Source organism: Camelus bactrianus, chromosome 3 (genome assembly GCF_048773025.1).
Source record: "Camelus bactrianus isolate YW-2024 breed Bactrian camel chromosome 3, ASM4877302v1, whole genome shotgun sequence".
NCBI lineage: Eukaryota > Metazoa > Chordata > Mammalia > Artiodactyla > Camelidae > Camelus > Camelus bactrianus.
The window spans coordinates 69467758-69539846 of NC_133541.1; positions in this window are offsets into that span (position 1 = coordinate 69467758).

A 72089-nucleotide genomic window follows, 5' to 3' on the forward strand; every position below is an offset into this window, starting at 1 on the left:
GAAAAAAAAAATGTGTCTCTAACTTAGGATCACAGAGCTTGGAAATTAAAGGAAAAAATAAAAATGGTATCATCCAACAGAGCAGAGTTAATCTGTAAGTTAGTTGTTTCTTGAGCTAATACGCTTTTCTCTTAACAACGAGGTTTCCTCTATGTTGGAGAGGGTATACTTTATCCTTATAATGAGAAGTCTCTAAAGAAATTGACTTCTGCCTTTTTAATTAGTGTTAGAGAGAGTCATCTTTCCACAGTATTACTTTTTCCTTATCTATGTACCAGCTCTTTCATTTTTGTGCCTTTTGACTGCCTTTTATTTGTCCTAAAGTAATATATCAGTTATTTTAAAAGTCAAATAATTATTTCCTAATTAGTGCTTGGGAAACCACATATTTGATAGTTAAGTTAATGTGTACTAGGAAACTTTACCATAAATTCAGTACTGTTAAAGTCTTAAAGTGTTCATCTTGTGACTATGGAGCCATCTAAGATGATCTCAGCGGTACATGTACCACCCATTGTGGTAAGCTCGGTAATGGGCACTTAAAAAAAAGTTTATTGATAATTACCATTTTTTCTTGTCAATGAAAATGAGCTGTGTCACAGAGAATGAGAACTCTGTCCTTTCAGCTTTCAGAAATTTCTTATTTTATTTTTTAAACATATTTGAAAAAAAAAACTTTGCTGACTTCTAAAGGTATGAAATTTAGTTGGCGCTTTTTTTTTCCTATTTTAGACATACGTGAAAAAGATGTGACAGAAAATAGTAAGTACTGAAATGTTTCAATTGAAGTGAATAGAAAAGATGAAATAAGTACCATTTCAAGGAAATGAAAAAAAATTTCAGTTACCGCAACTGGAGCATACCAAAGAGCTACACAGAGAACAAGAAGTATTTTATGCACAAAGAAAGTGCATCCAGAAAGCCTAAACTCTTTTGCAGCAGAAAGGATACTTCCCGAGGAAGAGACAGAGTTATAATACAGTGAAAAAGCAAATACAACCAATGCCAAAGAAAAGTTTCTTGAGATAGGCTAATAATTCTTTTATACTGCATTTTGTATTTTTTTAATTTAGCGTTCAGTAATACAGCTTTCACTTCAAAGCAGCATCTTTGAATATCTAGATTTTCATTCTGATGCTTGAGATTTGTATTGAATTTCTAATTCTAGAAGCAATGATTTTTATTTAGATGTTTGTAACAATTGAAACAGTATAATTAGTCCTCATTGAAATCTTACTTTATTTTTATTCAAGTATAGTTGATTTACAATATTATATTAGTTGCAGTTGTACAGCATAGTGATTCAGTATTTTTACAGATTATACTCCATTAAAAGTTCTTACAAGGTAACGGCTATAATTCTCATGCTATACAATATATCCCTGCTACTTACCTATCTTATACATAGTAGTTATGTATCTCTTAATGCCATACCCCTAACTTGCCCCTCTACCCTCTGGTATCCACTAGTTTGTCTTCTATATCTGAGAGTCTATTTCTGTTTTGCTACATATATTCATTTGAATTATCTTTTAGATTCCACATATAAGTGAAATCATACAGTATTTGTCTTTCTCTGACATATTTTACTAATGATAATATTGTTTAGGTCCATCCAGGCAGAATTTCATTCTTTCTTATGGCTAGGTAATACACACACACATATATCTATAAACATCTCACATCTTTATCCATTCATCTGTTGATAGACACTCAGTTGCTTCCATATCTTGGCTATTACAAACAATGCTGCTATGAACATTACAGAGAATTTCTATTTTCTATTATAATTGTTTTCATTTTCTATGGATATATACCCAGGAGTGGAATTTGCTGGATCATATGGTGGTACTACTTTTAGATTTTTGAGGACCCTGCATTCTGTTTTCCATAGTGGCCACACCAATTTACCACCAACGGTGGACCTATATCTCCACATTTCACCAACATTTGTTTTTATAAACTTTTTGGTAATAGCCATTCTGACAGATGTGAGATACCTCATTTTTGTCTTGACTTGCATCTCTCTGATTAGCAATGATAAATGTGTTTTCATGTGCCTGTTAACCATCTGTGTATCTTTTGTGGAAAAATGTCTATTCAGGCCTTCTGCACAATTTTTAATTGGGTTGTTTGTTTTTTTTGATATTGAGTTGCATGAGCTGTTTATATATTTTGGATATTAACTCGTTATTGGTCATACAATTTGCAAATATTTTCTCATTCAGTTGGTTGGTTTTTGTTTTGTTGATGAAATTGTTTGCTGTGCAAAAGCTTTTAAGTTTAATTAGGTCCCATTTGTTTATTTTTGCTTTTAGTTTATTTGCCTTAGGAGACAGATCCAAAAAATACTGCTATTGTTTATGTCAGAGTGTTCTCCCTATGTTTTCCTCTAGGAGTTTCAGATTATATAGTCTTATACTTAGACCAGATATTGTCATTTAATCCACTTGGAGCTTATTTTTGTATAGGGTGTTAGAGAATGTTCAAATTTCATTCTTTGACATGAAGCTGTCCTTTTTTCCCAGCACCACTTACTAAAGAGACTATCTTTTCTCTATTGTATATTCTGGCCTCTCTTGTTATCGATTAATTGACCATAAGTGTGTGGGTTTATTTCTAGACTCTCTATTCTGTCCCATTGGTCTATGTACCTGTTTTTGTGCTAGTACTATGCTTTTTAAAAATTACTGTTTTTTCGTGTAGTTTGAAGTCTGGGAGGGTGATACCTCCAGCTTTGTTCTTTTTCATCAGGATTGGTTTGGCACTTGAAGGTCTTTTGTGGTTTCATGTGAATTTTAGGGTTATTTTTTCTAGTTCTGTGAAAAATGTAATGGGTATTTTGATAGGGATTACATTAAATCCATAGATTGCTTTGGATAGTATGGCCATTTTGACAATATTAATTCTTCTAATCTAAGAGCATGGGATATCTTTCCATTTTTTGGTATCATCTTTGATTTCCTTTATCAATATCAATGTTTAACAGTTTTCAGAGTTTATGTCTTTCACCTCCTTGGTTATCTCCTTTATTCTTTTTGATGTAATTTTAAATGAGTTTTTTTTTTTTTTTTTTTACTTTCTCTTTCTGATAGTTTATTATTAGTATATAGAAAGCAATTATTTCTACATATTAATCTTATATCCTACAACTGTGCTAAATTCATGTATTAGTTGTAGTAGTTTCAGATTGGAGACTTGTGGGATTTTCTATATGTACTATCATGTCATCTGCAAATAGTGACAGTTTTACTTTTGATTTCCTCTTTGACTTCTTTATTGATCCATTGGTTTCTCAATAGCTTGTTGTTTAGTCTCCACATGTTTGTTTTTTCCCCATTTTTTCCCCTATAATTGATTTCTAATTTCACACCACCATGGTCAGAAAAAAAAAATGCTTGATATAATTTTTATCCTCTTAAATGTGCTGAGACGTGTTTTGTGGCCTACCATGTGATCTAACCTGGAGAACGTTGCACTTGAAAAGAACGTGTGTTCTGCTGTTTTGGCTGTAGTGCTCTGTAGATAATTGTTAAGTCCAGCTGGTCTATTGTGTCCTTTAAGACTAGTGTTACCTTATTGATTTTAAAACTCCTATAATTTTACCTACTAGGCATGTTTAAACTTTCTAGAAAAATAATATATTCAGGTTCACAAAAAATTGGAGTATTTTCATAATAAAGACAAACAATATGATTTTCTTTATCTATTATTTGTAATCAAAATTGTATTATCTATTTGTGAAATACATGCAGGAAAATATTAGTGAAACAGAGATGACTTTCCAGACCCTTTTGCTTTTCTCTGAAATTCTGCCTCACCATACTCTATTATATGCCTCATATGCCTAGGATATTGAAATTTCATTACTTCTCTGCTACATTGAATTTTTTGACTTGTACTTTGATAAATACTGGTTTTCTCTGCTCCCAAAAGCCTGTCTTCCATTTCTTCATATATCATACTCATAGTCATTCTTCCAGAATCAGTTCAGGCCTTTGGGAACCTTATCCTACCTACAAATGCAGAGGTTTTTGTTTGTTTTTAATATCTTTTGTTGTGAAATGTATTCATATCCAGCAATTGCAATTATTTTGTGCTGTAATTTTTCTGTTTACATTTTTGGGTCTCTCTCGTACAGACTGTGGTACAGATAACATCCTATTCATCTTATATCATCTGTGTCTGGCATAATTCCTATCTTGTAACGTGCATTCATCAAATGTACTGAAAGAATGATCACCTAAGTCACATTGATACTACAGAAAGCAGTCAAGGTTTTATTTGCTGAAAACATAAGTTGGATGGTACTGATTAAATTTTTCCTTTGTCTTTGAATATTTGAAAATAGAAAGACACTGCATTAGAGAGTAGGAGGAATTACTGGGTCCAGTAAAATGTTTTATTTTATTAGAGTGGTCTTGTGTTACTATGGAAATAAATCAGAAGCAATAGAAAGATTGGCATAAGAAATAAGTGAAGAAGTCATAACAATAAATTAGCAAAAGATGCTGAACAGCTGAACTTGGATAAAGACAAAGTTAAGAAAAATGAAAAATCTTTTAGAGGTAGAAAAACAGGGTTTGGTAATAATTTGCTGTATTCAAAATGGTGCTATAGAGACGGGTTGCAGATGACAAGGTTTATTATTCGGCATTCATAAAAATATGACATGAAAGATGACAAAAAGATTTTATTTATTTTGTTTATAGTTTGGGAGTTGGGAGTGAAGAATATGATTAAGTTTTAAATATACTGTCATTAGAGTACTAATGGGCAATTTAGATACAGTTATACAGACATTAAGAATAATGTCTAGGGAACAGGAAATGTTCTTTAACCAAAAATGTCTTGGAGATCATAATCCAGAAAGATAAATATTTAAAGCAACAATCTACCAGTTAGCTTATGTGGAGTGTTATGAGACATGAACAAGAACACTAAGAATAGAGAGGTAGGAATAAATGTATACCAAAAAACTGAAAAAAATCCAAAGGAGGAGAAGATGGCCATCAAAAAAGCAAAGGAAGACGGTGCTTTTAAGAAAGAGTAACGGTAAACAGCACCAAATCCATAAAGATTAGAGTAAAGTAAGACCAGTTTTAGAAATACTAGTCTGTTGCTTCCATATCTTGACTATTATAAATAATGCTACTGTGAACATTGATTGGGGTCCATATACCTTTTTGAATTGGTGTTTTTGTTTTCATCAGATAAATATTCTGGAGTAGAATTGCTGGATCATGTGATATATCTATTTTTAATTTTTTGAGGAACCTCCATACTGTTTTTCATAGTGACCGTACCAATTTACATTCCCACCAGCAGAGCACAAGTGTTCCCTTTTCTTCACATCCTTACCAACACTTGTCATTTCTTGTCTTTTTGATGATAGCCTTTCTGACGGGTGGGGAGAGGTGGTATTTAATTATGGTTTTGATTTGCATTTCTCTGATTACTAGTGGTGTTGAGCATCTTTTCATGTGCCTGTTGGCCACCTGTATTTCTTCTTTGGAAAAATGTCTATTCAGGTCCTCTGCCCATTTTCTAATCAAGTTATGTATTTTAGAAAATTGCAGATGATGATTAATAAAGACAAATTTGGTGAGCATGTTCTGTATAGTGAAAAACTAAATGTAAATAGCATAGGATTTCATACAAACATGAGCATGTAAAAAGAACATTTACTTGAAATGTGATTTAAAGTTTGTGTCACCTACTAACAAGAGAAATAGAAAACATTAATGAAAATAATATAAAATTCTAATGTCAAACTGAAAGAGTATTCTAAAAATTGTGATACGTTCTTGTGGGTCAGGGGAGTTAATATACTCAAGAGGAAGATATACTCCAAATTTAATTCAGAATTTTTGTTAAATATTTATTATGTGCAATTATGTGTGAACTATTATGCTACTTGAAATACAAAGTTTAAAAATTTAATGATCTAATAAGATTTTGATAATGTGAATATACCTGATATTGAAAAATAAGCAGACAGCAAAACACTGTAGAAAGAGTCACAATAGGAAATATCTTCCATTTAACTTAAAACATATAAAAATTGTTGAAATTGTACGGGAACTAGTTTTCAAAATAAATTAGTTAATTGATAAATAAATTCTGGAAAAATAATGAAGCCTATGTGATCATTTGGTCAGTGACCACTAAGATGTCATATATTAGCAATAAAATATTAAATATAATTATGAAGAAAAAAGTAAATTTATTTCTCACACCAAGCAGAACAATAAGACTTCAGATGAATTACAGTCTTTAGAATTATAAAGACCAAACAACAATTTGACATGTTAGAATGTGTAGTATCAATAGGACTGTTAACTATCTTTTTCTTGCAATCAATTTTATTCATTCACTCATTCATTCCACAACCCATATTGATGGCCTACTATGTAAAAGGAATTTGGTTAGGAAATGGGAGTACAATAATAAACAAAACTCATAATGTCCATAATTCTGTAGGAGTACACAGGAAGAATTCCAATTACATGCTGGAGAATGTGGGAAGATGAAGGATCATAGATTATATTCTGCAAAAGTGATTCATAAATTAAGACCTACAAGATGATTTTATAGAGGGATAGAATGGGTTGAAGGGAAAGAAAAGTTTCCACACATCAAAATAACATATGAAACGTTACACATGTGAAAGTCATGTTTGTGGAAATTACTTAGTTGAATATGGCTGAATGAGAAGATAACAAGAGTATATCAGAGGAATTATGTAATGGCCTTGGATAACTTGCTAAGGAGTTTGGACTTCATTTTAAGGCTAATGGGGATCACTGGATAATGAAAGTAGGAGAGGGATACAGTCATAAAAAGTGGTATCAGTGAAGATGAACAGATGAGGATGGGTTGAGGCTGTAATTTGATGTTGAATTGAATGAGTCAATAATTTACTAAATGTGAAGGATAAAGAAAAGGGGATTACTGTTGTAGTCATAATTAACACCTCTTTCACCTTATATGGTTTCTTTTTAGTGGTTGGAATAATTAAGTTCTAGTCCCTAAGCAAGTCTGATGATTATAATGCAGTACTGTTACCTGTAATCACTATACTGTACATTAGATCCTTAGGACTTACTTACTATTGGTTGTAAGTTTTTACCCTTAAACAACAACTATACTATGCCATACCCACTATTGCCCAGGTAACCCCATTTTACTCTCTGTTTTTATGAGTTTAGCTTTTTTAGATTCCCATAGAGATAATATCATATATTGTTTGCCTTCCTCTGTCTGACTTATCTCACTTAGCATAATGTGCTATCCATGTTGTCAAAAATGGCAGGATGTCCTTCTTTACCATAGCTGAGTAATATTCCATTATATATTTAGAGATAGATATATATACACATATGTGTGTGTGTGTGTGTGTGTGTGTGTGTATCACATCGTTACTTATTTCATATCTTGGCTTTTGTGAATTATTCAGTAAACTTGGAAGTGAATGTATCTCTTTGATACCCTGTTTTCATTTCCTATAAGCATGTTCCCAAAGGTGGAATTGCTATATCATATGGTAGACTTTACTTTTAATTTTTCAGGGAAATTCCATATCATTTTTATAATAACAGCCAATTTTCAATCCTACCAACAGTGTACAAGGCTTCCTTTTCCTCCACATCCTCCCAAAAATTGTTATCTCTTATTTTCTTGATGATAGCCAATCTAATAGGTATGAGATTTGGATTTGTATTTCTTTGGTGATTAGTGATGTTGAGCATCTTTTCATGTATATGTTGGCTCTTTGAATGTCTTTTTTCAAAAAGTCTATTTAGTTCCTCTGCCCATTTTCTAATTTGATTGTTTGTTGTTGTTGTTGTTGTTGTTGTTGTTGTTGGAGTGTATGATTTATTTATGTATTTTAGATATTTACCTCTTATCCAATATATGGTTTGCAAAAATTTTCTCTCATTCTGTGGGTCATTTTTTAAATTTTGTGAACTGTTTCATATTCTGTGCTGAGGCATTTAAATTTAATGTTGTTCCACTTGTCTAAATTTGCTTTCATTGCCTCTGTTTTTGGTGTCATATCCATTAAATCACGGGAAAGACCAATGTCAAGAAGATTTTCCCCTATGTTTTCTTTTAGAAATTTTACAGTTTCACATTATATGTTTAAATCTTTAATCTATTTTGAGTCAATTTTTGTGAATGGTTTGAAGTAGAGGTATGGTTTCATTCTTCTGCCTATGGATAATCAATTTTCCCATCACCATGTGTTAAAGGGACTACTATCCTGTCTTCATTGTGTATTATTGGTACCCAGGTATAAGAATTGTTGACCATATATGCTTCCCATTCTGTTCTGTTGCTCTCTGTGTCTGTTTTTATGAATATCATACTGTTTTGATTACTGTATCTTTGTGGTATATTCTGAAATCTGGGCATGTGATGTCTCCAACTTTGTTCTCTAGTCTCAGGATTGATTTAGCCACTCATGGTCATTTGTGGTTCCATATGTGGTTTTCCTATTTTTGTAAAAATGCCATTGGGATTTTCATAGTGATTGCTTTGAGCTGTGTGGACGTTTTAACAATAATAACCTTTCCAATTCATAAACACAGGATGTCTTTCCATTTGTTTGTGTCTGGTTTAATTTCTCTTATCAATGTTCTGTAGTTTTCAGTATAAAAGTCTTTTGTCTCCCTAGTTACATTTATTCATAGTATTACATCCTTTTTGATGCTCTGTAAATGGGACTGTCTTCATAACTTCCTTTTCAGAAGTTAGGTAAAAACACAACTGATTTTTTTATATGTATTTTTATTGAAGTATAGTCAGTTTACAGTGTGGTATCAATTCCTGGTGTACAGCACAATACTCCAGTCATATAGGACCATACATATATTTGTTTTCATATTTTTAACCATAAGTTACTACAAGATATTGAATATCATTCCCTGTGCTATACAATATAAACTTATTGTTTATGTATTTTATATATATTAGTTAGTATCTGCAAATCTCTAACTCCCATTTTATCCCTTTCCAGCCTCTTCACCCCTGGTAACCATACGTTTGTTTTCTATGTCTGTTTCTGGAAAAGATCATCTACAAAAGAGAAGAGATAAGAGAAGTAAAGAGGGTCATTTCTAACAATACTGGACTAAGTGATTTGAACCAGACCTCCTGTTGAGATCAATTTTAAGAGATGGACAGAATATTTGTAAAAATCTTCTTGAAATCAGGGAAAGCTAAGAAATCAGTGAAGAATTATGAGGGTGTGATCCAAAGTAAATGAAAATGTTAACTAAATAACAGTGCAGATACAATATATCTCAAATTATGAAACACAACTAAGGCAATACTTACAAAATTTATAGCACTAAAATGTCTATATTAGAAAAGAAGAAAGGTCTAAAATCAATTATGTAAACTTCCAAATTAAAAAACTAGAAAAAGAAATTAAATTAAAGAAAATAATAAAAAAAAATCAAGGAGGAAATCAGTAAAACAAGAAAATGAAAAACTGATATAATCAAATTAATCCAAAAGCTGACTCTTGGAGAATATCAATAAAATTAATCAACCTGCAGTATCTGATAAGGGTACTTCAAGATTCAATATATAAGGAATATTATATCTTTAGTTCCTAGTCTAAATTTGTATGCATTTACTATAGTTTCAAAATACATAAAGTAAATACTGGCATAACCACAAATAGATATAAACAAAATAGCAAAAATTGTTAAACATTTATTATATCTCTCACTTCAACTTTTATTTTTTTAACATTTTTTATTAATTTATAATCATTTTACAGTGTTGTGTCAAATTCCAGTGTTCAGCACAATTTTTCATTCATACATGGACATATACACACTCATTGTCACATTTTTTTCTCTGTGAGCTACCATAACATTTTGTGTATATTTCCCTGTGCTATATAGTATAATCTTGTTTATCTATTCTACAATTTTGAAATCCCAGTCTATCCCTTCCCACCCTCCGTCCCCCTGGCAACCACAAGTCTGTATTCTCTGTCTATGAGTCTATTTCTGTCCTGTATTTATGCTTTGTTTTTATTTGTTTGTTTTTGTTTTTGTTTTTGTTTTTTAGATTCCACATATGAGCAATTTCATATGGTATTTTTCTTTCTCTTTCTGGCTTACTTCACTTGGAATGACATTCTCCAGGAGCATCCATGTTGCTGCAAATGGCGTTAAGTTGTTGGTTTTTATGGCTGAGTAGTATTCCATTGTATAAATATACCACTTCTTCTTTATCCAGTCATCTGTTGATGGACATTTAGGCTGTTTCCATGTTTTGGCTATTGTAAATAGTGCTGCTATGAACATTGGGGTGCAGGTGTCATCCTGAAGTAGGGTTCCTTCTGGATACAAGCCCAGGAGTGGGATTCCTGGGTCATATGGTAAGTCTATTCCTAGTCTTTTGAGGAATCTTCACACTGTTTTCCATAGTGACTGCACCAAACTGCATTCCCACCAGCAGTGTAGGAGGGTTCCCCTTTCTCCACAGCCTCTCCAGCATTTGTCATTTGTGGATTTTTGAATGACGGCCATTCTGACTGGTGTGAGGTGATTGTAGTTTTGATTTGCATTTCTCTGATAATTAGTGATATTGAGCATTTTTTCATGTGCTTTTTGATCATTTGTATGTCTTCCTTGGAGAATTGCTTGTTTAGGTCTTCTGCCCATTTTTGGATTGGGTTGTTTATTTTTTTCTTATTGAGTCGTATGAGCTGCTTATATATTCTGGAGATCAAGCCTTTGTCAGTTTCACTTGCAAAAATTTTCTCCCATTCCGTAGGTTTTCTTCTTGTTTTGCTTCTGGTTTCCTTTGCTGTGCAGAAGCTTGTAAGTTTCATTAGGTCCCATTTGTTTATTCTTGCTTTTATTTCTTCTAGGAGAAAATTTTTGAGATGTATGTCAGATAATGTTTTGCCTATGTTTTCCTCTAGGAGGTTTATTGTATCTTGTCTTATGTTTAAGTCTTTAATCCATTTTGAGTTGATTTTTGTATATGGTGTAAGGGAGTGTTCTAGCTTCATTGTTTTACATGCTGCTGTCCAGTTTTCCCAACACCATTTGCTGAAGAGACTGTCTTTATTCCAACGTATATTCTTGCCTCCTTTGTCAAAGATGAGTTGACCAAAAGTTTGTGGGTTCATTTCTGGGCTCTCTATTTTGTTCCATTGGTCTATATGTCTGTTTTGGTACCAATACCATGCTGTCTTGATGACTGTAGCTCTATAGTATTGTCTGAAGTCTGGGAGAGTTATTCCTCTAGCCTCTTTCTTTCTCTTCAGTAATGCTTTGGCAATTCTAGGTCTTTGATGGTTCCATATAAATTTTATTATAATTTTTCTCTAGTTCTGTGAAATATGTCCTGGGTAATTTGATAGGGATTGCATTAAATCTGTACATTGCCTTGGGCAGTGTGACCATTTTAACAATATTGATTCTTCCAATCCAAGAGCATGGAATATCTTTCCATTTTTTAAAGTCTTCTTTAATTTCCTTCATCAATGGTTTATAGTTTTCTGTGTGAAATTCTTTCACCTCCTTGGTTAGATTTATTCCCAGATATTTTATTACTTTGGGTGCTATTTTAAAGGGGACTGTTTCTTTACTTTCTTTTTCTGTTGATTCATCATTAGCGTAAAGAAATGCAACTGATTTTTGAACGTTAATTTTATAACCTGCTACCTTGCTGAATTCTTCAATCAGCTCTAGTAGTTTTTGTGTGGACCTTTTAGTGTTTTCTATATATAGTAACATGTCGTCAGCATATAGTGACCTCTTTGACCTCTTCTTTTCCAATTTGGATCCCTTTTATTTCTCTCTCTTGTCTGATTGCTGTGGCTAGGACTTCCAGGACTATGTTGAATAGGAGTGGTGATAGTGAGCATCCTTGTCTTGTCCCAGATTTTAGTGGGAAGCTTTTGAGTTTTTTTACCATTGAGTACTATGCTGGCTGTAGGTTTGTCATATATAGCTTTTATTATGTTGAGATATGTTCCCTCTATACCCACTTTGGCAAGAGTTTTTATCATAAATGGGTGTTGAATTTTATCAAATGCTTTTTCTGCATCGATTGAGATGATTGTGTGGTTTTTGTCCTTTCTCTTGTTGATGTGATGTATTACATTGATTGATTTGCATATGTTGAACCACCCTTGTGTCCCTGGGATGAACCCCACTTGGTCATGATGTATAATCTTTTTTATGTGTTGTTGGATTCTATTTGCTAATATTCTGGTGAGGATTTTGGCGTCTATGTTCATCAGTGATATTGGCCTATAATTCTGGTTTTTTGTAGTGTCTTTGCCTGGTTTTGCTATCAGAGTGATGGTGGCTTCATAGAATGAGTTTGGGAGTATTCCCTCTTTTTCAATCGTCTGGAAGAGTTTGAGAAGGACTGGTATGAGTTCTTCTTTGTATGTTTGGTAGAATTCCCGGGTGAAGCCGTCCGGTCCTGGACTTTTATTTGTAGGGGGGTTTTTAATTGCTATTTCTATTTCCTTTCTAGTGATCGGATTGTTCAAGTGTTCAGTTTCTTCTTAATTCAGTCTTGGTGGACAGTATGTTTCCAGAAACTTGTCCATCTCCTCTAGGTTATCCAGTTTGGTTCCATATAGTTTTTCATAATATTCTCATATGATATTCTGTATTTCTATTTTATTTGTTATAATTTCTCCATTTTCCTTTCTTATTTTGCTAATTTGTGCTCTCTCTTTTTTCTTCTTTGTGAATTTTGCCAGAGGTTTGTCGATTTTATTTACTTTTTCAACCAAACCAAAAGCTGGTTTTTTGAAAAAGTAGATAAAATCAACTTCAACTTTTAAAATAGAGAAAAAAGTTACAAATACAACCTATGAATGCACTAAACCTAACTGACATATGTAGAACATAGCCTCTTGTAATTGCATAATACACATCCATTTTCAGTGATCACTTCACAGAATTGACAGTGCACTATGGCATAAAGGAAGTTTCAACAAAATTCAGAGGCTTGAAATTATTTAAAGCCTTTCTCTCCTTGCACAGGAATGAAACTAATATTCAATAAAACATAACTACAAAATCACCAAGTGTTCAGAACTTAAGGAATATACTTTAAAAAAAATAAAAGCATACATTAAAGAATATCACTGTACCTTCAAATATATAAATTAAGCTGACTACAAGAAAAATATTATATATTAGAACAGAAGGGATACAGCTGAAATTATGTATCTAGAATAATTTACAAATTGAAATGCATGCACTAGGAAAGAGTACAAGCTGAAGACCAATGTTTTACACTTACTTCTCACAAATTCAGTAAAAGAGCACAAATCAGATCCAAAGTAAAAGTGAAGGAAGTGTTAAAGATAAAAAGAAAATTTGCCTTTCATACTCTGTCTTGCCTTTCACACTCATAAATCTTTAAGGCTATGGCATATTTTTTAAGAATGAAGGGGGAGGAAAAGCACCAGAATTATTTAATATAGGAATGGCTTTCTCCATATCCTTGGTATTAATTGGTAAAAGCCTTGCAGAATAAAAGGGTATGAATCTTACCAGTGCAATTTAATGAAAATAGATTTAGATTGGAAGAAGTTAGCTAAGCGGATTGAGAAAGAAAGTGAAGCAGAGGAATAATTAACCAAAAATACTGTTCCCTGACTGTTAATATTAGCTCTTCTGAAAACAAGACCTTTAAAGGAGAAAATGAGAATATTGGTCGAGAATGAGTTAAGCTTAGATGTTCCAGTTGCTGAAAGGCTTCCCATGCTTCAGTGGTCCTATAGCCTCCGTATTTCCTGGAGAAGTAAACTACTGATAGCTATTGATTTCCTGCAGAGCATGGAATCCAGAGGGTGTTCTGTTAAAGACCATTTTGTAAAGCAATCACAGTGGAAGACTAAGTTTTTGCCAGAAGAATAAACAGTGGGATGGGGGGGTCACATCACTGCTACTAGATAATGCTGATTTAAAGGTGTTATTTGTCTTGTCACCTAATCCCAAGAGTTTCTGCGAGCAGACCACTGTGGGTAGTCTGAAAACTAATCTGTCTCAGTTGGTCAAGATAAAGGAGTTTCTCACACTTACCCTAAGAGGAGAAACTGCCCTGCTCTGTCTGTCAAGTTGAACCCATTTTATGAAGAAGTGGAAGTACCACAGATGCTGTCGACCCTACATTGGTGTATGATGGTAGGGAGGCACGTGTAAATCAGTGTCGTTGACACAGACCCTGAGAGACACTGTGATACAGCCGGCTCCCTGCTTCCCCGCCACTCCTGGGATTGGTTGGTTTACCTTGCTAGTAAGTGCCAAGGAAATGCTCAGGAGTCAGTGACTCATTTGCTAGTTGAGTTACTCTACATGAACAAAAAGCAGGCAGGAGGTGATGGGAGTGAATTCTACTTAGCTGGTGGTGATTTTAGATAGTTTTTCCCTTTGTATTTTAATTTTTAATAGCTGGTAGATAGCCAATAGAAAATACATTATCTTGACACAACATTGTAAAATGACTATAACTCAATAAAAAAAAGTTAAAAAAAATACGTTATCAAATTTGAGGGTATAAGAGAGAGATTTCTTCCAACTCTAGCTGTCTTAGTTCTGGAGGCTATAACAAATTACCGTGGTCTGAGCGGCTTAGACAATAAACCTCTATTTCTCACCATTCTAGAGGCTAGAAGGTCCAAAATCAGGATTCCCGGTAAGGCCTTTCTTACTGTTGGCAGATGGCTGTCATCTTGTTGTATCCTCACATGATGGAAAGAGAAGAAAGCTCTTGTGTCTTTCCTTATAAGGACACTAATCACATTTTGAGGGCACCACCTATATGACCTAATTACCTCCTAAAGTCCATATCTCCAAATAAATACCATAGCATTGAGGATTAGAGTTTCAACTTATAAATTTGGGGGGAACACACATTTTGTCCATAATATTCTACCCATGGCCCCCAAAATTACACACTCACACTTCTTAAATTTACCTATCAAATTTACACAACTAAACTTACATGAATTTAAATCCTATTTTAAGTATTTTAATGTAGAACAGAAACTACTTGAACATGGCATTAAATTTACTCTCAGATAAAGAAATAGAATGTAAAAATGATTGACAGAAGTGCTATAATCAGTTCACACAAGCCCTGACAGGAGGTCCAAGGCCTTACTCAGCAGCATAAGCAAGACAGTCTGGGGATGATGTGAGAAAAACGGGATAACTAGTGTGCAGCGATCCGGCAGCAGAGTGGGAGAGCACTCTTACAGGTCCAGATGTGAACTTCACAGGGCGCACAGAGGGTAGAGGGTGTACAGGTTATAACTAAATGACAGATTGGAAAATGTGACTGGAGCATATACTCCAAGGTTCCGTTAGCCTTACTTGAATATGAAATTGGAATTGAGATTACACGTGAAAGGGAAGCTGTGTAGTTTTAATGGGACATGCTGAATAGGAACTTTTGTATTTCCCAAGCACTTTTCTGTAGGAAAATTAAGCAATGTGGAATTCCAAAAGTATGAGACCACTGTTCTCATTAAGGAAATGATTGAAGTGGGAGCATTAAATTTGAATCACTCACGGAGTATGACAGTAGGCATTTGGGGATAAAACAAGGTGGCTCTCCTCGTTACCTAAGCCATAAGCAATATAGTAAAGACTGTACTAGAAGTGTAATGGCCAAAGGTGATTGCTATGCCAAAGCAGACTTGGCTCATGCCTTTTTTTTTTTAATACCTATTTGGAATTCAGTAGGACACTATTTGCATTTTTGTGAAATGATTTCAGTGTATGTTTATGGTTTTTTCCACAGGGATATTTAAATTCACCGGCACACATCATAATTTAGTAGAGTGACCCTGAACTTGATAACCATTAGGAGTAAGTTGGTTCCTTGCATTTGTGATATCGTGGTAATTGCCTCCTTGGAGGAAGGAATGTAGGAGAATGTAAGTCTTCCATATTGACAAGTAGTGGCTGGCTGATAAACACAGCTGAACTATACAGCTGGCTCACTGTGTTAAATTATGGGGAATTATATTACCTGGAGAAACGAGACTTATCCCTCAAAATGCAAAAAAAAAATAAAAAATAAATAAATGACTGTCTTTACTGATCCTGCCACTAAACAGATGGCCAAAAGACAGGAGGATCTTTTGGATTTTTGTGAAATCACATTTCCTGCTTAAGGAATCCATTAGTCCCAATTTACAGAGACCCCAGAAAGAAACTGAGTTTGAATGGAGCCCTGAGCAAAATCAAGCAGTAGGAGTCCCACCTGAACCTTCTAACCCGACTGCAGCTGGTTTGTTAGTATCTTCAAGTAGATGTGCTGACTGGGGCCTTTGGCAGAAACTTGGTCTTGTACTCCGCAAAGATCCCTGGGGATTTGAACTCAAAAACAGTAGAGCATTTCAAAAGATGTAGAGGCTCTTTTCAGACCTTTTGAGAGTTGATTGCTGGATTGTTACTGAGGGCATTGGTGGGAAGTTACCCTAAAATTAACAATAAAAGATAATCCTGGGACCAGAAAGGCCTTTCATGAATTGGGAGTATGCCAGAGAAGGATAGAGAAGGAGTATTTGAGCAGAAGTCACTGATAGATGGAAATATTGTATTCAGTAGGATGTGAGAACAAATTCAGGAGATGTAATCATGTATATGAGCACCTTACTTCACTGGTTTCGAGGCCAATGGCAGAGCTCTGTGGGGATCTCCCTACCTCTCCACCTCCCTATTACCCGCTGCTCTAAACACTGACACAAAGAATAGTTGGCTTGTTTCACTGATCAGAGTTCCTAATTCTAGAATTGAATCACAATACATCCCACAGATGGTAAAATTCTGGTGGAAAAGGAGAGAGTGAATCTGCAAAACAGGCAGAACTGAAAGCTGTTTATTTCGGACTAAAGAGGAGGAAGAATTAGAAGTGGATCCGAGTAAAGTATATGAATATTTACATATTCTTGTGCCAGAGCCAGTGGTGTTTCCATGTGGTTCTAAATAACTGATTAAGAACCACAGCCCAGTTCTCCATATAAAGTAAATAATTTCTATGAGACTTTTGATGCAGAATTAAGTTAGGTTGAATAGACAGATGCTCACCAAAAAGACAGGGGTAGGAATACTAGGGCAGATGCCTTGGAGTTATAAAACTAGCTCCTTGGGTGCATGAAATAAGTTGGTATAGGGGAGCAGGGCCATGCACAGTTAGAACAAGAATAATACACTTCCTTCTTATCTGGCTGAGCCAATAATGTAGGAAGGATCTCCACTCACTGCAAATCAGGAGAAAAACTTACTTGAAGATGGACTTATACAAAGTCACTGAGTTGGCACTGGACTCCCATAGGAGGGTTACAAATGGGTGTTGACTGTAAGTGATCCTGCATTATCCCAGGCTTTGCTTATTCTGAAAAAGAAATGATTGCAGATAATTCAAAGAAAGCTTAGAAACAAGAAGTAATATATCATTGTGATCCACATGAATATATTTCCTCTGAAAAAGGTTTACTCTTCATTGCCATTAATGTTCACAAATGGGGGAGGAAACATAATGTTACACAGACATATCACATAACATCTAACCCTTGGAGCAATGTTCTTACTGGAATTCAGAATCAGTAGTTAAAATACCTGACAGTAAAAATGTTGGATAGAAATTTTGAAGCTGCTAAGGCTAGGGAGCAGTATAATTTCTCAGATACCATTGTACATCCACTTTAAAAATCTACTTCTGATTTTTAACTGACTTTAAATATGGATATACTCTCTTAGTGGTTTTATTCCAGTAGAAGTGCACGTGTGTCTGTACAATCTGACATATTCAGGAAGGATTATCATAGCATTATTCATCATAGTTCAAAAATGGAAGCAATGGAGATCTCCACAACAGTAAAGTGGATAAATAAATTGTTAAATGTATACATAATTCAATATAACATTGAACAGTGACTTAACTACAACTCTGTAGGAGTTAGGTAAGTCTCATAAATATAATACTGAGCAGAGGAAGCCTGGAAAAAAAACATATTGTGTGCTCTCCATGTAAATAAAATTCAGAAAGAGACAAAGTAAAGTTATATTGTTATAATTCAGGGTAGGGTTTAATTCGAGATGGACCTAAGGAGTATAATTGGACAAGTGCATGAATGGGCACCTAGATGTTAATGTATTCCATTTTCGCCCGGTTTTTTTTATATTTGATGAATGGCAGACCAATGATTTGGACTTAAGTCAACTAATTATAGAATCGATGTTTTATCCACTACACAGTAATGTCTCCACATTAAAAATCTTGCTTCTGCCATTAAATTAGTTAATTTCATGTTTCAAGATTGCCATATATCCGTAACACAAGCGATGTGGTCTTAGATTTTACAACACTTTGGAGTGTCCATGTATTTCTACTGGTGGCTGGCCGTGCATTTCTCTATGCAGCTTCTCCACATAGCTAACTTGATCTTCCTCAAAGTATGGCAGTCCTAGAAATCAGTGCCAGCCTGGGCTTCTGTAGTTCTACATTCCCCTCCAATTTTTTTTTTTTTTTTTTTAAATCCTGTCTCAATTGAATTTGCCTTTTAGTTATTCTGCAATAAATGATAACCCAATATTTTCTACTATGCGTTTTCCCTATCAATGGTCAAAATATTTCTCTTTCCAAGTTCTGTTAGAAAAACAAAACTATATTTCAGCTATTTATTTCTCTTTAACAAATCATTCCAAAATGTAATGGTGTAAAGCAAAAGTATATTGTTTCTCGTGATTTTGTGGTTTGACTGGGTTCTGCTGAGCTGTGTGTTTGCTCGGGGTCTCATATGTTTTCAGACAGTGGTTGGATGGGGTGAAGTAATCTGATTAGATAATTGGATTCATAGGTTACATTGTACCACTTCTAACACTTCATATTCTTTATAAGAAAGTCACAGGACAAACCCAGATTTAAGGGTTAAGGATCAGAAAAGGCTGTAAATACTGGGAGATGTGCTTGTACTTGGGGAGGTGAGCAGATTTGTGGAGACAAGCAACCACAGAATTTTTTCACAGAAATTTACTTACATTTAAAATTCCATGTCACTTTCTTATGGATATATGTGAACATGGACCTACAACCTCCTAAATTCTTAGCTTTCTTTACATATGGCAGCTGACCATCTTTGGGTTCCTTTGTACGATTGATGCCCTATTCAATTTCTTCATATTTCTGGTGTGATAAGGATTCATCAAAGACTAAAATGATCCAAATGTCATTTATCCCAGTTCAATGCTATAGGTTCTCTACAATACCTAAGGAACAAATATATAGAGATAGATAGGTAGGTAGGTAGGTAGGTAGGTAGGTAGGTAGATATAGATATAAATCAGCCTTCAGGGGAAAAATAGCTTAGCTTCTTTGGTTTACAAAATCCTACAAGATACATACAATTGATTTGAAAGATTCTATTTCATACCAACTGTAACTGTAGCAATTTTTTGTTGCAAATATTGTAATGAAGTATAGTTTGAGTATAACATACTTAATCAACTAGCCTTGTGCATTGTAGTCTTGGTACAAAAAAACACACTATGTCATCATTTGCAAAAAATAATGTTACTTGTCTCATAGGCTGATTTTCTGTTATTTGAACATTTTCTCTTTTTCAAGCATTGTCATATCTGACCTTTAGCTTAGAGGTAACTTTTGGCCCTTTGCTGCTACTGTTTCACTAAATACCTTTAGAAATAAAATAGAAACATATTTCAGAAGCTAGTGTTATAGGGAAGTGTAGCAGTACAAATGCAATGTAAAAAAATAAAGGAGAAAGAAAAATAGATTTTTATCTAATTAACATTATACTAAATAAGTTATGAAAATAAGGTATAAAAACAAAACTTGCTGAATGTTTCAGCCCAAGAGATCCTTATCTACATCCATAATTTAGTGGGGTTTGTGTGCGTGTGCATGTGTGTGTGTGTGTGTGTGTGTGTGTGTGTGTGTGTGTGTGTTGAGGGGGTTAGTAAGTTAATTGCTGCATCTAAAAAACTTTGATAGGAAAAGCAAGCTGAGAGGAGAATCTGCATGTGAGTGATTCCTACTACATGCAAGTAGTAACTCTTACTTTGCAAGTGTAGAATCTCCTCAAAAGTTTGGACAGACTTATTTCACAAACTCAGCTTTCATCAAAGGGAGGAAAGCAGTGACTAAAGTTTATTAAGGGACAGACTTCAGCACAAATATTAGACACGAGACTAAATTGACAAAATGGACCTCGATATGTAGATTGTTTAAAGCCACTAAAAACTTGATGAATCTGACACTGAGAAAATTGATCTCTGAATAAACAGACAAATAAACAAACACAAGCTAGATGTGAGAAAGCAAATATATGGTTTATAAAAGTTTTGGTCTGAAAATACTACTGTTAAATTCAAAACAAAACATAAGCAAGAGCTGTATCTTCATTTATATCCATGATCTTCAAATCATTATATCTTTAGATCATTGTACAACAAATTGCCCTAAACTTAAGCATCTTAAACAACAAACATTCTTTGTCAGACTTCCTGTGAGTCAAAGATTTGGGAATGGCTTAGTTAGGGGTTCTAGGTCAGGATCTCTCATGATTTATAATCACGATGTTGACTGGAGCTGCAGTCATGTGAACACTCGACTGGAGCAGGAGGATCCACTCCCAGGCTCAGTTGCATGATTGCTGACAGAGGTCTTTGTTCCTCAGCACTTGGGGCCCTCCGTAGTGCAATGTGGCCCCTGCTTTCTCCAGAAGTGGGAAGAAAGGTAGAGAGAGAGAAAGATTGGTGGAGAGAGGGAGAGAGAAAGAACACATGAAAGGGAAGCTGCAGTGTCTCTTCTAACCTAAGTCAGAAGTGACACACCATCACTTTTGCCATTTGATGTTGGTGACACATACGGACCAACTGTGATACAATGTGGGAGAAGATTATGAACAAGAGAGGGTGGGTCCTTGGGAGCCATTTGAGGTTAGCACAACCCCAAATCAGGTATCTAAAACAAAACACATCTATTTCAGTCTTTCTAAAATCTATTTTATTCAATTTCTCTTTCTATAAATATGATAAATAGTTTAAAGATATATTGTGATAAAAGACATAAGTGGAACGTATGTACATTTTATAGGTATATATAATGTGCACATGTCTGTGTCTGCTATTCAGTTTATTTTCATTATGTATTTTCTTGTTTCTCTTTTGTTTAGAAATAGGAAAAAGAAACATTGGAAAACAAACTATTACTTGGTCAATACTTAGAGAAATTGATTCCTTAAAATCAGGCATTTCTTTAAGAGTGCCGTTATATACTGATATTATTTTATGAGTAGATTAAAGTGATAAACAGTGTCTTGAGATTTCCTCTAGCATGCATAAAATGTCCTAATATAATATCATTGCAAATATATACTTTAATATGCATTCATATTTTAAGTGATAATCTTCTCCTATTAAACCAGTGATTATTGATAGGACATTCATCATGGACAATCAGATACATGTAATTTTCAGGCTCTGTGCTACAATTACTATTTAATAGTTTCTTTTAATTTAAAATTTTCAGAGATAAATATAGTATTTTCTCTGAGGGATGATTCTATGCAATTTTGTTGAATTGTAGGATATGACAAATTAATTTTAAGCTAGCATATGTCTGAGTTGATTAGCTTATCCATTATATCATTACATTTTAAACATTTTAATTAGCCATAAATGCCAATAACGCATAGATTTCCTTCTTAACTTTGAAATACTATACACAAGTGACATTAAAAACTATATTAAAGGATGTTTTTCTTTTTCATGAAACCAACTCTTGGACATGTTTTTCTGTTACGCATTATCATATAGCAATAATTTAAATCTTAAATTCTAGCAGGAAGTTACGACAAACCTGAGCTATATTAGATATTATTTAGCTTTCATCACACATCTTGTCATCATACCCTTCCTCAAACTTGGTAACTGGCTTGAGTTTTAACTGGGATTAATTCTCTGTCATCAGCAAGAGGGTAACTGCTGAAATAGGCTCTTTTGGACCAGTTTCCATGAGCTGCTTTTTCCTCCTGTCATACTGAGGACCAGTTTATGGAGATACGGATGACATTAATGCTTCTGAATCAGTCTTCCTTTGTGAAAATACAGCTTATAGTGAATTTGCTGTTTGTTTATAAATGTATTGTAAGTTAGAATTTTACTCATTTATTTGCATACTCATCCATTTAAGGAATAAAAGTTAATTGCAAAACTACATTAAATACAACCCTTTGTCATTTTTAGAATTGACTTTCATTTTCTCCAAAGTATTGGCACCTGCATGGCACTAAAAGAATAAGGTTTAATTAGCTGATATATAATTTTTAGTAAACATGTATAAATACCTATCTAAATAATCCATATTGAAATTTGCTGAAATAAAGCTATTTATTCATTTGAAGAACTTTAAACTTAATTGTCAGCCACTTGCCAGATTACCTTCTTTTGTCAATTCAAAAAATTTCTGAGGTAAATGCTATTTTTTTAAGGAAACAGTTGACAAATCAAGTGATTGACTCAAGGCCATGGAGGAAAGAAGTAGTAGAGATAGAAATAGTTGTTCTAACTTCTAGTAGAGTTTTCAAAACATCCAGAACATCTATTATAGAAATGTCTCCAGTGCGGAAAAATAAATGAATTTTCCAGTTTGAAATTATTTCCACTACATCCCTCTGTGGAAGCCACTCTCATGAAAGTCAAACAGACGTTTTTCAGTCTTTACCGTAGATCACCTTTTCCTGTCCGGAGTTGCCTCCGTCCTTGAGACACTCACTCCCTTTGTTCTACATACTTCAGCTCTGGGTTTCCTTTGCTAAGAAAGTCTTTAACTCAGCCTTCTCTGCTCTACTTTTTGTTACAAATTTTCTGAGTCAAGGCTTGTGTCTTTCTCTTCTAATTCTAGAAGAGAAATGGCTTTGTGTCAACTTCGAATTTTCCTTCCACCATATTTCTAGCCTTGCTTTTTGGTCCTTCCAGGATAGGAGTGAGAAAACAAAGATCTTGTCTCCCTGGAATGTGGCAGAATTTTGAAGAAGTCATATTTTGGACCATTTCCTAAGTTTCTTTGGAGACAGCCCATGCTGCTGTTTCCATGGTTACTCAAGGTGAATGTCTCTCTCTCTCTCTCTCTTTTGGCTGCTCACTCTGGACTTGATCCACAGCCCTGGGCATCCAATGATCTACCTTTTACCTTCTCAGGCCCCCTTCCCTCTTCAGGAAGCCCTCATGCACAGGGTACAAGACAGCCCTGTTCTGTTTCTGTCCTGGGTAGCATGCATCTCATTCACAGGAAATGTTTAACATCTTTGCTGCAACCACATCTGAGAATGAAGGCTTCCCAGGCTGAAGCCTTTAGTCTGACTACAGGCTGCTTCAGCCAGCCTTTTGCTTGTTAGATTCCTCTGGCAGGACTCACACACCAGCCCACTTCTGTCCACGCTGAAAGAGAAACATACTCAGTCCCCCAAGTTATCAAGTAATTGGGGGAAAGCCCCTTTCTCTTGGACTCTGCCTGGGAGGCAGCACTCCGTTCCCTTTTCCCTCAGAGGCCCTGGGCTCAGAGTTAAGTTCTCTCTATAAAGAAATCTTTTTAAAAACAATCTCTCAGACTCCATTCTCCTCCCTCTTTCATACCTTGTGGAAATGAGGGGTTTCTAGAGTTATTTTTGTGCCTAACGAATTTACTTTGGAATGTGGCTCATCTGCTGTCTCTGTTTGAGCAGTTGATTAGAATAAATGAAAAAAGATCCATGAGTAAAGGAAGTTGCTAAATTTATTTATCAATTCTTCCTTGTATGAATGTTCTTTCAACCTTTTCTGTTTATGAGGCAATAAACTGAAGGGTTTTCTGCCCATGCTAATGATTTTCAGAATTTGAAGATAAAAACTGCAGTAGCAAATTTGATAGAGCTTATAGGAAGGAAGGTTTGAAGTAGAGGTGTTTTCCTAGCAGAAATCCAGGAGTCATCAAGCTGACATGGAAGCATACAATTTATATTCATAGAGTTGCCCATTTTTCACTCTTTTACAATTGAATGCTTAACTAGTCTATGAGATAAAAATATTTTAAGAAAATAAAAAAATATATTTTTTTGCATTTCAATGAACAATTTTAAAGTCAATGTAAAAATTAAGTATAACAGTTGTCCAGGGAAATATGATTTGGTGAAGACTGTGCAAATGAAAACCTTTGTTCTGTTTCAGTCACTTGAGCAGAAAGAGTTTACCAGAGTTCTAATAATCCCTGCAACATTGACATCTGATCTGGATCATTTTCAGTTCTGGTGTATAAAAGCAGGGACACTAATGTGACATTGTAGGGGAAAATCCACATAAAGAGTGATCAAAGAGCCTAAAGGGCTCCTATTATATGTCTTAGATTTCATTGTCCCTCTCATTTATGTGTAGTAATGAGGTGTGAAAATTGTTCTTTGGTTGTCTTAAGTATCAGTAAACTGCATTACACCACACTTCTTGACAGCTTAATGGAAGTAGGTGAGATTCACTTTACAATTAATTCCTTATAAATGAAAAACAGTAATACCAAAATGATATGGTGTGTCCTGTTCAAGTGAAGTTTTCCAGTGAATCATTCATTAGCTTCTTCAAGTCTAGTTAACAATACTTCTCTTTTGTAACATTTCTTTTTTTACACTGAATAACTTTGCAAGGCTCTCTTTTTGCACAGTTTATACTCAGTTGTGATTAAATTATTGAATGAAATACATTTTCACTGGAGTGGAAGGTAGCAGGTGATGACATTTCTAACGTCTAGTTTAGCGGCAATGTTAAATTCTCACCCAATAAAAGACAAAACAAATGCAGTTTTTAATATTGCTGTTACTAAATATTTATAGTGCTTTCCCATGCCTAATTGCCTAGAATTTAAAGGTTATTGAATTTGTAGAGTTTGACTGTTTCAGTCCAAAAGGGGTTAATTTAATATATGTTTTGTTGAATTACTGAGTGCTTGGTCCTAAGGAAATCAGAATTTCAATCCCCTTTCAACTGGTTGGAATTACAGACTGCATGTTTGTGTCCCCCACACCCCCAACAACCCACCAATTCATGTGTTGAAACCTTAGCCCCCAATGTGCTTGGGTTGGGGGACTGAGCCTATGGGAGGTGGTTTGCTTTAGATGAGTTCCTGACGGTGAACCTCCATGATGACATTAGCTCTTGTATAAGAAGAGAAAGAGTAGAGATGACTGTCTGGGCCATGGGAGGAAGCAGCTAGAAGGCAGTTAACTTTAAGCCAGGAAGTGGGTTCTTCTTACCAGACACTAGATCTGCCAGTGCTTTCATCTTTGATTTCCCAGCCTCCAGAGCTGTGAGAAAGAAATGTTTGTTGTTTAACCCACCCAGTCTATGGTATTTTTGTTACAGAGATCAAACTGACTGAGAATCAGCTTCTTTTCTCTTCCAGAGTTTGATCTGGGATTCAGTTTGAAAGCCACTTCTCATGTACATCCTTGAAGATAGAATTGATCACAACTACACCTCCATAGCAATTCACCTGCACAAAGCTTCAGCGTGGGTCCATTAACTGAACCTTGGGTTCTGTAGTAGAGTGAATTTAAGGGAAAAGAAATTGCAAATGAGAGTAACAGCATTAAATGATCCCAGTGTTAACCCCTCATCCTAATGAGATCAAATTGTCAAGCAGTGCTAAGGAGAGGGGAAAAAAGGATGAAGGAGGAGGATGAAATTTTTAAGAAGAGGTTCTTCAATGCCATGCAGAATATTTTAGACATCATACGAAATAGAGCAATGTTAAAAGTATGGAAGCTGAATTGTGTAATGTAATATGTATTTATATATGCACATGAGGCACTACCCTTCAACCAGCCAGCCATACGTTATTAAATGTCAGTTGTCTTCTGTTTGGCTTTTGGATTTCCATGGGACTCTCTAATTCAGTTCATTTCAGCTGTTTGCCTCTTCTGCTTGTGTTCTTCTGAGCTAGCCCTGAAATGAGGATGTAAGTTCAGTAGGCCATTGTGTGATCTGCTGGTAGACTTCACTGCTTATGAATAATGTTTTTATGTGTGGTACATCCCCACTCCACTTCTGCTGTAGAAGCTACCTGACAGCTAGGTTTTAACTTTTTTTTAAGTTTAATTTTGTTACTCGGTGATTCCATCACCCACAGGCTTTACATTTTTTTATCAGTAAAGACTCTTGGGAACTCTTTGTACTCTGCATCGGGAGAAGGGATGTTTGAACCTCTTCAATAGTGACCATTATATGTGGCTTACAAACCAAGCAGAGAATGTGCTTTATTGCTACATATCTGTTGCTACCAGACATATTGTTTAAGAAAGAAAGGAGAAATTCCAGTTTGTCTGCTGTCATAGCTCAATTCTGGGGTGGTCCTTGGTGAGAAAGGGAAAGACTGTAGTCTGCAGTCACCAAGTGGCATTACGAGGCCTGAGCCCAGAATGTGACTGAGAGAGGAAATCAGCAGCTAATTTTTAAAATGTGGATTTTATTGTTTTTCACTATACTGATAACTAATATTTTTAAAATAGTACTTTTTTAATTGCAAAAAAATGCTAGTTTCTTGCCTCTAAATGGCAATGATGAGTTTTTTTTTTAATTGAAGTATTAGTTTCAGGTGTACAACATAGTGACTTGATACTGTTAGAGATTACATACCATGAAAAGTTATAATATTATTGACCATATTCCCTGTGCTGTACATCGCATCCCTGTGACTTACTTGTTTTATAACTGGCAAGTTGCACCTCTTAATTCCCTTCACCTATTTGCCCTTCCCCCCACCTCTCGCCCCACCCTATTCCCTCTGGCAACTGCTAGTTTGTTCTCTATCTGTGAGTCTGTTTTGGTTTTCTTGTATTTATCCATCTGTTTTGGTTTTTTTAGATCACATATAAGTGAAAACATATACAGTATTTATCTTTGGCTTAGTTCACTTAGTGTAGTACCTTCCAGTAGTTTAGCTACTCGACACACACATATAGCCAGATCAGTTCCATCCATGTTATTGCAAATGACAAGATTTCACTCTTTTATATGGCTGAGTAATATTTCATTTTATATATGTATAAACATATATATACCACATCTTCTTTATCCAGTCATCTGTTGATGGGCACTTAAGTTGCTTCCACATCTCAACTATCGTAAATATGCTCCAGTGAACATTAAGGTGAATATATCTTTTTGAATTGGTGTTTTTGTTTTCTCTGGACAAATACCCAGCGTAGAATTGCTGCATCATATGGTAATTATAGTTTTAGGTTTTTGAGGACCCTCCAGACTGTCTTCCATAGTGGCTGCACCAGTTTACATTCCCACCAATGGTGCACAAGGGTTCTTTACTCCCCATCCTCAGCAACACTTATTATCTTATTGATGGTAATCATTCTGACAGATACTAGGTGATAACATCATTGCGGTTTTCATTTGGTTTTCATTTTCCCTGGTGATTAGTGATGTTGAGCATCTTTCCATGTGCTTTTTGGCTAATAGTGAGTTTTTAAAGGCCTCTTTACATGGGGGTATTCTGTATAATCATTTCTTAGGAGCTTTTTACAGAATTGTCAGTCAAATTTGAACTCCTTTACATTATTGAGAACCATCTTATTTAAAATTCCAGATATTTCTTAGACTTTTGGATTGGCTCCTGATGCATATAGCTTATTTGCTGGTTTGACCAGAGTATAGCATGATCTTCCATGTCAAATATATTTCGGGAATCCTTAGATTTCAGGTGGGTTTATGATGTCCTAAAATTCTCTCACCAATTTGTTTAGTTTAATCAACTGCTTATGCTTCAAGTGAGCTATGTATAACCCTGGATCCATTACCACAGTTAAAAATACAATTTAAATTATACAACATTTTTAAATGAAGAAGTAATAAATAATAGTAAACATCTCAAAAGTCGGGTATTTCAGTGTTCTTTCCTATTGTAAACTCTCTGAAAGTTAATAAAATTTTTAGAAAATGTCTAGTTCTAAAGGATTGAATGAAATATGAATTTGCTGGGAAATTAAATAATTTTCTAAGTCATTTTTCATGGTTTGACAAAAACCACAAGGGAAATGAAACAGAAGTTTATCACTCCCAGGCCCTGAGGAGGAACATGGCGTTCCTTATCAGGTCACGTGGGGAGGTCGAGGTGGATTGCAGGCAGCAGGGTGCGGCAGGACTGGGGGAACCCAGTGTCAGGTCCCTGGGTGGAATGCTCTGGGGTTCCCAGGTGAAGGCCAGATTTGTCAATTTAGACCAAAAATTTCTCTTTCTCTGTTAATACTGTTTGGTCAGACCCCAGAACAATGATCTTATCTGGGATAGACTATAGATAAATGAAAACTGAATTGAATAGACTATTTAGCTGTCATGCAGTCAAGATCATCAACTAATATTTAATCAGAAAAGAAGTGGAAAATGAGTTTCAAGTCAGACACCAACTCTGGTAGGAGCAATTACCTAGTCCAACCTCTTTATTTTTATTTTTTATATGGGGGAGCAGAGGTTTAGAGAAGTTCAGTGACTTGCTCAAAGGTGCACAGCTGTTGAGTGGAGAGGCGAGATTGTCAGTGTAGAGTTCATGCTGTGACAGAGTATGACAGCCCTGGTGGTACCTAATCACACTGAAAAAGCATTGTCTGTGTCCAGTGATTGTAAAATTCTTATATTAGAAAATTGCTCATTCAGATTATGACACACACACACATTTAAACTGAAGGCCTGGATTAAACTTATTTTAGAACAAATTGAGTGCATCTGGAAATATGGGTTCAGACCTTCAAAGTTATTAGACAGGAGTACAATGAATGAGTTCAACAGCAATTTCTCAGGATGAAATGGCAGGTTATAACTTTCTTAATATACTAGACATCTGAAATGGCTCAAGTTTAGATGAGCACTCATTAGCTCAATTCGTAATTATTTTGAGGAGTTCGTCGCCACTCATTTATTTTTCTTTTCACACAGTTCCTAATTTGAAGCACTCATCCTCATGGTTTTATTCATTTGACACATCTTAGAATATTTCTTAGAATTCAGTAAGTGTTTGTGAAGCTGTATAATGACTTAAAAACTATGTGTCAGTATGTAATTAACACTAGTCAAATATGTCTTAGTCTGAGGAACTTCAATTTAAGAAGGTAGCATAGTGTAAGGAATGAGGGAAAAAAGGCATTTTTCTCATCACAGCGTGTACTTTTCTGCCTCAAAATATGTCCCCACATGACAGTGAAATGTCTCATCTAAAAGTGTTGCCATACTGAGTGTAAAAATAAGTTGTATATATCTTAATTTTACTAGAATACAAAACATTAGGAAAATCAACAGAAAACATAAAGGATAGTGTGGACTGAAATAAATGCATAGCCTAAAAGTTGAGTTATGTTTTATTTGGCGGGAGGACTCGAGCCGGGATGACAGCCTCTCAGATAGTTCTGAGGGACTGCTCCCCAAAAGGAAGGGGAGGAGCTAGGATATATAGGAGCTTTACAACAAAGACCAGGTAGTTGGAACAATAAAAGATTACTTGTTATCTAAAGAAAACCAGGCATCTCAAGTTAAAGAATTTAGTGCTTTTCTATGTATGAGAGGAAGCAAACATTTGGGCTCACTGGATTCATTCCTTTGACAAGCACCTAGCTATCTAGGGCCAGTATCCTGTCCTTTCTTATTCTGAGTCCACTCAGAGTGCACCGTTGTGAGTGGCTGCAGAGGCTGGGCTGCAGGACTGTCCTCACTGGGGGGTGGCGGCAGCTGCTGCTGACTTGGTTTCAGCATTCTTTGCTTACTGATATGGTTTGTAGTATTTTTTGTTCACAGTAGGTAACCATTCTGGTTTTTTTTCTCTTGCAACTGTATGTAAAATGTGCATTTTTGATTAGAATAGAAACCTAATATAATGTTAACTTCTAGATGCCCAGCCTCTAAAACATACCCTAAATCTGTCTCCTTTTCTCCATCTTCATTGCCATCATTCCTTCTCACATTTCCTAAAGCAGTAACCTTTAAGTGACCTTCCTTTTTCCAAGATTATCCCCGACTCCTTTTAATCCACTTTTCTCTTGGCATTCATTCTCATTTTTGTCCTCTTTCACCTAAAACAAACAAACAAACCAAAAACAAACAAACAAACAAACAAACCCTCCAAAACCAAGGGACACCAGGAACTGAGAGGTGCCTGATAAATCTGTTACTTTAAATTTGGTGATGGGATCATGGGCTTTTACATAATGTCCAGATTCATCAAATTATGCACAGTAAATACCTACTTTGTTCTTTGTGAAAAACCAACCAAACAAATGACTTTTAAAACAAAACAAAACAAAAACTATCCCTGGATCCCCATTGTTCTGACAGTAAAGTCCAGAATCCACCATGGACTTCTCACAAGATCCTACATTAAGAAGTTTCCATTTTCTTCTCTGCTTTCGTCCAGTGCCTGTTCCCCTTCTTCCTCGTGCTCCAGCCACGCTGGCTTTCTTTTTGTTTCTTAAACTTGCCGAGTCCTTCCCCATCGTATGAACTTTGTATTGATGTTCCCCAAGACTTCCTCTCATCATTCGCATCTTGGATTGTGTTACCTCCTCAGAGAGGCCTCCCTGGTCATTCAACCTGAAGTCATTTGCATAGCATCTCACTTTTTCTTTAAAATATGTATCTTAAGTAGAAATCATGCTGTATAGTTATTTAATTGTTCGTTGCCACAATTAAGCCCCATAAAGCTCAGATCTCTTTGATGCTGCATTTATTACTGCGTCCTCACAATCTATATCAGTGCTTAGCACGAACTAGTCACTCAAATACCTCTTAGTGGACATGCCCTCTCTCCCAGCCTCTTGGTTTTGTTCATCTGTCCTATGAAGTAAATCTATATAGAAGCAATGAAGTGGTTAGTTTTAGAAATAGTATTGAAAATAATTGTTTTACCATCCCATGTGACCATTAATAAATGTTCAAACTTGTTGATTACAGAGAGGTAAGGAGAGTATAAACATTGATAAATAATATTTTTAAAAGTCACTCCAGTGTCATCTTTTATTTTCATCATTTTGCTCTTTTATTTTCATCATAAACACATGGTATAGACAAATGCTCTTTGGAAACTTATATTTATAAGAAGCATGAGAGAAAGGTCAGCTCTATCAGCTGACTAGGTTGAAAAGGAAAAAAATTGAAAAAAAAAGAAAACTTGAAATTTCCCTTATGATTCTGGCAGTATTTTTTTTCCTTTTAATAATTCTTTGTATATTTTTGTTTGTTAGAGTTATTCTGGGAGTCACTGTGCACACTTAAGGAGACAATTTGACTCAAGGACTTCGTGAAATAGAGTCATACAATTAGATAATTGGAAATCACTTTTAATTCCATAATTGCACAAAACTAAAATACTACTGTTCAAAGAAAAATTGTCCCAGCTTTCAAACAATGGTTCTTTTATATTCTGTATTATAGATACTGAATTGTTAGGACAAGGTCCTCTCCCACACACAAAATATTACATAATCAATTTTCCACTCTTTTATCTGCTTTCCCCAAGCACTGACAGAGCATTCCTTATCTGATGCTACAATTTCATAGTTATATTGAAGCTTTCTAAAATTATCAAAATCCTTCATGAATTAATTAAATGTTATTATTAGAAATAATATTTTGTTACTGTTCTATATAAAAATGTATTGATTGATGAATATTAAACTCATAAATGGATTAAAGCCCTAAAGCTAAGAATGAATACTGTAAAACTCCTAGAGGAAAACATTGGCAGGACACTCTTTTACCTAAATCACAGCAGTATTTTTTTGGATCCGTCTCCTAGACTAATGGAAACAAAAGTAAAAATAAGCAAATGGGACCTGATTAAACTTAAAAGCTTTTTCACAGTGAAGGAAACCATGAACAAAGTAAAAAGACAGCCTACAGAATGGGAGAAAATTGCAAACAGTGTGATCGACAGGGTTTAATTTCCAAAAAACACAAACAGCTCATGTAGCTCAATATCAAAAAAAACAAACAACCCAATGAAAAAATGGACAGAAGATCTAAACAGATATTTCTCCAAAGAAGACATACAGATGGTCAACAGGCACATGAAAAGATGTTCTGCATCACTAATTTTTAGGGACGTGCAAATCAAAACTACAGTGAGGTACCACCTCACACATCTCAGAATGGCCAACATGAAAAAGTCTACAAATAAAACACTGGAGAGGGTGTGGAGAGAAGGGAACCCTCCTGCACTGTTGGTGGGAATGTAAATTGGTGCAGCTACTATGGAGAAGAGTATGGAGGTTCCTTAAAAAACTAAAAACCTAGTTACCATATGTATGATCCAGCAATCCCACTCATGGGCTTATACTCAGGGAAAACTCTAACTCAAAAAAATACATGTACCCCAATGTTCATAGCAACACTATTTACAGTAGTCAAGGGATGGAAGCAACCTAACGTCAATCAACAGATGACTGGAGAAGAAAGGCACACCACACACACACAATCGACTATTACTCCATAAAAAAGAATGAAATAATGTCATTTGCAGAAAAATGGATGGACCTAGAGATTATCATATTAAGTGAAATACATCAGAAATAGAAAGACAAACATCATATATCACTTATATTGGAATCTGAAAAAATGTGATACAAATGAACTTATTTACAAACCAGAAATAGACTCACAGACAGAAAACAAACTATGGTTACCAAAGTGGAAAGGGGTAGGGGGGAGGAATAATTTAGGAGTTTGAGATTAACATCTATATACTAATACATATAAAACAGATAAACAAGAACCTACTATATAGCACCAGGAACTATATTCAATATCTTGTAATAACCTATAACAGAAAAGAATCTGAAAAAAACTATATATAAAACTGAATTACTTCACTGTGCACCTGAACCATTGTGTATCAGCTATACTTCAATGAAAAATAAAAATTAAAGAAAAATGTACTGATTGAATCCAAACAGGTATAGTATTTAGCAGGTGACACAAACATCATGACCATGACAATTTTGCAAATTTTAAAAAAAACTTACTTTAAGATTGAAAACAATTCCATGTCTGTAGTAGAGAGAAATGTATGCATCAAGGCATTGTATGGACTATTCAAATACTTATCTGGGTGTTTCATAAGAGAGGACTTTGAGAGTGTTTTTGTTTATCATCTGATTAATTATTCTAGCCTTGAATTATTTAGTATTTTAATTTTCAGTTCATATTTCTAGCAGAAATCAGTTAATAGCAAAGATGTTTCTGGGTACCTGCTAAGTGCAAGAAACTGTTAGAAAAAAAATGGCTATGACACAGTCACTTTTCTCTCATGATAAATCAGAGCATATCGAAGTGAAGGGGAGAATCACAAGTCACAATTTTTAAATGGTAGTACAAATTTTCAACAATTACAGAAGGCTGTAAAAAAAAAAAATGAAGAATGGTGGATACTAGTAATGGAGACCTCTTAAGATGGCCAAGAGGGCCTTTCTGAGAAGTTGAAATTAAAGGTGAAGCCTGCATTATAAAAAGAAATCAGCCTTGTCTACATCTATGCCAGAAGCATTGCAGGGAGAGGAACCAACATTTCAAAGACCTAAGACAGGAAACCATTGTGCAGATTCAAGGAACTGAAAACTAGGGTGGCTGAACCCTAGTGAGTAAAAGGGAGAGCGTGTTGGGTGAGATCGTGTAAGTTAGCAGGGCCCACAGATACCTATTGGCAGTTGTCATATATTGTATTTTACATGAAGGGTAATTCAATTTTTTTCAACAAGAGACATGCAGAATCTGATTTGTTTGTTTGTTTGTTTTGTGATTATAGTCTGAGTATTCTATGGAGAATGAATTTGAGAGAAAGGAAAAGAGGAAGTGAGGAGACCACTTAGATACCATGGTCTCCTACACACGCTGTCAGAGTGACTTGGTCTAAGGTTGTGGCAGTGGACGTAGAGAAAAGTGAACTGGCTCTGATTAATACCTGGGGTAAACATGACTTGATGGGAGGGGGTGTAGAAAAGAAGGATAACTATGGGGAAAGGCGGTCAAGTGCATGCAGCCTTTTCGTTCCCATGCAGTTATGTAACGATGGACCTTGGGCTTGGAACACTTCCTTACCAGGAAATAAAGAGCCCACAGAGCATGTGCTAGATGCATCACCTTGTGTGGGAATATCTTTCCATGTTTCAGGCTAAGTGATTACTCTTACCTTCTCTGCTTAAAGTGTGTATGTCATATGGTCCCTGGCCAACCTTATTGTTGTATTTGTCTTTCAAGGGGAAGGCGACAGGATCCTTTCTACTGTGGCACAAGAGGGATGCATATGGGCAGCTGTCCTGTGACCATTGCCTGGAGAGACCCACTGGCCATGCAGGACTGATGTTCACTACAGAAGCTGATCTGGCTCCGTCTCTTCTCTATGTGAGTAAGGCATTATTCTAGCCAGTTTTTGAGTCTGTTCTGTTTTCCTTGACAACTCCTTTATCAAGATGCAGTGGGCAGAGGTATTTAGAGTCCTCTTCTGGGATGGTAACCAGTACACAGGACTCTACTCTTCTGGGATAGATAACCAGTATATGGTAATCTGCTCTACAGTAACTTGAATATTTTTCAACTTGAGCAACTAAAAGATTAGAAGGGTACAATTTGATGGAGGGAAAATCAAGAGTTTAGATGTCAGCATGTTGAGCTCAAGAATACAGGTGAATATAGCTGAGAAAAGAAATTGAAAAAATCTGACATTCATGACTAAGCCAACAGTTTTTAATATCATGAGAATGAGATTATCTACAGAGACAGTATAGAGAGAGAAGGTGGGGTCAGCACAAAATCCCAATAAATGACATTTTAAGGTCTGGCTAACTTGGAGAAATTTGCATAGAAGAGTGTAAAGGAGAAGGCAGAGAAATTAAAATTAAGTATTGTCATAGATCCCAAGAGAAAAGCAATTTATCAAGTAGGAAGCCACCTGTTTTACTGCTGCTTTGTTAAATAAATATATGAAAGTATATACTGGCTTTGAAGAGACAAAGGCTGTTAGTAATCTGCTGAATGGGATTCACTGAAGTGGTTGATGAATGGGGGTGGATGAGTCAGGTTGAGTGCTGTGAGGAGGGATGTGATGTCAGCAAGGGGAGGTGAGGACTGTAAGCAATTTTCTGCATAAGTTTATGAAGAACTTTCTCTGGTAGGGAATTTGAAGTCAAAGGAGGTTAAAGCTACTTAACCTAAGAGCAGCTTTATATGTTGATGAGAATAATCTAATAGGGAGATACTGGTAAGTTGAGAGTGAAAAGGAAAGACTGAGAAAATAAAATCCTTTACTGAGTGCAATAGAGGAAAAGATTTACCTAAGATAGGAAAATAGAAAAGCCCAAAACATTTCGTTCATCAGAAAGGAAGAAGTAGAGACTAAAAGCAGACACTGGATTTGCTATCTCGTCATGGGGAGATGACTGAGCAAAGCATGAAAGTTTTTGTTTCCTCAAAGATGTGAAAGTAAAGTGGCAGAAAGTACGAAGTAGAGCAATGCAGAGAAATGAGACTCCAGGAGAGAGCTCATTATTTTAAGTAAATTTGAATTGATCATGACAGTCATTATATAATGTCCAATTTCATGATATTCTCTAAGGGCATTTGGCTGCACGGATTGTTAGCAATCTTGACCTGGGTTTATTCACCAAAGTGGGTGGTAGATGGGGCATACAGGTGTAAGCATGGGGAACTTGGATGGCTAAATTCATTCAGCTGTTACAACTGTCTCACGGTTGGGCCATAGTGGTTTAGTAGACACAAAACTAGCAATTTCTAAGTACAATTGTCTATACTGTTGCTATGGTGTAAATGTTTGTGGCCCCCTCAAATATGTTGAAATCCTAATGATCAACGTGATGGTATTAGGAGGTGGGGCTTTTGGAAGGTGATCAGGTTGTTCCCCCAAGGAGGGGAAGAGCCCAGTTCTCCTCTTACTTGAAAGAGAATTCAGGCAGGAGATCAAAGTGTTGTGTAAACAAAGGGTTTATTAGCAAAGTGAAAGTACACCTCTGAAGGCTAAAGGTGAGCTGATCCAAAAGAGGAAAAGGAGTGACTCACCCAGTCCCTGTATCTCTTGTGTGGTTGTCTAGGGGCTGTCTTAAGCTAATTTGATCGTTGACATCATTTGAGTGGCATGTGTAGGTTGTATAACCTTTTCCTTATTGTGCATGTCCTTCCCCACAAGGCATACAGAAAAGCCCATGGAAGGGCCTAAACCACAGCGCTAATTACATTACAATGAGCACTGGGTCATGTCAGATCAGCTCCTTCTCTACTGCACAGTTGCAGCTGTCCAGTTTTATCTGGTTTCTTTGTTGGCACTCATTTAGAGAACGTAAAACCCTTTGAAGCGCCTTATTCTGACGGCGGGTGTACCATTGCCTTCTGGATTGTTCCCTCCCCTTTCTGCTCCCCTTGCCTGGTGCCCCTACCTATCCAACTGCCTAACAAGGTCATGATGGCAGAGCCCTCATCAGCAAGGTTAATGCCTTCATCACAGAGGCTTCTTGCCCTCTTGCACCATGTAAGCATGTAATGAGAAGCCTGCAGCTCAGAAGGAGAACCCTCATCCGATCATGCTGCTACCCTGACAGCAGACCTCTAGCCTCCAGCGCTATGAGAAATACATTTCTGTCCTTACGCTACCCAGTCTGTAGTATTTTGTTAGAACAGCCGCCAACAGACTAAGACAACTACCATGAGCTACTTGAGATATTTAAACTGGGTGCCTCCAAAATTATTAGCTGTGTGGGAAAAAAATCAATGCATTTTAAATTTCTGTGCTTCTACGACAGAATATCTGTGACTTCAAGGTAGAAAAGCATTTTTATATATAATATATAAAGATATATGGGAGGGAGAGGGAGGAGGAAAAGGGTCTAAGATATAACAAATAAATATGTAAATCTTAGGATCCACCTAAAACCTAGCATGTTCCCTGAATGATTAAAAAATGGGCAACAGCGGAAACATCCAGACATCATAGATCCAAGTACAAAGTACTTAAATTGTGTTTTTTAATGATCCCTTTACATATCCTTTTACTCATCTCTTTCTCTTCATCACATTTTCTTCCAAGTTCTGGCATATTATTTTAAGCCAACTCTCGAAATAACTGATTGGAATTTTGCAGTATTCAGTAATCAGTTTGTTGCCTGTTTCCTGGTTTTATTTTTTCAGTTGTGATTTTCACCTGAGTGGGTTCTTTCCTGATGCCAGTGGCTCCCATTGCATAGATTCAATGTGTTCGTGTATTTGAGAACACAAATGGGATCCTTTCTCCCAAAGTTTCCTCTTCTTCCATTGTGACTGTTAGTTGACAGAGGACTGTTGACTCTCAGCCTTACTTAGTGACAATCTTAGGAACACTTTGCCAGTGCCTTCCTTGTCATTATTACATCACCTCTGATAAATGGCAGCTGGAAATACTTTCTGAAGTCTCGTATATTGGGTAGTGGAAATGTTACATAGTGCTTATATACACCCAAGTTCTTGAGTTTCCTCTATTTATAGTTTCCCCTAGACCTTGCTTCTCTGCTTGAAAGTTTTCTGGGTTCTGTTGAAGAATGCACTTAAATTATAGTTTGGCCCATCCCCTGATCCTACTGAAGTGGGAGCATGTTTCTTCTCTCAGTCTGGTCCTATCTGAACTTTATCTTCCAGAAAGATATGTAATTTATTATACTTAATGCAATAATCATCTTCTTCATAAATGGTTAGGTGAAGATAAATTAAATTAACATTACTTTTGCTGTTACCTATAGATTTCCTTTCTTTCCTTCTGATGTGTTTGAAAAGATTGGAACTATCTTTTAAATTTGACTACTAAAAACCCTGCAAAGTTGTTCTAGATTGAACTAACACACATGAAGTATAGCTTGGATGAGGTAATGATACTACACTCTTCGTAACTGGGAATGATATATTTCCAGCATTAAGTTGTACTGAATGTTGTATGTAAAAGGAACATTGACAAAGTAGGCCATATAGAAGCTGGTGTTTGCAACAGTTGAAGATCAGGCTGTCTTACCTGTGAGGAATTGGTAAAGAAAGTGGGAAGAACTGAGCTAGTTATTTGAGCATGTGACAGGAATGAGAACCAGGATGAGAAGCTGAGATTGCTTAGGAGCAGGATTTGTCTTACTGGATGAAATCACACAATAAACGTTGGAACTCACCAGCAGCAAGAGTGGGGTCTCTCAGATTGGTGAGCCCTTTGTGCTGGAGGGGGAATCCAGTCAAGGGCTGTATGTGCACTTGTCAAAGATGCTGTGGAAATAATTCTTTCACTAGAGAGGTGGTTGGATTAATGTTCCTTCCAAATCAAACAGTCTCTAATTTTGTGAGGGTCAAATTGAAAATTCTGTCTCTTAAATGATAATCTGATATTTAGGAAATACTTCTTCAATATTTGCTATTGTAAACATAAAAAATAGTAATAGATTGTGACCAGAGAAATATATGATTGCAAATATGTGAACTACTAGAAGAAACAATTATTTAATATAAAAAGGAAAAACAGATTATACAATAAATAATAAAATAGAAAAGAATCACAAAAACATAAAGGATAATAAAACAGTTGACAAAACAATGAATAATCTCATTCAAATCAGCATACATAAATGGAATAAAAACATCACTTAAAGGGAAATCTCATTCAAATTGGAGTATAAAACAAAACTCAAGCACATATTATAATTGTGAGAACACATCTATAACAAAATGACAGAAAAGTTGAAAGAAAATAAAAACCAAATGAGTAAAAAGTAAACAAGAAAAATGCAAACTGAAAGGAATTAAGAGTCACATTCTTAATAATGGATTAAATTGAATTAAGAGCAAAAATATTAAAAGAGGCAACAATATATTATAGAAACCCAAACAATACATCTGCCATGAATATTCATGCTCCAAATAATATCATATTATTCGTTCACTTAATGAGCCCCTTTTATATGTCAGCCAATCTTCTAGGCTTTCAGGTTATGTGGTAAACAAGTAAACAAACAAAAATCTTCCTCTTCTTTCATGGAGCTGATACCCTTACTGGTGAAAGAGAAAACAATCGTGGGTAATTAATACTGTTATGGAGAAAATCTAAAACTGAAGAAGGCAGCAAAACATAATAATATGAGAGGACTTTAATTCACTTCTTTCAATAAATGACAATTAAAATAGACAAAATGTAAGTAAAAATATAAAAGACGAGTAACTACAAGGTAGAACTCATTTTTAATATATTGAATTCTGTGTTCTGAAGGCAGAGAAGAAAACACTTTTTACCCCGACATGTTCACAGAACAGACACAAAACTAGATCAAAATTTAGGAAAATATCAATTTTAAACATGGAAATAGTATGAAAAATAGTCTCTGTTTCTGAAGTCAACATATTGAAATTAACTCTAAGTTAGGAAATAAACATTACTGCATGAAACAAAGAAACAAAATTTCAGTATACATAGAAATTTTGTTTTACAATGTACAAGGAAATAAAATTTCTAAAGATACAGATATACATAGAAATGGAAAGACTACTTTTAAAGGCCTATGAGATTCCATTTAAGCAGTAGTATGAATGAAAATAAATGAATTTAGAATTCGACATAAGTGTTATAAAAAAGAAACAATAAATTTAGGGAGAGCCTGAGGACAAAAAGTTGTGGCAAAGATCAAATGGAAATTAATACGTTAGAATTAAAATGGTAGGATCAGTAAATCAACATAAAATTGGTTCTTTTAATTAACTGGTATGTGAGCTCAGCAGACAAAGAAAAAACGTATAAATCATAAACATTAGAATGTGATGAGAATACAAAAACAATCACAAATACAAGCAAATCAAAATAATTATAGCGAATCATCTTGTTCAACCCTCTGTCTGTAAACATTGATTGCATAGATGAGGAGGCCTAGAATAGTTAATCAGACAAATTCATCCAGAATTAACAGAGATGAGCTCCCTCTATGACCTCCATTGCCATCACTTCTCTAACATTACCTCCTACTTCTCTCTTGCTGTACTCATTCTGGTTTTTATGCTATTTCTTGCATAGCAAGCAAGCCCTCACTGTAGGTCAGGACCGTTGTACTCACTGGTGTTTCTTTCTCAGAATGTCCTTCTCCTCATGGCCACAACAATCCCTTACTAACTTTAGTTCTAAGCACAAATATCACCCTTTCAGAAAGGCTTTTCCTTACCACCCTATATAAAATACATTCCACCTTCAACCCCTGGTATGGACTGGATGTTTGGATTTCTCCTAACCTCTTATCTTGAAGTCCTAACCAGTGTGACTGTCTCCAGAAACACAGCCTGTGATGATGTGATAATGGTAAAATGAGGTCATAGGCATAGGGCCCTAATCCAGTACTGCTGGTGCGCCCTTATATGTGGAAGAGACACCAGAGCTCTCTCTCTGCAACATGTGAGGACACAGTTAGAAAGTAGTCTGTAAGTCAGTAAGCGGGCTCTCACCCTCTGAGACTTTGATCTTGGACTTCCCAGTTTCCAGAAGTGTGAGAAATACATTTTTCATTGTTTAAGCTACCCAGTGTATGGTATTTTATTACAGCAGCCCAAACAAACCAGTGCAATCCCTTCTTCCCTCTTTTTTTTTTTCATAGCTTTTATCATTTTTTAACATGTAATGTGTATTTGTTTATAATTATTGCCTGTCTTCCCTACTAATATGTATGAAAGCAAATGCAGTTTATTTACAGCTGTATCCTCCGTGACTAGAATAGAGTCAGACGTGTAATAGATGCTTAATAAACACTTGTTGGGTAAATGCATGGAAACATATCTGTAAATATCAAATATATAACTAGAATCATGTGTAATAGTGAAGCTGTTAGCCCAAAAGGGGAAGGGAAAAGACCCCAGTTCTTGTCATGCCTGAGAGAGACGAATTCAGATGGGAGATGGAGTGTTGTGTAGTGAAAGATTTTATTAGTAGTGCAGTGAAAGGATTTATTAGCAAAGGGAAGGTACACCTCCAAGAACGGGAGGCGGGCTGATCCAAGGGTGGAAAAGTGATGCTCTTTGTTTGCCCCTTCTCTTGTATTCTCGCTTAGAGGTGGTCTCTTGATTGACTGATGGCTCTTGCCCCTGGAGTGCTTAATCATGTGTGTCCCCTTTGCACATGTCCTTACCCATGACGTTCACAGAAAAATCCATGGGGGGCCTGAACCACAATGCTAGTTATATTACAGTGAGCACTGGGTCATGTCCGCTTGGGTCCTTCCTGCTGCTGCACAGCTGTGGCTGTCGAGGTCTAACTGCTTTCTTGCTGGCACTCACTTAGAGGAAGTAAAGTCCCTTCATCCTGGAGGCAGGCATAATCGGACCTTCCTCCCTCTCCTTCACCTATCTGCCCAGTGTCCCCACTTATCTATCTAACAGCCTGACAAAACCTTAGACGATGTTCCACTGAATCTAGAGTAACACAGCTTACATGCTCACCACTGCTCAGAGTTGTTTTGGAGGCACTAAGTAATACGGTTAAACAAGGGAAACAGGTTAAAATGATAAACAGATTACAGTGAAAACGTTAATGCCATCATTATTTGGAGATATGTTTGTTTACCTGGAAATCTAAAAGGCAGTAACTAAGCAACTAGTAATTCAAAAATTTGCTTGAGGACAGTATTTATTCATTGATAAATCTGAGATAAAATAGTGCCATAAGTTTTTTCTTCAAATTTTCTTCATCTTTTGCTAAACAAGGAAAAATAAAATCTGAGATGAATTTAAACAATGAATGGAAAAAGACATAACCATCCTCGCCAGAATGACAGATATCACTGTGAATGAGAAAGAGAACTGAAATACACAGTCTTAAATGGTAAGAGGAGTTGTGTCACTCAGAGGACATTCAAAAGTGTGCTAATTGAAAAATGCAAATAATCATACATTTAAAGAGATAAGGAATGACACAGCATGTAGAAACTTCAAGAGAGCATCACTGACAGCCTGACCAAAAAAAATAGTAAGATAATCTACAAAATCATCAGTTTTCCTGAAGTCAGAAGGCAGCAATGTATACTGAATTCCTAAGAGTAATAAGCCCCTCTTAGGAAGATTGGAACTTACTAATTCTTTACCTTTCACACTGCACAAGGAGAAATAGGTGGTTACCATACAAGCATTTGAGAAGAAATCAGCTAAAATTTTAACAGATTCTCAAAGGCCAAGTAGGGCTGGCATATTAGTGTGGGATGTCTAGCATTCCCAGTCGCAAGGGAAGTTGGCACTCACTTGTAAGCCTTTTTCTGAGAGAGCCTTTTAGTGTGTGTGGCACAGACAAGTAGGCAAGGCCGTGGGCATGCAGCCTATAAAGTCACATAGGCCTTACGTTTAGAGGAGCTCTACATCTGGTTTAACGCTCTGCTGTCACCATCTTGAAATTAATAGTTTTTGAACCAGGAGCCCTGCGTGTTTAGTTTGTACTGGGAGTCACAAATTATGTAGCCAGGCTGGCCTGTCAGAAGTGATTGGTTGCTGGTGGGAGACAGAAAATAATTCCTGTTCATTTCCCCAAACTTTTCTGTCTTATAAAGCAAGGCCCATGCAAAACTCCATTGCTGCTGGAGGTAGAGGCAAACTCTTTCTGCCTTTGGTGGAGGGGTAGGAACCTGTCTCAGACCCACTCCCACAATATAGACTCACATCCACTGCTGCCAGGGGAAGGGTGGGAGCAGAAACTTTCTGCCCTTGGGGTAGGCATGTTTATGGACTTGGAAGATTCATGGTTGTGAAAAATGTCAATTCTATGACTGATCTAGGAATGCAATTCCAGTGACAACTTCAGAATGCATTTTAAAATTGGACCATTCAATTTTGAAAAGTACATGGAAGATTAAAGGATGTAGAACAGCCAACACAATTTTGAAAGAGAACTGTTAGAAAGCATTCATACTACTTACTTCCAGACTAACTATCACAGATAGGGTGATACTTATGTAGGGTGATAAACGTGCAGATGAATGGAATAAAAGAGAGTCCAGAAACAGATCCATCTGTATATGATCAACTGAGGTACACAAATGTTCCAAGGAAACTCGACTGAGTGGTGATAGTCTTTTCAACATACAGTACTAGAAAAGTTACACATGAATATATAAATCAAACATACACATAACTGTAAGAACTAAAATTATAAGTCTTACAAGAGAAACTGGAAGAGGAAATCTCACTGAACTGTGTTAGGCAAATATTTCTTTTCTTTGATATGCCAAAACAGCATGAAAATTAAAATAAAGACTAATACATTGGCTGCATTCATACTAAAAATGTTCTTTGAAAGACATTAAAGAAATTTAAAAACATGCCACTTCTGGGAGAAAACATTTGAAAGACACATAACTGATAAAAGATTGGCATCCCCAAAATGTTTTTTAAAAGCCTTCTCAGTTCAGTAGTAAGAAACAAATAACACAATGAAAAGAAAAGGGGTAAAAGATCTGAATTAACGCTTTATGAAAATGGAACTATATGTGGTAAATAAGCACATGAAAAGATGCACAGCATCATCTGTCATTAGTGTAATGCAAATTCAAACCACTTGATACACCACTACACGCCAATTACAATGACTTAAATAAAACTGACAACATCAAGTGCCGATACTGACTAGAAGCCACTGGAACTCTCATATGTTGCTAGTGAGTGTGAAAAATGCTGGAGCCACTTAGAAAAACATTTGGACATTTTCTTCTAAAATTAAACATACATTATCATTAAACCAAGCAATTGCCCTATTAGATATTTAGCCAAAGGAAATTAGATGTATCTATTCCAGTACTTCTATGTAAGCATTTAGTAGGTTTGTTCCTTATCACCGAACACTCAAAAAAAAAAAAAAAAAAAAGTCCATCAAATGAATAAAAACTGTGGTGCATCATACAATAGAAAAGGAGCAACCAACTGATACACACAATAGCATCGATTCCTTAAAAAATCAGGCTAAATGAAAGACCCCAGACATAACATACTATGTATTATATGGTTCAATTTATATGGCTTTATGGAAAAGACAAAATTACAGGGACCAAAATCAGATCAGTGCTTTCCAGGGATTGGAGATGGAGGAGGGGAATGGCTACAGAGTGGCACAAAGAAACTTTTTGGAGTAATAGAAATGTTTTACATTTTTGTGAAAACTCACAGAACAGTGTATCTTGAAATCCAAAGTGTGAGTTTTATGCTATGTAAATTATACCTTAATAAATGTTTAAAACATTCTCACTCAAATTAGGAAAATTGAATAGAAAATCATTTTTTATTTTTCAAGTTGGCAAATATCCAAATATTATATGATACTGCCTTTGTTGCAGATGCTTCAGGAAAGCAGTGCTCTCGCACTTAGCTGGTGACAGGTAAATTGACATCATACTTATGTAGAAGTGGCTGTAACTATTATAATTTACATACCACTTAATCTCTCAAGTCTCCTAGTAATTTATACTAGAAATGTAACTTTACATACACACAAATAGTTATGTACGGTAATAATTATTGTATATTTATAAGTTTGAAGCAACTTAAATGTCTGTTAGTAGAAGATTGGTTAAATACATTATGAGGTATTTATGCAATTGGATGCATACTATGTGACTGTTTAAAAAAATGGGTCAATTTTATAGATATTGAGTGGCTAACTGATGGAGTAAGTAGGAAAAAAAGGCAAGGGCCAGATAACTGACAATAATATGCTAATGCTTATGATTCAAAGTATATATGCATGAACCCCTTTGCACAGAATGTCTCAGGGAGTAATCACAAGCAACTATTAACAGTGATAGCACATAGTGAGGGTGAACTGGAGGACCGGACACATATGTGGGACCATAATTTATGTTTCACTGTCTCAATCTTTTTATGATTTTATTTTGTGTTTTTTGCATGTACTTATGACTATAAGTAACTATTTTAAAAGGTAAAGAAAGGAATAAAAAACCAGAAATTAGAAATATTTAAGAACAGTGGCACCTTGAGCATGTCTGATTCTCTCTCCCTCTTTTCAACTTCTTTGTAGTAAGAATATAAGCTAGAGCAGGTCAGTAGCAGACTCTGGGTCATGTAACCATTGAATTTAGTTAACTCTCCAAATCTGGGAATCCCTGCTCCTTTATGCTGGGTGACAGCCAACGTCAAAGCAGCCATTAGTAGAACTTGCCTTGCCTCTCTTCAGTTGAAAACCAACCAGCTAACTAACCAAAGTGCCTAGATAAACAAACAGATGAAACCAAATCACCCTGAAGAGCCTCATTCTGCTCAGTGCCAGATCTGCTGGAAATGGAGAGCATTATAATGAGGCAGAGTAAGAGTTCCCACCTGCAGGCTGGGAGTCTGGGCACATAGATGCTCCCTCCTGTCCCTCAGCCAGAAATTAGACTTCACTATTTGTTTTCTTACTGTCACTACCATCCTTCTCGAGCAGAGACTGCTGCATTTTCTTGCATTCTCAGGATCCCACTTCTTGAGAAGCAGACTGACCAAGTGCCAAGGAAAAGAAAAGTGATAACAGGAGAAAGAAAAATAAAAACTCATTTATGAGTAGTATTAAGGCATCAGAGGGAAGAAGACAAAACAAAAATATTGAAGAATTGGTTCTTATTCTTACTAGTTTTTGTCAAGGAGATCCTTTGTGAAATAGGTCTGTTAGGGACAAGCAGATAGAGTACAAAATATTTTCTAGCTCTAAGTTGAAAGGTTTTGAAGGAAAAATTCAATACATATATTGAAAAGGAAGATGGCCAAGGAAAATCTAGCCAAATAGATTCTATTATGTTATAAGGAAAAGTATTAAACTTGAATAAATAAAGAACCTTGAAGAAACTGAATTAATAACAAAAATATCCCCAACCAAACTCCCTCAAATTCAAATGGTTTGAGGTACATTCTATCAAACTTTCAGTATTCAAAATAACCCTTATGCAATACATGTAATTTTCAGAAAATAGAAATGGAAGGAAAATGTTTCAATTTCTGAATAAAATAACTTTTCTAAAACCAGACAAAGGTAGTATAACAGTTATAGGACCACTTCACTTAGAACAATGTTTTGTTTCTTTTAGAAATCTTAAATTCGAACTAGAAACGACAGTGTAATGAAAGTAATAATACATCATGATCAAGTATAAGTGAGGATGATTTAATATCAGAAAACTTGTGTAATCTACCTCAACAATGGCTGAAAGAGAAACAAAATCGTATAGTTATCAAAAATAGTGGAGAAAAGGTATATGGTAAAGTCAAAAGTAGTCACGATATAAAAATAAGTCTCATCATGTTAGAAACAGAAGGAAAATTCTTATTTTGATAAAGACTATCTAAACTTACAACTAAAATTAAATATTTTACTTTTTGGGGAAAATGTTGGTATGTTTGGCAAAATGAAAAGAATACCTGATATTACTCCTAGTTTATAGGTGAAAAACTGAAAGCCATGACTTAACAAATCAATAAAATAAGAACAAATAAGAGTCTGAGATGTGAAAGGAAAGGGATAACCTTTCAGTGTCTGTGGATGACGTGAGCATGAGCATGGAATAGTCACAGTGCCAGAGGAAGGATTACGACTCATAGAAACTTGCTGCAAGTCGGCCAGATAAAGAGCAGGATGGAAGTCAATAATAATCCTAGAAAATAACATGCAAGAAGTTGTATGTTTATAAATCTTGTTAATGAACCAGCAGTTCCGTCCTGGACTATGGACACAGAGTGTGTCTAACACTGATTCATAAAGAGACATGGGGAGGAGGCCTGCCACTTAAGTTCTCCTTCACTAAGGAAATGGATGCATATATGAACTAATACACAGCAGTCAGAAGTAAAAAACTACATGCACCTTAGGCTTCATTAATAAGTCTTAAAAAAAACATCATATGGGCAAAGTAGTAAGAAATAAAGTTCAGTGGCACAATGCCATTTACATAAATTAAAATACATATTTACAGATGTCCACTTTGGTGAAGGGTGGAGATATTCATAAGAGAAAATGTTCCTGTCAAAATACACTAAAAGAGATTATGTTGAAAATATTAGAATGCTGCTGAAGTAAGAGGAATGAGAATCCCTAATTTAAGATTCTAAAGTGTAGAGAACCACAGAGTTCGAGCTGATCATTTGCAGCCACTTTTGCTAGGGGCATGCCTGATTCCAGGCACCACCAAGAGGCTGAGAGTCTTGGCTTTTTCCTAGGAGACTGGGCCACAGTTTGAAGTCATAAAAACAAGTAGTTTTGTTGTTGTTTCTGTTATTGTTTTGATAATCTTGCTGGATTGGAATGACCAACTGGACCTGAGAGTCATCAAATACATGCCAGGTTTTTCCTGAAGGTATTTGCCTGTGTTTGAAGCTTCCTCAGGAGGGATGTGAAAACGTAGACTCTACCAGTGTTAGTGGGGATCTGGCAGCTCTCTGTGCTGTGCAGACAAGAAGGAGAGTTAGGGGTTTCCTGGGGGAAAAGCACTTATGAACATACCAAGGAAGTTAAAAACCCTGGGAGGTGAAGCCTTAAGAACGGCAATTTTACCAGAAGTAGAAGGAGCCCAACTGCAGTTCTGAAGTCAGTGTTGATTATGTAGTGAGTGGAGGAAAGGGCATATCCTCTCTGGAGAAAGATACCTCATCTGGCACTTCCACAAGCTTTCTTATTCACTGCTAATCTGTGATGGATGGGCGGTGTGCCTAGTATCAGGAAGTGCGGTTCTAGGGGACTGATAATGTAGTGCTTTTAGATATCTGAGCTTGTTATATCTGAGCATTCACTTTGACATTTCATCAGATTTTCATTAAACATTTTTGTGGTTTAATGAAAGTATGCTTTAGTTCACTTAAAAACTTACTTTAATTTCACGTACACATAAAATGATTTTAGTTCCAATGAGCCCTATGCCGAAAGCACATGTGTTCCAGGACTTTGCAAATAGGTGAAAATAAATTTTTATAGAACAGTTATGTTGAAACATTTCTAAGTGTTAAGCCATCTTCCCACGTCTCAAACTCTATTAAGTTGTGTCATATTACAAGTTGAGGTGTCATTCATTTTTTTCTAAGAGGTTAGAGAAAAAAAATCTATATGTTGTTGAAAAGATCTGTTCTTTAAAGTTTAGATAAAACCCCTAGGAGATAAACTAAGGTTGGATGCTCAAGGAACGCACAATGCTGATTGCTCAGGCCTAGTCAAACGCTCCATCTCTGGATTCTGCTTCTCTTGGAAGCACCGGAATTGAGAATGAAGAAAGAACTTAGATCCCCAGAGGAAAACCAGAGCATGGTTACTAGAGGATAAAAAGATGCTTGATGGCAAAATCAACAGCTGTCTAGTATAAATACTCAAGACAGCCTTCAGGTTTTCCAGAAATATGCAAAATATGTATTGTTGACTCTTGGTTTGTTTTCTATAATAATACCTCAGATATCCATTTTACTTTATATATATATATATATATATATGTATGTTTTCTAAATCACACAGCTACTAGTAACTATTTTATTATCATACAAAGAAACTGGGAGTAAGGTCTTTGATTCTAGATTTTTCTTCTCGAATATTAGTGGTGCTAGAATATTCAACAACTTCAACCGACCCTCTTAGGATACATGGTATATATATAGAATAATGTCCACCATGTATGTCCACAGCCAAATCCTTGAAAACTGTGAATCCCATGTTACCGTACGGGGAAAAGAGACTTTGCAGATGTGATTAACAGTATAGATTTTGCAATGGGAAAGTTACCCTGAATTATCCAGTAAGCCCAATATAATCACATGAATCCTTAAAATCAAGAAACATTCCTGGCTGGTAAGATAGAGGAGGAGACAGAAAAAGAAGGACCTGAGATTTGAAGCATGAGAGAGACATGACATTGCTGGCTTTGAAAATGGAAACAGAGTGCCTTGAGCAAAGGGATGCAGCAACTTCTGGGCTCGGGGAAAGGTTCTGTGACAACAGCCAGCAAGAAAATGGGGACCTTGCTCCTACAATCTTGAGGAACAGAATTCAGCTATCAATTTAATCAATCAATTTAATCATGCTCCTCCCCTGAGCATCCAGATATGACTGCAGCCTATAGACACCTGGACTGTAACCTGTGGAGATCTGTGTACAACTTACGACCTATAGAACTGAAAGAGGATAATTTTTTTTGTTCAGGCTGGTAAATAGGTGATAATTTGTAATGACAGCAATAGAAATCTAATACAGGCTATTTCAGATGATAAATTCTGTGGGAACTTCGAACAAACTGTGAGAAGGAAATGCTTGTATGGATGCCTGCATTCACGCCTCTTAGCATTATTACAGTTCAGGTAACTTCTAGAGCTTTCTGATACTGATAGTCTGTTTGAATAAGTTACTGCTATGCTGTGTATTTTAAAAAGCTAGAAATCAATTCATTTCACAGGAACTAGGAAATTAAAATTTATGCACTATTTTATAATAAAGAGTATCTTTTTCAACTCATTCTTGGTGCCTAAACTGATGCTTGACTATATAGAATACACTCCGGTTTCAACAGTGAGAATGTAAAAGTTAAGGAAAAAGGCTTTGTGAAAAACAGTATTCCTTATTTTTATATGCAAAATTATTAGACAAGGGTCCCTTCTGTGTAAGTACAAGGCATGCTTTAATCATGCATTCTGTTAATGTCAGCTGTAAAGCTGCATGAATAGCATATGCCTCTTAAGGGGGAAAAGAGGAAAAGAAGAGAAAGAAGGAAAGTTTTAAGTTCAGTACTTTTCATTTTGTATCACTAACATCTTAAAAAGGGAGTTAACGGTTAATCAACACAAATTTAATGCCCATCATTTTAAGACTGACTAGGCAGTTATTTTAATGACTGTCATTATCACAACATTCTCTGTCAATATGAGGTCTGTAGCAGGCAATACAACTCTCAATGTGATGCTTCAAAAAGTGAGTGCCTACGTAGATTTAAATTTCTGATGAACTCCACTTAAATGGTGGCTCGCAGTATTTAGTAATTTGTTTCTTTTTGTATTTAGCATGTACTAAAAAGGATTACTCTTACACAATTCATTTATTTCTGGCTTTCTGTATTTTACTTCTTGTCAAGCTCTCTGTTATTCACGCCTCTCTCTGGTGTGTAACTCTGCTACAGTTCCTGCACTTAGGACACTAACGCCCTAGTGCTCTGAGAGAGTTCATGGAGCTCCCTATGCATCTAATGTAATATACGAGAGTGGCTTAGGTCCTGATGATGAGCTAGCTCAATGTAGATGGTAGGGAATCAGTCATCTTGTGAAATTAGCAGTTAAATACACTTTAATTGAGATTTTTGTTACAAATGGGAAATTTTTGAAGTTCTGATGAATTAAGAATTCCATTTAGAGTCAGAGTTAATGTTTGGCTATAGGGCTAATGTCTACGCTATATTGAAGACACTGTGAGAATGGATGTGGACATAAGTAGGAATAATTCATGATCTGATGGATGGCTGGACTAGATGACTTGAAGTTCCTTTTTAACTCTGAAAGTGCCTCATTCCACCCATATTAGAAACCTCGCCCTGGAACAATTATGGATGAGCAGTCACACCATAAAATCAGAGCATAAAGAGCAAACTATAAAAATAACCAGAGTGCGGGGGAAGATGGACGGTTAAAATAAGAGCCCTGCTTTGAATCAGGGATTTAAAATAACTTTAAAATGCTTTAGTTTGAGTGTCCTTTGACTAGTGGTTTCCAGGTTTTTAGGATAAGGACTGGTTTTAACAGACAATTTTATTACCTCTTGAGATACAATATTACTATCTCCTGAGACGATGTATAATAACAAAAAAAAAAAGTCATTTTTAGATGATTTTGTATCTGGTGTTAACTCATATATGTGCTGCATTATTGACACAATCAGTAGACCAGGCTGAGTGTACATGTGGTTTTGTAGAAATAACCTCAGGCTGCCATGGAGGTCCAGGACCTTAGATTATGAACCACTTCTTTAAAGTATCATTTCTTAAGAGTGTGGATTTCTCAAGTTTTATATTGGCTCTGCAGTTGAAATTTGCAAGTTGAGTCCAAAGTCCCTAGGCACCTGATATGTAATGAATATTATGAGAAAGAACATACACACACACCCCATCAACAGGAAAAGATAACAAATATGATGTAGTTCTTATAACCCATTTGCCAGGAACAACATGAAGAGCTTTATGTAAAATAAAACCTCACAAAAATCCTAAGAATCATGTGAATGTTATTTTACAAATACCAAAAAAAAAAAAAAAAAAAGACAGATGTCAGATAACTTGCTTAAAGAGAAACAGATTTCATCACTAGTCTGTTTGTTCCCATATATTGTTTTCCTTTCACTAAATGATAATGCTAATAATACATAATGAAGTATAACGAATATTAGAAAATCATCATGAATATATTGAAAATGATTGTCTTATTTGCAAACACATGAAGTTTAAATTGGCACCTTCAGTAATATTTCCAGTAATGAGAGGTTTTTGACTTTTTTCCCTAGACTCCATGACGTAGACTATCAGATGAAGAAAATGTTCTTTTTTCTTTCTAGTAGTTTATGTAACACTTGCCATGTGCAACCAGGGATTATTTTACAGATTTTGACACTTTAAGTTAGGGACTAGTTTCATCTTAATTTGAGACACGTGGATTCAGGGACATAAAGAGGTTAAATGGCATCCCCTAGGTCTAGGGGTAGTAAGTGGCAAAAGCCAGAATTTGAGCGTAATCTAGTTCTAGAGTCTGTCCCTGTAATTCTTTACTCGCGACTTTAAATAATCATGTAGAGTGCTTGAGCAAATACCAAAAATATGCATAAGAGGATACCTGGAAGGCAATGGAAAGTTCTGGTGTCCAACAAATCCTATTTAATACCCATCTGGCTAGGTGATCAAGGGCAAAATAGGTGCCTTTCATTGGACTGGAATTTTGCAATTCTCACGTGATTTCAGATATGTTGTAACATTTGGTTGCAATCTTCTGAAGGTGCTAGAACAGTTATTGTTGTCTGCATTTTATAAATGAGTAAACTAAATCTATAAGAGACAAAGTTTCACCTTAATAGGCGGTAGACCTTCTCTGTTGATAGGTTTTATTCCCACTCAAGTTGTCTATATAAGTAAGTTACACAAACATTTCCTTAGTCATTTTATAGTTTTTGAGATCCCTGGGTTTGTGTTTGGATTTGGGGATGTTGGAAATAGAAAACTTCTGATGGCATGGATTTGATAATATTTTGAGACACCAAGAATTCTATTGTAAAAGAAGAGGTAAAAATAATTAATGGCTTGAGTGAAAAACATTGACTCAAGTCTCTCCATCTTGTGAGAACTTAGCTTTCAATCCTAACTTTGGTAAAAATGTACGCATACATACAGACGTGACAAGACCAATATCTGTATTAAACCATGAGTTTTCACATATTTATTTTTCTCCTTTTCTACCCAATCCCCTCCCACACACACACACCCCTGCTGTCTAAGTGAAATTATTTCTGTAACTAGATTTGTTGAGTTAATGGTGCAATGGGAGGTAAAAAGTGTGTGCCTGGAAAAAAAAATAGAAACATGAGGAAGGAAAGGACTTGAGATCAGAGATAGCCATTGAGAAAGGGATGTGAGGAGAGAGAAACAGTCTAGCAGACAGGGAAGAGAGTTTTGAGATGCTAACGAGGGAGGCAAGAAAGGAAGAGATAGGAGCAGCTGCTTTGAGAAGTATTTCTGAAGAAAGGGAAATAATTCATAGCTGTCAGTGCTTTGGGAGTTTTGTGTGTGCGCATATGCAAGATTGGAGTGTTTTATGTGAGTTTATGTGCTTTTATAACATTTGACAATTTTTGAGTTTGCCTTAAACCTAAACCTGGAAGGACCTGTTTTATTTGGTTGAAAGTAGAGTGCATGTGACAACAACAGAAGATGTATAAGGTCTTGTTTTCGTTGGTTCTGTCATCTGAGTTTACTGATCTCAGTGCCTTTGCCTCCCTATTCAGTGGTAGGTGAATTGCCATCTATTTCTTTCCCCACATTATGGATATGAATTAAATCCTCTCAAGTGATATTCTAGCTTTCAAAGTCTATTGTTCTGTGATTAGAATACTGTTCCATAGTCCCATTCAGCTGAACAATGCATCTTCATCTGCAAGGGTCATTACACAAGATGCTAACCTGATTTCAGTGTCTAATGGCAGAAAGGCAGGGACACTACTTTGTCTCCTTTGAATAAGGAAGATGTAATATCTTGTGTATAGAGAACAAATTGACCTTGTGAATGCTATAGTTAATTAAGTGAAGACCATAATTGAATGCCACTTTGCACTAAAAAATGGTCTGCCACCTTCTGAGATTCATCTAAGAGCGATTGAGACAGTCAATGTGTAGGTGTTTATGGGCTCAACATTAGGTCATTGCAAGTGTTCTATTAACAATTACTGCCTTTATTATCCTGCTTATGAAGGGTGTTAAGCTTTATTCTTGTTGGATGTGCATATTACTTAATGTCATAGAAGGTATGCTGAGCATTGATTTAAAAGTTACTTTGAGTTCAAGTGACCTCTGACAACTGAGTGATTGATTTTAAGAAGGATTCTGGAAAAATTCACACATCCTGCAATTTGGGGCATAAATCTCCTGGCATTTGCCATTGGCAGTGTTTCCTACTGATGAAGATAGTGGATATGTCTAATGTGTTTATTCTAAGGAAAATTTGCCAGATATAGCTGCAGTTTTATTCTGTAAGATATTTGTCTACTAGCACTGGATAAGGATAAATAATTTATATTCTTTAGTAACCTTATTGCCTCTCACTCTAACATATTCAACCTTATAGTCTTTTTAGAGAAAATATATTTCACTTGACTTAAAAGGCATTTCATTTTGCCTTGTTCAGATAGATTTTGTCACCAACCACGTACAATATATTCTGTTATATTAGAGAAAGATGATACAAAGGAAATAGTTGATTGTTGCAGTTTCTGAAAGTAAATAGTCTCAAGAGTTTGTAGTAAATGTTCAGCTGTAGCCATTGGCAAGCCAACTCCATAGCCAGTTCCCATATCACTACCCCAAATGTGAGCGATGAAGTGCCACTGTGGGTTCCATGTCCACACAGAAATGTGACATTTTCCACTGTTGTAGAGAGAGCTGAAAGCAACATCAGTGTATTTAAGTATAATGTGTGAACTGTAGGGGTTAATAAAAAGATGTTCAAAATCCTTTGCTCAATTTCTATCACTTGATTTCTCAACATTTTTATTACCCATTGCATTTTAATTAAAATAATCAAAATGTCACCCAGCCTGGGGTCTTAGTTAGATTAGGCTAGCCATTTTGAGCTATCAAATAAGCCCCCAAATATTAGTAGCCTAAGCTTATTTCTCTAGGGGAACTCCTTTCCAGATGACTTTTAAGACGCTCTCATATGGTTTTGCAGTAGAAACATGGAGTTTCCAGGGCCACGGTCATGGTTTGAGTGAGCTAGAGGCTAGATCAGGTGCTTTTCATTGTCTCAGGCAAGAAGGGACACTTAATGACTTCTGTTTATATTCTGTCAACTGGAACTTGTCACATTACCCTGACTAATTGTAAGCAGGGTGGAAATTTCTGACTTCTGGGTATCAGGAAGGAGGGGAAGAATGAATAATGATGAGAGCTGGTAATTGCTGCCACTCCCAGGAGGGCATCACTTCTCATTCTGAATAGATTCCAATATAATTGCGTATGATTTTCGCTTGCCTTTGCCTAAGCTCACTGGTCTTCTGAGCCTTTGAGCCTTTGGAACTAAATCCTATCGAATTGGGACATTTTGGTTTTCTCATGAACTTGAGGCTTCGATTCTGTTAGATTCTGTTAATCCCTAGTTATTGAAAGGCTGATTCAGCCTCTAAAATGGCTTCGCTTCAGTATCATGGAAAATAGGAGAAGTGGGCTGAATATTTTTGGCAGAAGATTTACATGACAGATGATTTCAGATTACTGCATGTGTGAGAGGAAGGAAATGATGTTCATTGTCATTAACCACTAATATTTGATGAGCACCTACTGGGTGTCTGTCATTTTAAGAAGCCTTAATGATGGTGGTAGGAGGTTTAGAAAAGCCTATAGGCTGAAAAAACACTGTTTTAGGCCAGGAGTTCTTAATCTGGATATACAAAAACTTACAGAACACAGATGGCCTTTTGTATAGTATATATGAAACTTTACATTGTGTGCAGTTAGTGGATGTACACGGATGTACTTTTTTCTGTATTCTCAAAATGATCAGTGGTCAGAAAAGGTTTAGAAATTCCTGATTAGGGTAAGATCTTTATTTTGTATTCAGTGATACAGGAGAAACAGAGTGAACAGGACATGAAGTATGAAATGAGAATGTCTTGCAAATATCTTAGGTCAGCTCTTAATCTGCCATTGTATTTCTTAAATTACTATTTCAACATTAATGAAATTAATCAAGATATCACTTTGAAAGTTTAAGGATGGTATTCTCAATTGGGCTTCTATGGTCCAAAAAGTACACACCAAAAAGTTGTTTTTTTAAACTCAGTGATAAACTGCTTGTTTGGGGATTAAATGATTTATTACACATTTTTACCCTGAATGGCTCTCTTATATCCTCAGCATTAATTTAGTAGTATTGCAGTTGTTCATGAATTTAATGAAATGAGGAAAAATGTATTTATTGATATTTTTGGTTGCTTTAAGTATAAAGTATTTAAAAATATTTTTGTATTTCTTTTAATATGAAAGCATTCCACATTTTCTATTAACAATTGAAGAATAAAATACGTGGAATGACCAGTGAGACTTCCCTATAGCATGAATAAGACATCTGTGAATCTGTAATAGTAAATTAGCATTTGGGTCTTTTAAGAACCCAGAAACTGGGTTAAAAAAATTCTATGACTAATAGATAGGAATGAGAAATTTAAACACAGTTTCTTTTCCAATGATGTTTAAAATTTTTATCAGAACCTCTATACTTTAGTTCTTGCAGTTTCATCTCAGTATTGGATTACTTTCCTGTAACTAATTCCTTTAAACCATGGAACGGCTCGATTTTTAGAGTAACATCCATATTTTTGTCCCCAGTTTGCTGCTTCTCTCTAAACTCTGTCTTTTTTAAAGTAAGTATGGCAGTTAGAGCTGCCTTTTATTCAAGGTGACTAGTTTATGTAAATCCACATCAGATGTACTGGAAGAAAAGAGTACATTTGGGGACTGGTGAAGGAGTAGACATATTTGTAAATAAATGGATACTGAACCAAAATGAGAGGAAGAAGAGAACTGAAGATAAAATTATTAATTTTAGTCTCCTTCCCTTCCTTCCTTGCTTCTTCCTCTTTTTTTTTTTTAACTTTTACCACAATTGTTTCTTGTACATAAAGATGAGAACTTGATCAAATCTAAAGATGGCAATATTTAGATATATGTCATCTATGAGATAGGCTAGTCTTTATCAGAACACCTGTGTGAAAAGCCAAAGACGTTTCCCTCTGCCCAGAAGAAACACTGTCTAGTTTTATAAGCTGAAAACAAGAGCTTATGAAAAGAGTATGTTTAAGGCTTTGTTTCCCTTTATTCCAAGATAGTCCATGGTAGTTATTAACATTAAACTGCCTCTGTAATATGGTCTCTCTCTGTCTCACTCTAACTTAGCTTTTGATATGGGACACAGCCTGAATCTTCTTTTTTTTTTTTTTTTTTAATAGTAAGAATTTTAATAAGATTTCCTCCAAATCAAGTAACACAAGTGTAACTCACTCTGCTCAGAATGGAAATCTAAGATGCAAGGATCCTGCTGATTTCAATTCCATTGGATAATTTTCTCTCTTTCTTTATAGTATATGTCTATAGTACGCTGCACAGGGTTTTCAAATGCAACAGGGGAATATAACCATCAAAATATGAAAATGTGTCAGCTCATTTCTGATATTTCATGAAGTGATTTGGCATGACCCTAGTAGATAATAACAGATCAAGGCAAAGAATTGCTTTGAGCCGAATGAAGCAACCCATACATGTACCCTCCCCAGATGCACATACACGCTTGATTGACTTACCTTCATTCTCTAATACCAGTTGTCTGCATATGTTGTTTAACTGGTATACACAAGGCTGTTATCCCTAAATTGTTTACTTTTCTTGACAAAAGTGTTTAATACAGCATCTCAAACATCAGTAAGAATACCGGTTATGAGAATACAAATAGTGAATAAAAGAGAAAGGCTTAGAGTGATGAGAAGATTTAAATAATAAAGCCTAAATAAATCACATTGTTATGTGAGACAAGGCTACAAAAATAAATAAATTATTAACAATGAAAGCTTCACACAGTACAGTTATCATCTCCTTTAGTGGAATTGAGAAACTTTCGTAGGCAACTGAAATTAACAACTATAAAGCTGAGTAGAGGAGGGTGCCATTTTGTAGCATCTGTTCTCACTTGGCACCATATGAGCTTTTTCTTTATATAAGGAGGTAATTGTCCAAACAACAAATGCTAGATTTCTATTTTAACCCAGTGCATTAAAAAAAACAAAACAAAACAGGACAACGAACTACAGTCATTTATCTTTAGAGTCAACCTGATGTCCTTCTTTCCAAGTAATCACTTTTCAATTCAAGGAGCCACAGTGTTTTCCTATGTCCAATTCCACTAGGCAGCTTGTAAGACTTTTGTAAATATAAAGCACCGTATTTATTTTAGTGTTATATACTAGAAATTTAAGATGTTTTAAACTTTGATGATTTTCTACATTTAAAGTATTATTTATTAGACTGTATATGTTCTAAGTACTCTATATTAACTGTGTTTTCCATATTTTTTATGTGTGTGTGTATATATATATTTATTGAAGTATAGTGAGTTTACAATGTTGAGCCAATTTCTGGTGTATAGCATAATGCTTCAGTCATACATGAACATACATATATTCATTTTCATATTCTTTTTCACATAAGTTACTAAATAATATTGAATATAGTTCCCTGTGCTATACAGTAAATCTTATTTATCTATTATATATATATTAGTTAATATTTGCAAATCTTGAACTCCCAATTTATCCCTTCCCACTGGCCCCCCTCACAGGTAACAAGTTTGTTTTCCATGTTTATGAGTCTGTTTCTGTTTTGTAAATAAGTTCATTTATCTTTTTTTTTTTTAATTCCATGTATAAGTGATATCATATGGTATTTTTCTTTCTCTTTCTGGCTTATTTCACTTAGAACGACAATCTCTAGGTCAATCTATGTTGTTGCAAATGGCATTATTTTATTATTTCTTATGGCTGAGTAGTATTCCATTGTATAAATATACCACAGCTTCTTCATCCAGTCACTTGTCAATGAACATCTAGGTTGTTTCCATGTCTTGGCTATTGTAAATAGTGCTGCTATGAACATTGAGGTGCATGTATCTTAAGTCAGTGCTGAATAAATAAATTTTTGGTTTTATATACTCTGATTCTTATTGATCACATTGAACACAAGTTTTTGTATAAAGATATTTAGAAAGGGCAATAAGAAATAAACAAGCTTAGAAATTTAAGAGAAATCTACTAGCTATCAGGTTAGAAATTTTAAAGCCAGCATGGATTGATAAGGAAAAATGTTGAAGTAGTTGATGAAACCCCAATAATTGTGTTCATTAAATGTAGACCTCTGTATATAAGATCATTGCATATAAACCTCTGTATATAAGTTCAAAGTATTAATAGTTTGAGCAATATTTTTTATTTTCACTTCCCTTAAGTATCTGATTTTAACAGCCTCCTCAGTCTCTACTTCTTAAAAATTTAAACATTTTATTTTTAATAGGTAATATATTTACAACTTTCTAAAAACTCAAAATATAAAATTGCATAAAATGGAAATTCTCTCTTCTATCCTCAACTTCCAGTGCTAGTTCCCAGTATCCTTATATGAACTATTATTTATTTCTTGTATAGCACTTCCAGAGATTTTTATAATTTTTTGTATTTTACTGAAATATAAGAAGTATAATTTAATGCAAAGTGTGTTTTTCTCTCTAATGTGAAAGACATTTATTGAATATACTAAACAATTAAAATCATTTCAGAAGTTTTGTGTTAAAAAAAGGAAGTAGAAGTCATGTCATTTTAATTTCTGACTGTATAAATGAAAATGTAATTATCATATATAATTTTCATTATTCAACTTAATACTTTATAAACAAAAGGAGACATTTATTACCTTGCCTAACAAAAAGTCTGGATGTAGGAACACTGCAATACTGCTTAATTTGAGGTTTGAGAATACTCTGACTTCTAGATTATTTTCATCTTTCTGCCATATTATCTCAGTATATCAATTTCCACCTAAGTGAATGCTTCTCATGTTTACAAGAAGCTGAAGTAGTTCTAGATGTCATAGCCATAGACAATAATATCTAGGCAAGCCCAAGGGTACTCATTTTTCTGTTTCCACCTTTAACAATGAGAAGCCTTTTAACAAAGATAAGACTTCACTGATCAGAATATCTCACATGCCCACCAAAAAACACTAATAGTAAGGGCAATTTCAGCGGTTTAAAACAAGCACATTTTACCACATAATTATATTGTATGAGAGCAAACACTAGAATAAATTCAAGTCTCTTCAAGTAAGCAGGAAGTGTAAAATGATAACCAACAGTGTTGTCTCTACTGACTGTGATCACTCATTTAATTATACAGAAAAAAAAACAACACACACACACAAAAGATTTAATTAATGATGGAGAAAAAACACTGAGTAAAAGGTTTTAAAAAAGCTTGAGAAAGTGGTATTGGGGAAGGTGTAAAAGCATAGTGCGTGCATATGTCTTCATTAACAATTCAGTAGATTTATGTATTAGTCAGCTCAGGCTGCTATAACAAAATACCATAAACTGCATGGCTTAAAGTTGTATTGGGAAAGATGTAAAAATGTAGTGAGTGGATATGTCTTCATTAACAATTTAGTAGATTTACGTGTTATTCAGCTCAGGCTGCTATAACAAAATACCATAAACTGCATGGCTTAAACAACAGAAATTTAATTTATCACAGTTCTAGAGGCTGGAAATCCAAGATCAAGGTGTCAGCCAATTTGGTTTCTAGTAAGATCTTGCAGACTATTACCTTCTCTCTGAGTCCTCACACAGCCTTTCCTCAATGCTCACACAGGGAGAGAGAGTGAGTTCTGCGGTGTCTCTTATAAGGACACTAATCCTATTGGATCAGAGCCCCACCCTTATGATCTCATTTAACTTTAATTACCTTCTTATAGGACTTATCTCCAAATATAGTACCATTGGGGGTTAAAGCTTCAACATATGAATTTTGGGGAGACAATTCAGTCCATAGCAGTGTACTCCTATTAATAGGAATATGTAATTTTAGCACGTAATGACTGACATATAGATTGCAATATAGAGAAATGCAATAATTACAAAACATCTTTTCAAAACTTAGGGGGAAAAAATCTCCACTCTTGAATTAATGCCTAAAAAGTAATTTTACGAACCTTTCACTAGCAAACATTATCATAATGTCTTTGGTAATGATGATTTGGTGCTTCCAGCAACAGTAAATGATTTAGATAGTGAGTTAGTAATACTTTCAATTTACCTTTTGACTGGGTTTATCACCCAGACAAAAACAGAATATGCTGCCCTGGAGCAGAGTAACTGGCTTTTGATTCTGTAGACTTCTGGTGCTGTAATGTTTAGACACAAGGTCAGGAAAAGGAGATGCCATGTGAAAAATTCTAGATCATTGCCTTTTTCTCCAGGAAATGGGCTTTAATTTCTGATCACGTCAGTGAAGACAGAATGAACCCCTTGAGACATAGCTCATGATGCCCTTTGATTTGTGTTGAGTGTTTGGTTATGTTCCTTTTTAAACTATGTTAGAATAGAAACCATTTTCTCAAATGCTTAGCCAATGACAAATGGGGAACCAAACCCCAAGATAATATTGCTTTCCTATAGATATAGGCATAGCTTCAAAATTTGAAGCATCAGGAAGGGCAGTTGGTAGATACCATTATTTGTTTTGTGGTTATTTACATTACAGTTTCTAAAGGAGTTATGAAAAAGTCACCTGTATTCCATGAATCATAATGGGGAAAGCATGAATATTAAAATAAAGGATAAATAAAATCAGAGGAAAAGAAACTAATAAAACACTTAATAAAAAATCATGCTGTTGAAAATAATACTTTTATAACCCTGGCAGAGCTCGAGGCTGGTTAGCAGGTCCCTGTGAATCAAATCTCATAATCTGAAAGCTCTTCCATTGGAGGTGGGCAGGCTTCAGTTTTAAGAACACAGTCAATTCAAAAGGTTTCTCATTTTCACATTTTCACATTCAATTAGAATGGCAAAGCATTCTAATTCTTAAAGTAGAAAAGCCCTGAGTTAACTTGGTTTTTTATTCCCCCCCATCAACCTTAACCATCTCACACCAGATGAATATCTCAGTATGAAGGAGAAAAGTGATGTATGTGCAGTGCAAATGATAGTATATCACACAATTTATATGAAAATCAGCCTTATTCAGAAGCAGAGCTGAGTGGAGCCTCCTTAGATAGCAGCCCAAAAAGTGTTATTTTACATTCTAGAAAATCTTTGTTTCTTGAATAATGTATGGTTTTCATAAATAGAACAAAAATATTGATAAAACTTAGGGAAATAGAGTATTACTGGAAAATTTGCAAACTGTGTTTGGATTGCTTCTTTATAAACTATAATAACAGGAAATTAGCCCACCTCTTGCGGAATAAGTGTCCCCTCATATGTAATTTTTTAGCTTCATAGAAGTAGGCATTTCTGCAAAGTGTTGAAATGGTATTAGCATATAGTATGCTTTACTGTAGAGATTTCTTTAAGTTTTAGAATTTGGTATGATTAGTATAAAAATACATACACTCTTATAATCTGTTAATAATGAGTTAATATAAAGGAATTTTATCAATATATAGTATACACATGTAATGAACCATTATTTAGTTGCTTTGTCTATGCAGTTTTTATCCAGTGCCCTTTCTCTGTTCCAGTAGCTCCTCTAGGATCCAGCATTACGTCAGTTTGTCATGACTCCATAGGCCGCTATTGGCCATTAATAGTTTATCAGAATTTTTTTGTTCTTAATGACCTTGACAGTTTTGAGGAGTATTGGTCAAATAATTTTTAGAATGCCCCTCAGCTAGAATTTTTGTGATGTTGTTCTCATGACTAGATTGTAGTTAGGGGGCTTTGGTAGGAATACCACCACAAGGTAGAGGACGCTTGTCTTCACAGCATGGCGCATAATATCCACATATGTATCACTGTTCGTAATGACTTTGGTCACCTGGCCGAGGTGGTGTTTTTCAGATTTCTCTGCTCCAAAGTTGCTTTTTCCCCCATTTTCCTTGTGTACACACATGCATAAGTATTTCTATATGTTAACATCTGTATCCATATTAAACTAATCATGAGTTTACACTAATCCCTCTAACGCTAACCCATTATCATATGAATCATTCTAGCCTCTTCCTCTTACCTACACATTCCCTCTCCAACTGAGAAAACTGATTCCCACCTTTCATCATGCATTCATTTAGTTGTTCACCCGCAGTATACGTGTGTAATGTACTTGTATGGGTTTTACTCACGGTGTTTTGGGACACAACTTTATCAGTTGAAGTACAGCCCTTACGTGCAGTCCCTTTGTCTGCAGTCTCACAGACTTCACTCATTGCCCCAGTGGCTTAGGTAAGGATCTTTTCCCCCATCTCCTCGCGCTGAGGTACAATTTGATTCCCTTGTCATAGTCTGCTTTCCTTCTTTCCTTCCTGGGATCTGTAACTGCCTGAATGAGCTTTTCCTTAATTTTTACACATTTAGGTTTACTCTTTGTGCTGTAAATTTATATGAGTTTGAAGAATGAATAAGTCACCATGCACCATTACAATACCATACAAAATAGTTTTACTGTCCTAAAAATCCTCTGTCCTTTATCTGTTCAAAACTCCCCTTCTGTCCCCCAATTCATGACTACCACTAAGTTTTTTCCCATCTGTACAGTTTTGCCTTTTCCAGACTATTATACAGTTGGAATCATAAAAGATATAGTCTTTAAGGATTGTCTTCTTTCACTTAGTAATATGCATTTCAGATTTATCTGTCTCTTTTAGTGGCATGATAATTCTTTTCTTTAGAAATTTTGTTGTATGGATGTACCACAGTTTATCTGCTCACTAGTTGAAAGACATCTTGGTTGATTCCTGTTTTTGGAAATTATGAATAAAGCTTCTTTAAACATTTCTCTTCATGTTTTTATGTGAACACATGTTTTCAGATCAACTGGGTAAATACCTAGGAGTGGTCTTGCTGTATCCTATGGTGAGATTGTGTTTAAGTTTGTAAGAAATTGCTAAAATTGTACCATCTTGCTTTCCAACCAGTAAAAGCTACACAATTTCAGGGTTAACTTGCATATTTGTAAGTGAATTGCGTGGACAGATTTTAAAATGCAAGAGATTACTACATAGTCATGAAAGAAGACACACAGGCAGGGTCCAAAACATAAAAGCTCAATTGTCACATTCAGACTATAGAAGAAAGAGGTGCACTGAAAATTTTTGATCACTGGTGGGGGATATAGCTATATTTTTGTATTAAAATCATTACTTTTGCAGCAATATTAAGAATAGAAATGTGAAACAAAAGTTGGAAAAAGAAAAACCATTACACTGTCAGACAAAAAAGTCTACATCACAGATGATGACAGATAGAAAGAGTGAAGGAACATGGCATACACTCTAAATGTATTATGAAGACGCAGTTGATAGTGACCAGTTGGATGTAGGGTGTGACTGAGAAGGGATTTCAGGTTTCCTACTTGGGATGGCACCATCATTAACTAAGATACTGAACAGAGGAGAAGCAAATTTGGTATAAAAAACACAATGGAGTCAGGCTGAGCTATTTTGAATTTAAGCAGCCTGTGGGATATCCAGGCATAGATAATATACAGGACATCTTATAGAAAGATCTAAAAATCAGAAAATAAGTCTGGACTGGAGAGGCAGATTAGAGAAGCATGTCTTCCTAGGTGGTGGTTGGAGCATGGACATATAGATAAAGGACCCTGAAGATGAGGTGGGAGAGGAGAGGGCTGGCTGACTACCTTTAGCTCATAATCAGCACGTAAGAGGTGAGCACATGAAGACAAATCCATGTAGATTCAGAAATTGTGAAAAACACAACCAAAAACAATCATGCTTGAGAAGAATTAGAGAAAATGACAGCAGTTATTTGTTAAAAAAAAAATCCAGATTATTGAATTCTACGATAGACAAATTGAATCACCATCTCTGGAGTTTTGGAAAATTGCTTTTTAAAAAATTCGGTAGACATAGTCTATACTACAAAAACCTATTGAGAGTAGATGCCACCTTGCAATGAACTGAGGGTGTGCAGAAGGTGAGAAACCGGAGGCATTGGGTAAAATTTACAAACACATTTTAAAATTTGGCAGCAGAAGAAAGGAGAGAAACAAAGGGTAGGATAGATAAAGATAAATATGTATTAAATGTAAAGAGATAAAGACAGGAAGGACATGTATAAAAGAGGGAGGATTCTGATGGGAAAAAATTCAGTTTAAAGATATGTATTTACATATGCTCATGTATATTGACCCCCTCCCCCCCCCCCCCACATGCTAGTGGTTAAGAATGTAGGCTAAAGAGACAGCTCTGGGAACCACCAATCTTGACACGTTGGGCATCTTACCCATCTTGCTTGTTTCTTCATCTCTATAAAAGATAATAACACCTACTTTCTGGAGGAGTTTGGGAAAATTAAATAAAATAATCTAGAAAAGGCTTGGTACAATACTTGCCACATGAATAAACACTAAATAAATAATAGGTATTTTGTTAGTGGCATGTCTTCAGTTTCTAAAAAGGCTCTGGTCAGGGATAAGGTAAGAAATCCAAAAATCAACACCCATCCTTTGTGTGTTTCAAATATTCACTAACTAGAAAGAAAATACACTTGCAAATAAATAAATTTGTCTCTTTATCTTTTTTTCAATAGAAATCTTACTCTTAGTAATACTATAAAGCACTTGAGAACAACAAATCCAATATTTCTCAGCGAGGATTCCCAGAGGAAAACCCTAGCAGTAGTATCTATAGCTCTTAAAGCTAGAGGGTGTTTTTCTTCTATTTGGGGTGGGAAAAAAACATGTTCTTCTGTGATTTGCAAATATGCCTTGTTGGTAGAAATGTCCCGCATTTCGGTAGCTAGAATTTCAGACATTGGTTGACTTCCAGAAATGTAAATGTTTAAACACCTGGATTTGCATTGTTCTATTTGTTAGTCAAATCTGTAAACAAGCCCCCAAGGAAAACTCACTGTGGGAGTTTCTCAATTATAATTAAGACAAAACATGTGAGAGTAGTTACCTGTATGAGCTCACCTAGGTAGACAGATACTTAACTCCTAAGTGAATCACAGGAGATGCTTGGAGATTAGTAAACTGCTTTTAATAATCAAGTTTCAAAGCATTTTTTTTCTCTTCGCTGCTGCTCTGTCCTTGGTTAATACCTTCCTAGCAGGGATATATTTATAAATGCACAGAATGTGCATACACCCAGGAGTGGAAACAAATCTCTGATCCTCACCAATAAGCATTCCAGATAAGCACACACTCTAATTTATACTTGGGTTTGATCTTTAATTAGGTGAATAGTCATATTTACTCTCTCATGAATAATAATTAATGACTTCCTATGTAAATAAAATATGTTCTTACCAAACGCCTTAGCCACATGATTTTGGCTTAATAATAAATTCTTGGATGACTTTAAAATAGTATTTTACTGTATTTGCATGACTGCATGTATTTCAAAATACCACATAATAGCTTTGTACTATAAAATATTACTATGTAATTATAAAACAATCAGTTGTGACTTAAATTCAACAACAGCAAAACAAACCAACCAAAACCTTTTACTCTAGTGAACTACTAGGATTACATGTTGAGCATATACATAATTTTAAAACACTTTGTGATCCCTAGCATTTAGGAAAATAAACATTTTAAAGAAAGTAGAGTGTCAACAAACTTTTAAAAATTAAGTAGTCACTGTACAAGTTAAGACTAGGATGTAGCCACTTGCCCCCAAAATGTCTATGTATAATGACAAATGGCAGACTGGATTTGATTATGTCAAATATAGTTTTTGAGTGGATATTACTTTTTTTTTTATGTAGTTAGGACATCTTATACACATTTGAGTTTCAGACTTGGTATCATAATTTTAAACAATAACTAGGAATCTCATCGTACCTCAGATCCAAGTGGGCTCATGTCGGATATTTGTTGACTAAGAGTTTTAGGAGATGAGAAAATTTTAATACTGTAAGAAGGGAGGCAGGGAACTTAGCTAGCTTGTTTGTCATTCAGTTTTGTGTGTGTTTGTGAGGTAAAATATACCATTTGGACCATTTTTAAGTGCACCGTTCAGTAGCATTAAGTGCATTCACATTGGTGTGTTAGGTTGGGTTTTAAGGGCTAAATATCAAGTCTTAGAAATGCGTTTGTTCAAAATTACTTTCTGCTTTTCCGAGCACGGATGCTTTTGGAGAAAGGATGATCTGACTAATTAGTTATCTTTTAGAGATAAATACTTTAATGCTTAAAAAGGGATGTAATAGAGGTATTGTCTGCTAAGCAGGGGGACTTGCTTTTGTTATTTAAAATAGGGTGAAACTAGGAATCCTGGGCTCAATGCTGTACATACTCATTAGTAGAAATGATAACATTTTTGTTGTTTGCTTGTTAATACTTTTGTCTTATTTCTAAATTGTTTCTAAACTTGGGAAGAGTAGGTGTTGCTGTTTATTACTCCATCTACTTTCAGAATAATACATGATTAATAAACCACTTAAAATGCATAGTAAGAAAAAATTGCCACGTTATCAAATTAAAAGCATGCATGGTAACACTGACCTCTTACTACATATGTGAAAACTTGGTTTTCCATGTTGAGCTACTTCTGGAAAAACTGGCTCAGAGCTAAGGATGAAATGACAAATTAGTTTTTTTAATTAGTGAATATTTATATCCAAGATGTTTAAGAATATGCATTATTAATTTGTAAATCCAATCCTTGTGCCTCTTAAAGATTGAAGAAAGATGTTACTACTGATTCTTAAAAGGTAAACATTCAATAAAGTGCCATATATTGTATGTTTTAGAATACTGGGTCTATGATCATCACTTTTCTAAAAAAGCCAGATGACACAACAGACATATTTTATAGGTGTAATTCACTTGTCCTGACCGAATAGAAATCTCATCCTGTCATGGATTTAATTGGTTTCTTCACTCTTCTATATTCATAGCAACTCATCAGATTAATAATTTAAGTTTTATTCTTCCAACTGTGCATTCACTAACAATCAAGGAAATCAGGTCAAAGAGATGATATATAGAGAGAGTGGCATGATGGGAATTTGTATTACTGTTTAATTCACTGCAGAAATCCTAGAATTCTTTTGCACAATACCCTTCATTGCGGGCTGAATAAAATGCCCATTTCCTCCCTGATCCCTTTGAGATTTGGAGACATACATTTTTTCAGTCAACTAAGGACATTTCTTATTTCCCACAGTGTGAATAATCTTCAGTAAGATGACTGTATCTTTAGGTAAAACATATTAAAACTGGCAACCATTTAAAACATATTAACTGCAGAATGGATTTCTGTTACTGCTGAATACTTCTTCCTGAACACATGTCCACATGGTATTTCCTTGGAGAGATCTTGTTAAAAAGTCATCTAAATCTGATCCATATTTAGGCTGACACTCCCATTATTCCAATTAGGGAAGTGTCAGCAGTTACAGTTCATTCATTGAGTGACAGGCACTGTTGATCATTACAGATTTTCTTTCTTAGTGTCTTTCTTGATTCATCACTTAGGTTTTTGTTTGGTTTGGTTTTTAGACAGGGTTTAAGTCTCAAATCTAAAAAAAAAAATTTCTGTTGTATTTCCAAAGACTAATAGGAAGCATTATGGTCTAAGAGAATGGCAAGACTTAAAATAGATATTATTATTATTGTTGTTGTTGTTGTTATTATTATTACTAGTTAGCAGGCCTGGTCCATAGTGAAATGGGGAATAGCTGAAATTTGTCGCCAGGTCATCTCTTCTCTTATATCATCTTTCTGGTACAAGAAACTCCTCAGCTCCTCAATTCCAGAGATGCGGATACACTGGACTTTGATTAATCTCCCCTTTCCTTGGTAGAGACTTATTTCCCATTCATTTGCTTCCTGGCTCCTTAGAAAAATAAGAATTACATACTTACACTACACTCTGCCTAATCAGCTAATGCAAATTATTTAATGTGGACATATTAATGGGAAGTAATCAATTTTTTCCGTGTGGTGATCTTATCATGCCTCCCAGTGACAAAGGGAGTTTTATCCACGCCTTGTCAGAAACTGAGTGCTGTGCATTCATTCTTCAAGTGGCATCTCACTTCCCTTCTGTTTGTAGAGCTGGTGCCTTAGTGCACGGCTGTAACTCCTGCTTGCTTGTAGTAGTCTTGTCTCTTGTCTTGTTTCTGGTATCTACATTCTCCATCCTTTCAATCAGTTTAGACATTGTAAATGCTGCCCAAGACTTGTCAGTCCGTCTTTGCAGCATATGCTGGTGATTTTTAAGATAATATAGCTGACTATATAGTCAGTGAAATTACTTCTAGGATAGCTACGGAAAATACTAACACTTTAAAAATTGACTTTATTGAGCTATACCTTACATACTACAAAAAGCACTCAATTTAAATGTATAGTTTAGGGAGTTTTGACATACCTATATCTATGTAGCATACCACAATTAAAATATACAGCATTCTCAACAAAAAACTTGACTCCAAGTAACCTCTGGTGAATAAAATATCTTAAAAACTCTTTTTAATGCATTGTTGAACTAGATGGGAAAACAAGGGACTTTTTCCACAGGTCAGAAACAGTCAGAAAGTGGGAAACCAGAAGCATAGACAAACGCTAGAGTTGGTGTTGCCTTCGTGTGTGCGAGGCCCGTGAAGGTTCACGGCCTCAGTTTTATTGGAACATTTGCAAAAACTGAACATATATCAGGTCATAAAGCAAACCTCAACAAATTCCAGGTGGTAAAACTCACACAGACCATATCTCCTGTGTACAAAGTTAATTAAGTTAGAGCTAATAAAATATATATTTTTAAGTAACTCAAAGATGAAAGAAGAAATTATAATAAAAATTTTAAAAATTTTTTAGATTAGAATTGAATTATTTTAAAAGACATGTTTAAATAAATGGGATATAGCTAAATCACTTTAGGGAGGAAAAACTATAGTTCTAAATGCTCATGTGTAAAAATGTGATCTGAGTTCCTGAATTAATTTAGAAAAAAGATCAACATATTACACTTTGCATAGTCTCCTCCAGGAAAGTGGTGTGACCTTGAGCCAACTAAGATTTCAATTCCTTCTTCAATAAGACTTCTATTCTTGGATGGAGAGCTTTGCAGTGCAACACAGTGTCTATTTACCCCATGAACTATTCTAAACCCCCCTGTAATGTTTTTGACTGTCGTATATAAGCTTGGGAAAATTCTCTCAATAGCTCTTAATTCTGATAAAGACCATGACTTAAAATCAACCATGAGGGATTTCTTCCTTTAGAGAAGCTTAAATGTAAAGGGCCAGCTGAGTTTTGAGAGTTTCTGTTTGACCTAGGTGAGTAGAAGGAAGACAATCAGGAAGAAGAAGCTGGGAGCAATAAAGGTGTGCAGGGGAATAAAAGATACAGAATGATCTAAATTCAACATAGGCTTGAGTTTACCATATTCTTTCCTTATCTTGATCATCTTGAAGGAAGAAATTTTGGAAACTGAGTCCTTTTTTCAAACTTCTTCATACCAATCAAAAGTGCAGACCATTGAATGTTTAGAAATTTGTCCTCTCTAATTTTCTAAGAATATATTTTTTCCTCTAAATTTTGATCATGAATGTGATTACCATGGCTTGGTAGTTCTCCTCTCAGGACAGTCCCTAGTCAAATATTTTTCATAGCATCCAAGTCTGGTTCTATAGCCCACATTGAGGTTTGGAGAAGCTTAACACTCCTTAAATACCTTTCTGCTTAAACTGGCTAGAATAGATTCTTAAGTCTATAACGAATACCAAAATCTAAGATAGTATTATTCCAATAATAGGGAGCTAAAAATGTCAAATTAGAGTACTGTACCGGCCTTCTATTTGGGCATATGGCCAGTGGGACCAATAGGACCCTGAACCAATATATATCTTTACTGAGATAGAATTCACATGCTATACAAATCACCCATTTAAAATGTACAATTCATGGGGTTTTGTTTTTTTTTTTTAGTACATTCACAGAGTTTTGCAGTCATCACCAAAATACAATTTGGGATCCTTTTGTTACTCCAAAACGAAGCCCTGTACACATTAGCAAGTATTTCCCATTCCTTCCTCCCTTCCTAGCCACAGGCAACTGCTCATTTATTTTCTGCCTCTGTAGATTTGTCTGTTCTAGACATTTCATAAGAATGAAATCATACAATATGTGGCCTTTTGTGTCTGTCCACCCAGAGTATAGCTCTGTCACATTGGCTAGGGTAGGAAAAGTCCACAATGTCTCACTTTTTAAAGTGAAATTTATTGTATTTTCTTGAATGATGTTTTTCCATTTGCAGTATGACCTTAGGACAATTTTCAGAGCCTTAGTCCATTTTTCTTTATTTTTCTACCAGTTAAATGGTTGTTTAGCTGGGGAGAAGTTCCCCTGAGCTCCTCAAATTGCTATTCCCAATTCCCATTTCCATAAGAAGCTTTTTAAATGACTATTTTTATGTAGTGAAAGTTCCCCGAAGTGACTGTTTTATTACAAATTACACTTTGCTCTATTTTTACATTTAGAAATGAAAGTAGAAAAATTGGTGCTGAAACAAGAGTCATATGAGGCAAGAGTTTGATCCAGAGGAGATGTGTACATAGATTGATGTAAACCCATGAAAATATGTTTGATCAAATATGTTGCTGTAGTGCCATGTATCTCAGGATCCCAGCCTAATAGTTGGTCCTTTCCAGTTGGAGAACTGACAAATAGGCAGTCTCTGGTAATGGAATGTATGTTGAGCAGATCTTTGCTAAACCCCAGACTTCCATGAACAAAACAAGATACTACCGAGGAAAGTATTCCAACTATTTGAGAGAGAACTCAAATCAAAGATTGAACTATAAAGACATTAGACTATTGCAGCCTATTACTTGGTATCCCTTGTATCTGGCATGAAAGACAATCCTAGCAGATCTATACTGGTCTTTTGTCCTTTGAACTTCCTCCTGTTGATTAACAGTGGAAAAAGATGAAGGCAGATAGAAGGACACATAGTGTCATTAGTAAAACTATGGATTTTTACAAATAATATAAATATTCAAAATTGATCAGTTTATCAGAAGATTCTTAAAACATGGATATACATTCCTAAGATACACAATGACCTGGTACTGGGGATTTTAATTAGTAGAAGTAGGAGTCTGTACACAGCATCGAATGTAGGTCACTATTGCAGGAGGGCTCAAGAGACCCTGGGGGAGAACTCTGGTTCTGAGATAATAATCTATGAGCTGTGATGGGAAGATGGTTTCTGTTGGATCTTGGTGGGGTCTCCAGAATTATTGAAGACCCCCATCCCACCACAAAATCATCAGGAAAATCTATTGATCAAGCAAAATTAAATTTATTATATTTACTGCAGCAAGGGAGACCATGAATTTGGCAGAGCCTCATTTGTGTCTTAAATGAGTGATGGTAGAAACGGTTATTTAAGGAGTTTTGGGACCTGGATTTGGTGATTTAAGGTGGATTTTGCAAGGTAAAGAACCTACTGGAACTAAGCAGTGTTTATGATATAACAGCTTTGGTTTGGTGGACACAGCAAGGTGATGGTCTTAAAATGGTCTTGA